This window comes from Mirounga angustirostris, unplaced genomic scaffold (assembly GCF_029215605.1).
Source record: "Mirounga angustirostris isolate CCGP_5_RB_7025 unplaced genomic scaffold, mMirAng1.0.hap1 SCAF_7, whole genome shotgun sequence".
In the NCBI taxonomy this organism is placed as follows: domain Eukaryota; kingdom Metazoa; phylum Chordata; class Mammalia; order Carnivora; family Phocidae; genus Mirounga; species Mirounga angustirostris.
Genome location: NW_026991715.1, coordinates 16,333,452 through 16,405,540, shown reverse-complemented (window position 1 = coordinate 16,405,540; position 72,089 = coordinate 16,333,452).

Sequence of the window (72,089 nt, the reverse complement as noted above, 5' to 3'; positions counted from 1 at the left end):
ATTCATTGTTTGTGCACAACACCCAGTGCTCCATGCAGAATGTGCCCTCCTAAATACCCACCACCAGGCTAACCCATCCTCCCACCCCCCTCCCCTCTAGAACCCTGTTTGTTTTTCAGAGTCCATCGTCTCTCATGGTTCGTCTACCCCTCCGATTTCCCCCGCTTCATTCTTCCCCTCCCGCTACCTTCTTCTTCTTCTTCTTTTTTTTTTTCTTAACATATATTGCATTATTTGTTTCAGAGGTACAGATCTGAGATTCAACAGTCTTGCACAATTCACAGCGCTTACCAGAGCACATACACTCCCCAGTGTCTATCACCCAGTCCCCCCATCCCTCCCACCCCACCCCCCACTCCAACAACACTCAGTTTGTTTCCTGCGATTAAGAATTCCTCATATCAGTGAGATCATATGATACATGTCTTTCTCTGTTTGACTTATTTCACTCAACATAATACCCTCCAGTTCCATCCACATCGTTGCAAATGGCAAGATCTCATTCCTTTTGATGGCTGCATAATATTCCATTGTATATATATACCACATCTTCTTTATCCATTCATCTGTCGATGGACATCTTGGCTCTTTCCACAGTTTGGCTATTGTGGACATTGCTGCTATAAACATCGGGGTGCACGTAGCCCTTTGGATCCCTACTTTTGTATCTTTGGGGTAAATACCCAGTAGTGCAATTGCTGGATCATATGGTAGCTCTATTTTCAACTTTTTGAGGAACCTCCATACAGTTTTCCAGAGTGGCTGCACCAGCTTGCATTCCCACCAACAGTGTAGGAGGGTTCCCCTTTCTCCGCATCCCCGCCAACATCTGTCGTTTCCTGACTTGTTAATTTTAGCCATTCTGACTGGTGTGAGGTGATATCTCATTGAGGTTTTGATTTGGATTTCCCTGATGCCGAGCGATATTGAGCACTTTTTCATGTGTCTGTTGGCCATTTGGATGTCTTCTTTGGAAAAATGTCTGTTCATGTCTTCTGCCCATTTCTTAATTGGATTCTTTGTTCTTTGGGTGTTGAGTTTGATGAGTTCTTTATAGATTTTGGATACTAGCCCTTTATCTGATATTTCATTTGCAAATATCTTCTCCCATTCTGTCGGTTGTCTTTTGGTTTTGTTAACTGTTTCCTTTGCTTTGCAAAAGCTTCTTATCTTGATGAAGTCCCAATAGTTCATTTTTGCCCTTGCTTCCCTTGCCTTTGGCGATGTTTCTAGGAAGAAGTTGCTTCGGCTGAGGTCAAAGAGGTTGTTGCCTGTGTTCTCCTTTAGGATTTTGATGGACTCCTGTCTCACATTGAGGTCTTTCAACCATTTGGAGTCTATTTTTGTGTGTGGTGTAAGGAAGTGGTCCAGTTTCATTCTTCTGCATGTGTCTATCCAATTTTCCCAACACCATTTGTTGAAGAGACTGTCTTTGTTCCATTGGACATTCTTTCCCGCTTTGTCGAAGATTAGTTGACCATAGAGTTGAGGGTCCATTTCTGGGCTCTCTATTCTGTTCCATTGATCGATGTGTCTGTTTTTGTGCCAGTACCATGCTGTCTTGATGATGACAGCTTTGTAATAGAGCTTGAAGTCCGGAATTGTGATGCCACCGGCTTTGCTTTTCTTTTTCAATATTCCTCTGGCTATGCGGGGTCTTTTCTGGTTCCATACAAATTTTAGGATTATTTGTTCCATTTCTTTGAAAAAAGTGGATGGTATTTTGATGGGGATTGCATTGAATGTGTAGATTGCTCTAGGTAGCATTGACATCTTCACAATATTTGTTCTTCCAATCCATGAGCATGGAACGTTTTTCCATTTCTTTGTGTCTTCCTCAATTTCTTTCATGAGTATTTTATAGTTTTCTGAGTACAGATCCTTTGTCTCTTTGGTTAGATTTATTCCTAGGTATCTTATGGTTTTGGGTGCAATTGTAAATGGGATCGACTCCTTAATTTCTCTTTCTTCTGTCTTGTTGTTGGTGTATAGGAATGCCACTGACTTCTGTGCATTGATTTTATATCCTGCCACTTTACTGAATTCCTGTATGAGTTCTAGCAGTTTTGGGGTGGAGTCTTTTGGGTTTTCCACATAAAGTATCATATCATCTGCAAAGAGTGAGAGTTTGACTTCTTCTTTGCCAATTTGGATGCCTTTGATTTCTTTTTGTTGTCTGATTGCTGTGGCTAGGACTTCCAATACTATGTTGAATAGCAGTGGTGATAGTGGACATCCCTGCCGCGTTCCTGACCTTAGGGGGAAAGCTCTCAGTTTTTCCCCATTGAGAATAATATTTGCTGTAGGTTTTTCATAGATGGCTTTTATGATATTGAGGTATGTACCCTCTATCCCTATACTCTGAAGAGTTTTGATCAAGAAAGGATGCTGTACTTTGTCAAAAGCTTTTTCGGCATCTATCGAGAGGATCATATGATTCTTGTTCTTTCCTTTGTTAATGTACTGTATCACATTGATTGATTTGCGGATGTTGAACCAACCTTGCAGCCCAGGGATAAATCCCACTTGGTCATGGTGAATAATCCTTTTAATGTACTGTTGGATCCTATTGGCTAGTATTTTGGTGAGAATTTTTGCATCCATGTTCATCAGGGATATTGGTCTGTAATTCTCCTTTTTGATGGGGTCTTTGTCTGGTTTGGGGATCAAGGTAATGCTGGCCTCATAAAATGAGTTTGGAAGTTTTCCTTCCGTTTCAATTTTTTGGAACAGTTTCAGAAGAATAGGTATTAATTCTTCTTGAAATGTTTGGTAGAATTCCCCTGGGAAGCCATCTGGCCCTGGGCTTTTGTTTTTTGGGAGATTTTTGATGACTGCTTCAATTTCCTTAGTGGTTATAGGTCTGTTCAGGTTTTCTATTTCATCCTGGTTCAGTTTTGGTAGTTGATACATCTCTAGGAATGCATCCATCTCTTCCAGGTTATCTAATTTGCTGGCATAGAGTTGCTCATAATATGTTCTTATAATTGTTTGTATTTCTTTGGTGTTGGTTGTGATCTCTCCTCTTTCATTCATGATTTTGTTGATTTGGGTCATTTCTCTTCTCTTTTTGATAAGTCTGGCCAGGGGTTTATCAATCTTGTTAATTCTTTCAAAGAACCAGCTCCTAGTTTCGTTGATCTGTTCTACTGTTCTTTTAGTTTCTATTTCATTGATTTCTGCTCTGATCTTTATGATTTCTCTTCTCCTGCTGGGTTTAGGCTTTATTTGCTGTTCTTTCTCCAGCTCCTTTAGGTGTAGGGTTAGGTTGTGTACTTGAGACCTTTCTTGTTTCTTGAGAAAGGCTTGTATTGCTATATACTTTCCTCTTAGGACTGCCTTTGCTGCATCCCAAAGATTTTGAACAGTTGTGTTTTCATTTTCATTAGTTTCCATGTATTTTTTTAATTCTTCTTTAATTTCCTGGTTGACCCATTCATTCTTCAGTAGGATGCTCTTTAGCCTCCATGTATTTGAGTTCTTTCCGACTTTCCTCTTGGGATTGAGTTCTAGTTTCAAAGCATTGTGGTCTGAAAATAGGCAGGGAATGATCCCAATCTTTTGGTACCGGTTGAGACCTGACTTATGACCTAGGATGTGGTCGATTCTGGAGAATGTTCCATGGGCAGTAGAGAAGAATGTGTATTCTATTGCTTTGGGGTGGAATGTTCTGAATATGTCTGTGAAGTCCATTTGGTCCAGTGTGTCATTTAAAGTCTTTATTTCCTTGTTGATCTTTTGCTTAGATGATCTGTCCATTTCAGTGAGGGGGATGTTAAAGTCCCCCACTATTATTGTATTGTTGTTGATGTGTTTCTTTGCTTTTGTTATTAATTGCCTTATATAATTGGCTGCTCCCATGTTAGGGGCATAGATATTTACAATTGTTAGATCTTCTTGTTGGATAGATCCTTTAAGTATGATATAGTGTCCTTCCTCATCTCTTATTACAGTCTTTGGTTTAAAATCTAATTTGTCTGATATAAGGATTGCCACCCCAGCTTTCTTTTGGTGTCCATTAGCATGGTAAATGGTTTTCCACCCCCTCACTTTCAATCTGGGGGTGTCTTTGGGTCTAAAATGAGTCTCTTGCAGACAGCATATCGATGGATCTTGTTTTTTAATCCAGTCTGTTAGCCTGTGTCTTTTGATTGGGGCATTTAGCCCATTTACATTCAAGGTAACTATTGAAAGATAGGAATTTAGTGCCATTGTATTGCCTGTAAGGTGACTGTTACCATATATTGTCTGTGTTCCTTTCTGGTCTATGTTGCTTTTAGGGTCTCTCTTTGCTTAGAGGACCCCTTTCAAGATTTCCTGTAGGGCTGGTTTTGTGTTTGCAAATTCCTTTAGTTTTTTTTTGTCCTGGAAACTTTTTATCTCTCCTTCAATTTTCAATGACAGCCTAGCTGGATAGAGTATTCTTGGCTGCATATTTTTCTCATTTAGTGCTCTGAATATATCCTGCCAGTCCTTTCTGGCCTGCCAGGTCTCTGTGGATAGGTCTGTTGCCAATCTAATGTTTCTACCATTGTAGGTTACATATCTCTTCTCCCGAGCTGCTTTCAGGATTTTCTCTTTGTCTGTGAGACTTGTAAGTTTTACTATTAGATGTCGGGGAGTTGACCTATTTTTATTGATTTTGAGAGGGGTTCTCTGTGCTTCCTGGATTTTCATGCCTGTTTCTTTCCCCAAATTAGGGAAGTTCTCTGCTATAATTTGCTCCATTATACCTTCTGCCCCCCTCTCTCTTTCTTCTTCTTCTGGGATCCCAATTATTCTAATGTTGTTTCGTCTTATGGTATCACTTATCTCTCGAATTCTGCCCTCATGATCCAGTAGTTGTTTATCTCTCTTTTTCTCAGCTTCTTTATTTTCCAGCATTTCATCTTCTATATTACTGATTCTCTCTTCTGCCTCATTTATTCTAGCAGTTAGTGCCCCCATTTTTGATTGCACCTCATTAATAGCCTTTTTGATTTCTACTTGGTTGGATTTTAGCTCTTTTACTTCTCCAGAAAGAGTTTCTCTAATAACTTCCATATTTTTTTCAAGCCCAGCTAGTATCTTTAAAGTGATGATTCTGAACTCTAGATCTGACATCGTACTAATGTCCGTATTGAGTAGGTCCCTGGCAGTCGGTACTGCCTCTTGTTCTTTTTGTTGAGGTGATTTTTTCCGTCTCGTCATTTTGTGCAGAGGAGAATAGATTAATGAGAGAACAAAATGCTAGCAGAGTAACCACGTCCCCAGAAAATATACTTTAAACAAATCAGAAAAGACCTGAAGCAGTGGGATAAGAAGGGGAAAGAGAGGAAAAAAAAAGAAAAAAAAAGAAAAAAAAAGAAAAAGATAAAGATAAAAACAACAACAAACAAAACAAAAGAACAACAACAAAAGAAAAACCAGAATGTGATCAAATATGATCTATATGGTATATAGATCAGTGCCAAACACTAGATTTGGGGTGTGTTTTGGTCTTTTAGAAGAAAGTGTCTCCCAAAATTTTAAAGAAAGAAAAACTTATATATGTACAAAAATAAGGGTTGATATGATGAAGGGATGGAAAATGACTGTAAAAATGGAAATTATAAAAAATTTTATAAAAGGAATTGATAAGAAGTTGTTTGAAAAAAGAAAGAGGATTTAAAAAAAGAAAAAAGAAAAAGAAAAAAAAAGGGAGAGGATGTGATCAGGCAGGGGAATAGAGAACACCATATACTAGAGATTTAGGGTATATTTTAATCTGTTAGAAGAAACTATCTCAAAATTTTAAAGAGAGAACAACTTATATATATAAGCCAAAAATATGGGTAACTACTATGAAGGGATAGAATATGACTCTAAAAATGAAAAATAAAAATGTTTTTTTTTAAAAAAAGGGATTGATAAGATGTTGTTTGAAAAAGGGAAAAAGAAAAATTCAAAAAGAAATAAAAAGACAAAAAGACAGTTAAAAAAAAAATTAACTTTAAAAGACTAAGGAATCATGGTAAAAAAGCCATGAATTCTATGTGCAGTATTCCCCTAGCGCTGGAGTTCTGCCGTTCTCATTGATCGGTAAACTTGGTCTTGGCTGGCTCTTCTCGCTGGTCTTCTGGGGAGGGGCCTGTTGCCGTGGTTTCCAAATGTCTCTGCCGGAGGCGGAATAGCCCCGCCCTTGCCCCCTCCCGGCTAAGTAATCTGCTCGGGTTTGCTCTCCGGGGCTTTTGTTCCCTGCGAGCTTTCCGTACAGCTTTGGAGGCGGAGAGTGAAAATGGCGGCCTCCCAATCTCCGCCCCGGAGGAGCCGAGAACTCGGGGCCCGCTCCTCAGTGAGCCCCCAGAGAAAAGCCGTCAGTCACTCCCGTCTCCCCGGTCTGCAGCTGCACTCCGTGCTCAACCGGCCTGTGACCGCGCGTTTCTCTCTCTGGCACCCGACCCCGGGTGGAGTCTCCAAACCCAGCAGATCCCTGCGGTGCCCTCCCGCGCGGCTCCTCCCGGGGGAGGAAGGTGAGTCTCCCCGGATCGGCTGCTTGTTGGGTCCCTGCTGGAGGAGCAGGGGCCCGACTGGGCCGCGGATCGCGGTTAATGGCAACCCCAGCTGAGAGCCCGCGCCTGGGCTCCGCCTCTGCAGCCGGCTTCCCTGCTTCGATCCCTGGGAGCTCTGCCGCCCTCAGGCACCCCCGGTCTTTCTGTGACCCCGAGGGTCCTGAGACCACACTGTCCCGGAGGGTTCCACCCCCGCTTAGCCACCAGAGTGACCTCCCTCGGCGGAGCGGACTTTTAAAAGTTCCGGTTTTGTGCCCCGCGGCTCTATCACTTGCCAGAAGCGGCCGACGGAGGCCCCTCCCCCGCCGTCTATCCTCCCGAATATCGCCTCGGATTCACTTCTCCGCACGTCCTACCTTCCAGAAAGTGGTCGCTTTTCTGCTGAGACAGTTGTTGCTCTTCTTTTCTTCGATCTCCTGTTGAGTTTGTAGGTGTTCAGAATGGTTTGATCCCTATCCAGCTGAATTCCTGAGAGGAGACGAAATCCAGGTCTCCTACTCCTCCGCCATCTTGCTCCGCCCCCACCTTCGTTGCTTTTGTTCCTTTTTCCATAGGTATTCCCCCAGTAAAGGGAGTGAATGAATCACAGGCCAGCTTCTTTATCCCTTTATCCCAAGCTTTAAAATAACAACTTAAATAAAAATTTTATCAGTGCACTTAACACTAAATCAGACATAGCAGGAAAGGAGATTCACGGTCTGGAGAAGTGTAGAGTAGGTCAGTAGGGTATCACATATGTGGACTACAGGTCAGAGAAAAGAGATGAGCATACAAAACAATAGGCACACAGTGATACATTTTATTAGAGTAAGTCCTGGAAAGACAAGAGAAAGAGAGAATGAACAGAATCTGTATTTGAAGGCATATTAGCAGCTTCTGCTTTGGGGTAAATGTAATCACTGCAACAGGTGTCACTGCTATGAACAACTCAAAGCCTTAAAGGGCCTGAAAACAATGAAGACTAAATTGGCTAACTCCAGAGAGTTGAGAAAAACTTTAAGTAGGCTGAGAAGCACTAGCTCTTTTTCCCTAGGGATATTTAGGAATCATAGACAAGCTAGAGCACGAGAGGATAGAGCCTTAGTCAAAGCAAAAGGCGAACAACAGATTTCCGTGGTTGCACAGGGCTGCAGTAATAAAATTGGAAATGTGAGGGTCCTCAAACATTTGATGTATCTTCCCCTATATACAGTGCCAAATTTTAAAACTGTACATGACAGGAAGCTAAAGAGACAAGACAAAAGTTGTGGAAGGGCAGAATTAAGTTTACTAAAGTTCTCCAGAAGTGAATATAAAACAACCAGGCAACAAGTGTGAATCATACATAAACTCAGTCTTAATAAAATTTAAAGCAGCTTAAAGCAGTCCTTGCTGAATTGAGCTGGTCTCCTCTCAAACCCCACTCAACACCACAACTCTGTTGTTGTTTTTTGTTTGTTTTTTTTTTCAGTGGAGGATAAAGTAAAACCTTTGCAGTAGGAGATTTCTTCATCTGAAACCTCTACATTTCTATCATACACAATATCTGGAATATGATGAAAAAATTAAGAGTGATGAGAAGAGGCAAGACAATGTAGCCAATTACTAAGAAGAAGAAAAAAAAACTATAGAAGCAGACCCACAAGTGATCCATACGTTAGTCATCTTGAGATACCTATGACTAATAAGCTCATGAAAACAGAAACAAGAAGGATAAAATGGATGAAAGGATAGAAATTTTAAAGGTACAATTTGTAAACAAAAAAAAAGATCAGATGGACATTGAAGTATTGAAAAATACAATAGCTAACATTAGTAACTTCACAGATGACTTTAACAGATTAGATATAGTAAAAGAAAGGACTGGTGAACTCAAATACAAATCAAAAGAAAAGATCCACATGATGTGCAGAAGACAGTGGGGTGTGATGGCATGACAGATAAGAGAGCTGTGGGATTCAGTACCTGGAAGTAACTGGAGTTCTAGAAGGAGAAGAAGGAGAGAATGGGGCTAAAGCAACATTGTGCTTGAGAATTTTCCAAAACAGATGAAATGTATCTACCTACCCACAGATTCAAGAAATCTGGCATAATCCAAACAATATAAATGCAAAGTGAACCAAACAAAGACTCATTTTGGTAAAACTGTTGAAAAACACAACTAAAAAGACAGACTTAAAAACAACTAGAGAAAAAAGAAAAGGTATATTATATTCAAAAAAGGAGCAACAAGACTGAGTTACAAAAAGATGAACGTCAAAAGATATTCATTGTCTGTTGGTATGGTACCTTTAATACACTGATTGTAGAATAAATGCCCCCCAAATTTCGATTTCCACTGAAAATATTTTTGAAATATGAAGATAAAAGTAGCTCATTTTAAGACAACAAAAATGAATTATTTATTACATGAAAGCCTACCCTAGAAAAAAAGAACAGAGTTCTTGAAGTAGAAGAAAAATAATCCAATTTGAAAACAGAAAATACAGGATGGAATAAATAACAAAGAAAGGGGTAAACACGTAAGTATAAATATAGTGAATATGGGTCAAACAAAATCATGACGAGAATTTCTTACGGTATTTTAAATGTATATACAACTAAAACACAGGCAAAGAGAATACAAAAGGAGGTAAGCAAAATTACTATTTTCTATGGTTTTGGAATTATTGGTGAAAAGATAAATCCGAGAGTTTTTAGTAGATTGAAAGAGTTATGTATGTTATAACCTCTAGGGTAACCACTAAGAAAATAGAATAATTAATAAATAACACATTAATAGATGGAAATGAAATACAATTTAAAAATTAAATAATCCAAAACGAGGCAGTTAAAGAAAGTAAAAGAATATAAAGCAAGAGTATGAAAATGAAAACAAAGAGAAAGACAACAGATATAAGCTTAAATAGGCAAATGGACTGAATAATACAAGTAAAAGTCTATGATCCACAGCATAAAAATGCCATTCTTTAACTATAAAGACACAGAAATCTGAAAATAAAGCATGGAAAACAAACGTCCTGGTTATTTATTATACAACAGCCCTCAAATGTGGCAACTTCACACAACACACCCTTATTTTCTCAGAGCTTCTGTGGGTGAGGAGTAGGAGATGGCTTGGCTACCAGATTCTGACTTGGGGTCTCTCACGAGGCTGCAATCAAGGCTGAGCTGGGGCTCCCTTCATCTCAAGACTCAAGGGACAAAGTACCCGCTCCCAAGCAATTCACATGATCTCTTCCAAAAGGCTGCTTTGAATGGCTAAAGAAGATGTGGTTCATATATACAATGGAATATTACTCAGCCATCAGAAAGGATGAATCCCAACTTTTACATCAACATGGATGGCACTGGAGGAGATTATGCTAAGTGAAATAAGTCAAGCAGAGAAAGTCACTTATCATATGGTTTCACTTATTTGTGGAACATAAGGAATAGCATGGAGGACATTAGGAGAAGGAAGGGAAAAATGAAGGGGGGAAATCGGAGGTAGAGATGAACCATGAGAGACTATGGACTCCGAGAAACAAACTGAGGGTTTTAGAGGGGAGGGGGGTGGGGGGGATGGGTTAGCCCGGTGATGGGTATTAAGGAGGGCACGTACTGCATGGAGCACTGGGTGTTATATGAAAACAATGAATCGTGGATCACTACATCAAAAACTAATGATGTAATATATGGTGACTAACATAACATTAAAAAAAAAAAAAAAAAAAGGCTGCTTTACGACATAAGACCTGGCTTCCTCTAGGGCATAGGGTTCTAGACCAGAGTGAGAGAGCACAGACTACATTCTTGTTAGAACTTAATATTGGAATTGACAACCTATCACTTGTGCTGCATTCTATTCCTTAGAAGTGAGTCACTAAATCCAGCCCACAAAGAGCAGAAATTACACAAAAAATACTCATCTACAGCAGATTCTGATAAATTATGTATTCACATTGAATCCCCAAAATGGGAGTTCTCAAAGCAGAACCTTTCAGGAGGTCTGTGCAGTGACAATTATTTTCATACAAACTAAGATATTGTTTATTGCTTGCTCTCATGTTCACACAAGTGTACGGTGGGTTTTTCCAGAGGTAACACGACATGTGATGTCATCCTTACTCTGGTGACGAATGGGATTATGTGACTGTGTATTCCTGTGTTTTAAAACTTTCTCAGTTTTAATTTGTAATAGAATAAATATCAAAATATGTATCCTGCATTATCAGAAGATCTTTGGGAGCCTCAGTTTTTAAGAATGTGGAAGAATCCTGAAACATGTTTAAGACCAAGATTTAGGGTTAAGTCACTAAATAAATGCAGAAAAAATAATTAAAAGGAGTAATGATTTTTTAAATGCTTGATTATTCAGTAAGGAGGAAAAAATGAGAAAAAAAAAGATGAAAAGGTTGACAGAAAACAGTCAGCTTAAGATCAAATACATTACTTATTACAATTCTAGATATTATAAGTCACATAAATATCATGTTAAGTGAAAAAAGCAAGAATATAGTCCTAATGTATGATTCCATTTATAGAAGTTCAAAAACCAGCAGAGTAATCTATTGTGCTGGAAGTCAGAATACGTGTTGCCTTTGGGGTGGGTAACATCTGGGGTGGTTATCAGGGGGTGCTGGAAATGGCTCTGTAGGGATGGTAATAATCCTTGTCCTTATTCCTAGCAGGGGCTTATGTATGTACATTCACTGTGCAAAATGTCGCTGAGCTGCCAACTTTGTTATGGACATTTTTCTATATCTTTCTTATTCATACACAAGAGTTAAAGAAAACAGAGAGTAACCCCCGCTTGGTTGGCTGCATCAGAGACTTGCCCACAGCTGCACCTATGTGCGGTGTGAAGCTCTGTCATTTCATCTTACCTGTCCCCTTATGCACTTCTATGTACACTGAGACAGAAAATGTAAAGTTTATTCTACTTCCATTAAATTTTCTTTAACCTCTGTTTCATCTCATCAGTCTAATTCAAACTGCAGCCATGCTATGGCATCGTGGAGTGTCGAGTTCAAAACAGCCTTAACTTTTATGTCCCCACAACAAATTTTCAGAAAGACTGTCTCCTATCTAGTTCAGATGTTTACCATCCATTCAAAAATGCCTTCTTGCCCAAACTCCTACAGATCCAAGTAGTCACCTCATTGGAAAACCATGATTTTAAATGAGGAAACTAAGACCCAAAAGGTCTAAGCAAATTTTTTTTAATCTAGTCATTTCCCCTATGAATCTTCTCTTGATCAACTAGCTCCAGTTTCCCTTAGTCTGAATGACATTAGCACACAGTTCCCATACCAATGAAAAGATATGTACTGGCTCTGTATTATTAGATGTTTTCTTGTGGACATTTGATAGGTTTGACTACTTTATGTGTCCTTTTGGGTCAGTGGCTGTCTTACTTTTTTTGTTTGTTTTATAATCCTGGGGACCTGTCATTATTCTTTTGCTCCAGCAATTAGTAAATGTCCATTCATGCATACATTCATTCAACAAATATTTGTTGAATACCTATTATGAATCAAGCAGTTAAAAAAGTCCTTCCTCTTCATACAACACAGATCCCAATGTAAATTAATTAGTAAGTAAAAAAATAAAATAAAATATTGTATGTAGTATGTTACATAGTGATAAATGCTCTGGAAGAAAAAATAGCCCATGGATTAACCTTCAAATACAGCGGGTTTCATGCTGCTTTGAGATCCCTGGGCTTACTGCGGAGATCCCTTTAGAGCGTCTGCAGTGAAAAGCAGTTCAAATGGCTAACCTCCTCAACCTGGCTTCGTTCACAACACAGGCTTTTATCTCTTTTACATAAAATGTTTCCACATACAATTCCACTCGAACAGAACACTCCACGGTCAAAAATTAATTCAATAGATTTTTCTGGTTCTAAAACATTTCAGCTTCTCAAAAGGACAAATGGTGTTTCTGGTTACAGACCACTGTAGAGTTACTTAGTGAAACTCATTTTGTGTTTTCTATTTTGGCTCTCGAATTATAGGTTGTATATAAGCAGGTAAATTTATATGGTGCTGAGAAGGACAGTATAACCCTCATTTACTCGACTCTAATGACTGCTGAGCGACCTTCCTAAAGATAATGGGGTGTCCTGTGTGCATTTGTCTGTATATAAGTAACGGAACCATTAGATGATTAAGAGAGTGGCTGTATTTCAATGATGATTTACTTTTGTGCAAAACTGGTTAGCCAAGTGGAAACAGGTTAACATTCTCATGCTGAACCCAACACTTACTTTCATCAGTAAGTGCTAGCTCATTTCAATTAACTTCTCCGTTGCTAATCTGGAGGTACCGCCATTAGAGGTATGAAAGGCACACAAAAATTACTTGAAAGGGAGCAGATGTATTTTTAAAAGGGAAGCCGTCAGGGTTGAATAGCAACCAGAGACATAAGAGAAGATCCGTTTTTAATCTATGTCTAATTGAACCAGCGCTGAGACAGCTTCCATGATTGATGACGATGGTAAAAGTGATGGTGATGTAAAGGTTATTAAGCACCCAGCGTGTTCTAGAAGTCACATGGGACATGTTCCTCTGAAAGATAATATCTTTGCCATCAGAGGTTTTTACCTTCCGAAAACAGATGGGCAAGACTACGCATATGCATGTATACATTCATCAAAAATATATTTGAGTATCTTCCTTTTTTGTAAAAGTTGAATAGTTAGAAGCAGGCTAATGACCAAGAAAACAACAGATAAGTGGGGGGAAAAAGATATGGTGTATACTTGGTAATCACATTTAGGAAGTGGGAGGTGACAGTAATTCAAGGAGAGGTAACAAAAACATATTTAAAGACAGGTCTTAATCTATGTGTAGGACACCTCTGTAAACGTGAAATTAAATAATCAGCCCATTCCATGCATCACTGGCTTTCTTTCGAATAAAGTAGACATGGATAAGGGTTTTGAATGAGTATCTAGGGAAACATCAGGGTATTTGGTCTATTTAATGTTTTTCGAAGTAGGTAAATTGTCATTATTTTTCAGAAATGTTAACGTAAGCCAGTACAATTCTTAAGTTTCAAAAGAAACAGTGTAAATTAACAGGCACAGATAGAGAGATGTACTTTTCACTTGGAATACATTTCATCCAGATGCACGAAATACTAATTTCAGGTGTGGAAGTGGTAATTACCTAAAATTTAATTTGAAAAATATTACATTTCTGACTTTTTAAGAACTATAGTTTTTAATAGTATTCCATTTCTGTTGGTGCCAAAAGCACTGAACTGAATCATTGAATATTTCTGAATAATTTCAAAGACTTAACAATCCAGGACATGATAAAAGGGAATGAAATTTAGCAACCGTGTTATTTAGATTTTTTTACTCCAAGAGGACACAGACAGAAGCCAAACGGTTGATTTAAAGTTCAAGAAGATATTGCTCAAAAGGTTATTTAGAAGATGCAAGTCTGCTGAAATCCAAATTACCTGGTCACTTCTAATGGCTATGCAGTGGGCTGAATTTGCTCCCCCCACCAGCAACATCGGCATCCCATGGGGACTTGTTAGAAATGCAAACTCTTAGGCCCCAATCTATACCCAATTAACAACAAACTCTGCGATTAAGGCTCAGCAATCCGTTTTCACAAGCCTTCAAAGTGATTCTGATGCAAGCTTAATTTTGAGAACAGCTCACTCTACTAACAAAAAAATGTCTTGAAGAAACAACTCCCTCAGAAGTCTCTAAATTCATTAAAATCATTCTGAGAAATGCCTCAGGGATATCCCAAACCAGCTGAGTCCCCTTGATGTCTCATGACAATCAACTCCACATTCACCTATCTACTCAACTTGAACAATTTTTGGACAATTAGTTAACGCATTCTGTTTTTGCTCTCTTCCATGATATAATCAAGACCTTGAAGCAGGCTCACTTTTTTAAAGCTCTTTAATAAACAAATCTTTTACTCTGTTGGGGTCAGGGAGAAGAAAGGGAGGTACAAGAATTTTAACAATATATTCAGTAAAAGATTTGGGGGAGAATGTGACAGAACTTCTCTCACTGACTTAAGCAAATTAGAATTGCATTTCAGATCCTTGTCCTTCAACTGCTATCAGTTACCAATACAAGAAATCAGCAAAACGTAATGCTCAAATCAAGTAATAATTTATTCAAATTCCTTCTTTTATTTTATGAGACTTTATACTTTTATGAGAAGATTTTGTTAGGTCAACACGCAATCCCTTTCAAATCTCCCAGAGCATTGCCCATGGGAAATAATGGCAAGCTGGGAATTTATCTTTCTTTGGTTTGTAATGTTATGTATGTAATGTTCAATGGAGGAAAACTGGAACTTCTAGTGTATTCTGGCTTTCCGCAGCCAGCACTTCCGGAGTCTGGGTTGAGGGGAGTAGACCGAAACTATTTCAGCACTTGGATCTATGTAGAGGATTTGAAGTTCTTTTTCCTTTTGGACCTGCATCATATAGTCTGAGTCACTGACATGCAGTATTGTAACAACAGCACCGTGACAGAGAGAGAACCAAGAAGGCAGATTTCTACTCTAACACAGTCAAGGGCTTAGTGAAGGTAGAAAAATATAAGTGAATTTCTTAATATTTGTAACTTACATAAAACAAGTCTATGTAATAGGGGTTAAGTATGATTATTTTTAAACGATATACTTTCATTAGGTTTTAGAATTAAATACAAAGTCCCTGATGAATTAAATCCAAGTAATTTATTCAATGTCCTAATCAGAGCAGAGTTAGAGATGGTGAGGCGTGCATTCTGAAATTATTTTCTAAGCAAAAAAGTAGTTCATATACTGTGAACCAACCACCATGCTGAAATTAAAGTGGAACAATCCTGAAAAAGTTTAGAAGTTCAGAGTTTGAATACTGACTTTTAATAGACTGAAAGTAGGCATTTTAGACTTTAAGTTGAACAGTGAAATCTCACAGAAATAAAGAGACTGTAGTTTTAAAAGTTCCCTTGAATTCAGGAAAGTCTCTTTTCTAAATTTTGTTTCCTCTCAATTTAACTGTCAATAGGTTAATTAGCAGTCAGACACCCACAAAAGCTTTGTTCTTTCACTACTTACATTCCTCTCATCAGGCAACTGTACCTCCCTCCCAAGACCCCTGCTCATTACATGAGGCTTCTTTACCTCCTCAGCTCTGAGGCCCTACCTCATGGTAAATCACTTGGACTAATTTTTTGGGTGGATCACTATTACTATTCATTAGATATTCAATTAATGTCCCAAGAATCTGTGGAAGTTAAATTGCATTAAAAAAAGGCCAGTTGAGCAAATTTTAATGTATATGAGAAAATCCCTATATATTCCTGCTTAATAATTTTTTTCAAATAACAGATACTTCTAGAGAAGAGCCATACCCTTCCCTTCTTAGAAAAAGAATTTACATATTACGTCATTAAAAAGTGAAAGAAAGCATGGGGCATCCAAGTGACAGGACGTTTTTGTTCATAAGTTTGGGTTCAAGTCATATCGACTGTATCTCAATAATTCATTAATTAATGCTTTGTATTTAATTAATAATTACCAAATATATACATAGCTTTATCTTAAATGATAAAACTGCACTCTAGTTTTAGAAGGTTGTAATCCAAATAAAAGTACGACATATTAATCATTTAGCATTTTAACTGAAGGAGGAAAAAGTGTGTTTTTGAATAATTTTACTTAAAGATACTAAATATATTTTGATCCCCAATGGTTGGCAATTACAGGTCAACATCAAACATTCAACTTTCTACCTCTGTCATGAGCCACTGCCTGCAGAGTGTCCCATGACACAGTTACTATCATCTTCAAGACTTGACATATGCTGTCTTCCCTCTGGAACCACTAGTCTCTCTCTTCTTCTGCATTATTTTATTTTATTTTATTCTATTTATTTTTATTTTACTTTACTTATTTTATTTAATTTATTTAAAGTAATCTCTATACCCAACGTTAGACTTGAACTCATGACCCTCAAGAGTTGTATACTCTACTGACTGAGCCAGCCAGGCAGCCCTGCTTCTGCACAACTTCTAATACCTTCTAGTCACTCAATGGACCACTGCAGTCAATCCTTATCCAAACTAATTATTTCACACAAATTCACAAGGCACCTCAGTATTTCCATATAGTGCTTGTGGATGATCAGTTTCATCATTGGATTTCATTATTCACACCAAATGGTCAAAGATGGAACAAAATTATTAGGGACCTAACACCAGCTTTTTAAAACATTACAGACTATTTTTTAGTGAAGTTTCAGGTTTACAGAAAATTGAGTGAACAATACAGAATTTCCATACCCCACCCCACTTCTCACAGTTCCTGTATATTCATATCTTGCATCAGTGCAGCATATTTGTTATAACTGATGAACCAATATTGATACATTATTAATACTGACACATTTTTGAATAAAGGCTACAGTTTACAGTATGATTCTTTGTGTTATACAGTACTAAAGAATAGGTAAAATATCATGAATCCACCATTACAGTATTATACACAATAGTTCTACTGTCCTAAAATCCCCTGTGCTCCACATAAAACCCACCCCAATTTCCTGAACTCCTGGCCACCACAATTTTTTTTTTTTCACTCTCTACAATTTTGCCTTTCCAGAAAGTCATATACTCGGAATCATACAATATGTAGCTTTATCAGACTGACATCTTTTACCTAGCAATATCTATTTAAAGTTCCTCCACGTCTTTACATGGTCTGAGACTTCATTTCCTTTTTTTTTTTTTAAAGATTTTATTTATTTATTCAGAGAGAGAGAGACATGTGTGAGTGGGGTGAGAGGGAGAGAGAGAGAATCCCAAGCAGACTCCACAGTGAGCACAGAGCCCAACATGAGACTTAATCTCACAATCCTGAGATCATGACCTGAGGCAAAATCAAGTCAGCTGCTCAACTGAGCCACCCTGGCCCCCTACCTCATTTCTTTTTATATCTTTTAATCTCATGACTGGGATGAACCAGAGGTTTTTTTTATCCACTCGCCTACAGAAGGACATGTTGGTTTCTTCCACTTTGTGGCAATTACAAATAAAGCTGTGATCAATATTTGTGTAGATCCTTGTGTGGACACAACTTTTTAACTCACTGGAGTATGTGGGAGTGTTGGGTCCTATGACAAAATTATGGTTAGTTTTGTAAGAAACGTCCCAACTGTCTTCCAAAGTAGCTATACGATTTTGCATTCCCGCCAACAGTGAATGAGAGTTCTTGTTGCTCTACATTCTCATCAGGATTTGCTATTGTTAATTTTTTGGATTTTAGCAATGCTAATAGATGTGTCCGGTATTTCCTTGTTTCATTTTTGTAATTTCCTGATGAATGTCTTTTCATGTGTTTATCTGCCATCTGTACATCTTTAGTAAGATGTCTGTTCAGATCTTTTGCCCTTTATCTGAATTGTTTTTTTCCCCATATTATTAAGCTTTTAGGGTTTTAAGTGCTCTCTATATAGTTCCAATCCAAGGGCCATCATCAGTTTTGTGGTTTTTTGGTAAATGTTTTCTCCCAGTCCGTGGGTATCCTTTTCTTTTCTCAAAAGTGTCTTTCACAGAGCAAAGGTTTTAATTTTAATGAGGTCCAACTTGTCAATTTTTTTCTTTCATAGATCATACTTACAGTGTCGTATGTAGAAACTCATCATCAAATTCAAGGTCACCCAGACCTTGAAGCCTATGTTATCTTGTAGTGATTTTATTGTTTGGCATTTACATTTAGGTTTATGATACAGTTTGAGTTACATTTTGTCAAAGATGTGAGAGCTGTGTTTATATTCTTTTTGTTTTTGCTGTTGTTGGGCATGTGGAGGTCTAGCTGATCCACCATCCTTTCTTTAAAAGACTATTCTTTCTCCAATGAACTGCTGTTGCTCCTTTGTCACAGAGCAGCTGACTGTATATGGCAGGTGTCTCGCTAGGCTCTCTATTCTTTTCTACTGATCTATGTGTCCATTCTGTCACCAACGCCATGCTGTCTTGATTACAGAAGTTTTTTGTTTTTTTTTTTACTAATTTATTTATTTGACAGAGAGAGACACAGCGAGAGAAGGAACACAAGGAGGGGGAGTGGGAGAGGGAGAAGCAGGCTTCCCGTGGAGCAGGGAGCCCGATGCGGGGCTCGATCGCAGGACCCTGGGATCATGACCTGAGCCGAAGTCAGATGCTTAACGACTGAGCCACCCGGGCGCCCCTTGATTACAGAAGTTTTATCGCAAGTCTTAAAGTCAGATAATTTCAGTCCTTTTACTTTTGCCTTTTCATATAATCTTTAGAATCAGGTGATCAACATACACAAAACAACTTGCCATGATTTTAATTGGAATGACATTTGAATCAGTGCATAAAGTTGGGAAGAACAGACATCTTAACAATATTGACTATTTCTAACAACAAACATAGGATAGTTTCCCATTTATCTGGACCTTTATCAGAACTTCATAATTTTTTACAAATAGATCTTGTACGACATTTGTTAGATTAGTATCTAAGCATGTAATTTGGGGGTATTAATGTAAACACTCTGTGTCTTTAATTTCAAATTCTAATTGTTCATTGCTGGTACACAGGAAAGCAACTGACTTTTGTATATAAATCTTGAATTGTGCAACCATGCTATAACCAATTATTAGTTCCAAGAATATTTGTATAAATTCTTTGTATTTTCTACATAGACAATCAGGTAATTTGTGGACAGTTTTATTTCTTTTGTCTTGCGTTATTCCTTTACTTAAAAATATCTGGTATGATGCCGAATAGGACTGGTGAAAGAAGACATCCTTGTCTTGTTCTCAATGTGAGGGAGAAAGCACCTAGTTTCTTACCATTAAGTATAATGTTAACTACAGGTTTTGGTTCTGTTCTATTTTTATAGAGGAAATGCTATTTATCAAATTGAGGAATTTCCTCTCTATTCATAGACTGCTGGAGGTTTTTGTCAAGAATGTGGGTTAGGTTTTGTCAAATGTCTTTTTCTGTAGCCACTGATATGACCATAAGAGTTTTTTTTTTTTATCTGCTGATGTAATGATTACATTCATTTTTAAAAATTAATTGATTTTTTAAGATTGAATCAGCCTTGCATTCTTGGTGAATGCTATCTAACATTTAGAGGAAAAATTATAGAAATTCTCTACAATCTCTTTCTGCAAATACATGCAAAGGGAAGCTTCCAAATTCATCTTGACAACATCACTACCATCTTATTAGTCCCAGAGTCTCAAAACCAAAGCATCATTCACCTCTCCTATCGTTTTCCTGCTACACTTTAATATTTCACATATCATACTGACAAAATCACTCAGCTTTCTTATACTTAAAGCCAACCCTAAGCCTTTTACTTCTACTCCCAAATATCACTGCTTCTATCCTCTTCCTTGCAGTCTCATTTCTCCTGGGATGTTCAGTCCTCCAGAACTTTTGCAATAGCCACTTGGAGATCCTCCTCCAGTTTCTCGCCTCCTCCAACAATCCTTCCTGCATCAAAGTAGAAATGCCTTAATGCACAACTGTGATCATTTTACTTCCTCTCTTAAAAAGTTCCATAGAAATAGAAATAAAAACTAGCTTTGATACTCATGACTTTTTACATCTGGGTATGAGTTCTATGTACAGACTCTGCTAATTCTTCCATTCAGACAGCCACTTCCCAATCATTCCCTCAAGTCTCCATTTAATTAAAACCACCTTTTCCAGAAACCTTTCTGACAATGAACATGTGCATGCATAAATGAATAACAGTAGTAGGAAACAGTAAGTCTTTCCTCAAACAAAATTTCTGTGGCACATGTCTCCTTCTATTGTGTATGACAAAGTTTTAAAATACACTTAATTATTACCTCTAGTAGACAGTGAAAGTCTTTGGGTAGATTCATTTCTGTTGTTAGTAGTTACCAAGTAAAATTAGAATAATCAGGATAATTGTAAAAAGCACTATGAATATTAATGTTGTGTGAGCTGACGAGCCTTTTCAATACTACTTCACATCCGGACCCAAGTCCAAACTTTCCTTCAGGAAATCCCTCTCTCTTCCCTGGTCAACATGTTAAGAAAGCAACCCTCTTTCCACTCTACTCCTAGTAACTTTCTATTCCATTCCCTTGCTTTATTTCCATAATAACCTCATCCCTACTTCAAATCATCTATTTCCTGGCTTAACTGCTCTTTCTCCCACTCTAAACTAAAAGCCCCTTGAAAACAGAAATGATGTATGTTTCATCGTCTCACACGATGCCCAACACATAGTTGGCAGTGAGTAACAGCTGAAGAAAGAACTAAATGAATATCTACCTATGTGTTCTATTCTAAATGGGAAATAGAAAATGCAAAGAAAAGAAGGATAAGGCAACTTCTTGAAAGTGAAAAAGAAAAGATGATCCTGTAGTAGGTACAAGTGGCCTAAAGTGCTGTGAATTCTGCATCAAGGAAGGTAAACAGTCCCTGGTCATGGCTCACGGCATGGCTCACCCTTTCTAAGAAGCCAGTAAGTTCTAGAGGTGGCACGGTTACTCTTCATTTTCCCTGCTGATATCATCACTTCCCGGCTTAAGACATAATGTAAGCAGCTACTGTTAGCAAATGAAATCCAGCTGAGGAAAACCAATGGGAAGTGACTTGGCAAAGAAAATGACAGCAATAATGGGGAGTAAGAAACCCCAGGCATAGGAGAGAAAGGGTTTGGGAGGCGAACTCCCAGGAAAGGCTTTATTACTAAAATAATAAATTGATTCTCTTTCCAGAACTGCTATTTAACAAGCAGAAACAATGCTAGGCCACATTTATCAGCCAAGTGAATCTAAACTGTTTAGTCTTATTTCCTTAAACTCCATATCCTAATAAATCAGTAGTCCTTAAACTTTGGTAGTGTATCTAGGAAACTCGTGAAAAGTAAACACATGTGTATAGAGTATGCATGTATTTATATATGCCAACAGGTATATATGGAGTAGATATACAGACATATACATTTAAAACCTCAGTAAGTTATATATAGTCAATTCTCACCGTTTGTGGTCGTCATGGTCTATAAAGTCACCACAAACAATGAGTTAGTGAATAATGAATTACTGCTGCCAGGGGAAATACAGGGTTAGGCTCTGGCAAGCCTCTGCCCATATTGTCTTCAGCTAATCAATACATAACCTTATTTTATGTGTGTTTCTGTTTAAAAACATCTTATTTAATATATAGTTGATTCCTTACCATTGAACTCATGGTCAACACCACTATAACTCATGCCTGAATGAAGCTTATCTTACACATTTCCTTCATGAGGCACATTGGAGCCTTGGTGCATTAAGGAACACTAGACAGCATTTCAGCATTATATTTGGAGGCCACGTTAAACAGTGAAATTGTCAACAAAAAGTACAAAAATGTGAAAAATGTTGCCACTAAATGGATTGCAAAATGGACACTTATTTACAGTATGAGAGCCAAAGGAATAAGGCAAAGTGATGTCTTATGATATCAGCTGTGGGGGGACACCCCCAACTTTTCCCCTCCCTGCACAGGTCCAAGACAAAAGCACCACAAATACTGATGTGGGAGTTATAAATAAATTTTAGCAGGTAGGTGAATTCACACACATGCAAAATCCACAAATAACAAGGCTTCAGTGTGTGTACGTGTGTTTACTATATACATTATCTATACATATTGCAGTGTGTGCATGTAAAAATTCAGAGAAAGAAAGAATGAAAGATACATCTGAAAGTTGGCAACTTGACAGATGGATAAAACAGGGAGCACTAATTTTCTTTTAAAATTCTGTTCCTGATTAATTAAGTAAGCCTTGTTTTTAGCTTAATTAGATATAAAAGTGACTTGAGAAATTCACAAAATGTAAGTAACTAAGGGCATGAAATCATGATTATCTCCAAAATTACTCTCCACTTCCAGAAATAGAAAGAGGTAAAAATGGTAATAAGTAGCTATAGCCCTGCCAAGAACCAATCCTATCATTGTCAGTCTTTGTCAATTTTCTTTTTCTTCAAGCTTTCATGTCACTGAATTTCTGCTTTTCTTAATACTTTGGATAGACTGTTATGACACATATTTCTAACTTAAGATGACAATTTTAGAAACTGGACCACAGAGTTGAGAATCTACTAAAATCAGTAGGCAAGAACTAAAAGGAAAAGCAAGCAACAGATCATAATGTAGCAGATGAAGATCAAAGAGATAATGCTTTATTCACGCAACACAAACGAAAGGCCCAGCCTTTGGTTTGAATGGGTGGTGGAAATGGGTCCTTTTAGGAGTACAGTAAGAAAACAAATGAGAAGAAGGAGAGAGGATGGAATGCATCACTTCCTTCTCAGTTGCAAAGCAACCTCACAGTTTTTTAGAAAAATAAAAAGCTATTTTAAACTCACGTATCAAAAAATGAAAGAACTCTGGAAGACAGTTTTTCAGTTTCTTATAAAACTGAACATAATCTGACCATACCATCCAGCAATTGCACCCCTTGGTATTTACCCCAAAAGAGTTGAAAACTTATGTCCACAAAAAACCTGCACACGTTTGTTTTTATCGGCTTTGTTCATAACTGGCAAAACTCAAAAGCAACCAAGACATCCTTCAGGAGGTGAATGGATAAACTGGGGTGCATCCAGACAATGGAGTATTATCCAGCACTGAAACAAAATGAGCTATCAAGCTGTAAAAACACATGGAAGAAAGTTAAATGCATATTACTAAGTTAAAGAAGCCAATCTGGAAAGGCTACAAACTTATGATTTAAACTCTATGACATTCTAGAAAAGGCAAGAATAAGAGAAGGTAAAAAGGTCAGTGTTTACCAGTTGGCTCAGAGGAGGGATGAATATGTAGAGCACGAAGGGTTTTTAGGGCACTGAAAATACTCTGATACCATAATAATGGATACGTGTCTATATACATTTGTCCCAAACCACAGAATATACCAACATCAAAAATGAACTATACTGTAAATTATGGACTTTGGTGATTATAGTATGTCAGTGTAGGTCCAGAAATTGTTACAAATGTATCATTCTGGTGAGGGATGTTGATAATGAGGGAAACTATGTCATTGTGGAGGGGGGCGGAGGGCATAAGGGAAATCTCTGGAACCTTCCTCTCAATTTTGTTGTTAACCTGAAACCACACTAGAAATAAAGTCTTCAAAATCTTTTCTCACTAAAAAAAATGCAAGGCTAATAAAAGTGCTTCCAAATGAAGATATAATATCACTGGGGAGTTAAATTACTTTGTCGGGTATTAGGTAAGAACACTGTTTTTCTGGAGAGCTTATGTCGATTCTTTAAAAGGAAATTAAATAATTAAAGAATTTAGTAAATCTACCAAGCATGCGCTGAAAAAAATCCTCTTAAACAATTCATGACAACTCCTTTATTACTGTTAAAAATGCCACTTAGAGGCTCCATCATTGCCATCCAGCAGTGATCTGAACTTTGCCAGGATCAGTAAACATCAGAAAGAAAATGGTCTAGCCAAGGGAGACCTGTAATTAACCATGGAACTAATCGTTCCAAATTGAATGCCTGTGTAGAACTACACAATCTAGAAGCTGGTAGAGAAAATAAACACTGCCAGACAATGACCTGATCATACAGTTTTCTGGTTCTTGTATTACAAAATTAAATACACAAATTAATTCTGTGGAAAGAAGTATGCCCAAAGCAGAGTGACACAGTGACATCAACTACTGACATTCTGATTGCAGACGGATCTCATTAAGAAAACCTTAAACACACACACACACACACACACACATTATTCCTTTTTTCACTTCAGAGGTCTTTAGAGAGGCTTGAGGGTGGGGAGCTGCTTTTAAAAAATAAAATCTGAGACAAAATTGAAACAAAACTGAAACATAGTGAAGAAATTCACCAAGGTAAAATCCTCACTGTTAACTATAGCTTAATTTTCAAGAATTATAATAATGGTAATATTTGTTGATGGTTTATAACACCTAAGACATTGTTTCAGGCACTTTACAAATCATTACCAGATTTGACTCCTAAAAAAAAAACTCCACCATAATGTAGATGCTGTTGTGATCCCAGTTGCACACCTCTAAGGGCACCGAGGTTTAGAGTTTAGATAACTTGCCCATGCTCGCAGGGCATGATGCTGGAGTCACCAATTGAACCACAGAGTTCACACTCTTAACCACTGCCAGGACCACAAAAATCAGCTCTGATATACCAACTAGCAAAAGTATTTTTCTTCTAATTCTCTCAGCCAGGACATTTGACCCTCACTCTGGGATCATCTACCCTTTCTCTTTCCTTGCATTCTTTCTTACTCTCACCATTTTCTCTAAGACCACTCTTTTTCTCCTCCGTCTCTTTTTCATCCTGATTACTTTCCAATGGTTTTCTTTCCCAGGAGATGCTTAGTTAGTGACCTTTGTCAGGAAAATATTTCAAGGCCTTATTCTACATAAATTGTGGTCACACGTTAGACTGAGCAGAGCCTACACATAATTAGCACTAATAATCATAGAGCCCACTCATAGATATACTGGTTTAACAGAACAAATTAAAAACTGGTCCAGGGGTACCTGGATGGCTCAGTCAGTTAGGCATCTGACTCTTGATTGTGGCTCAGGTCATGACCTCAGGGTCGTGAGATTGAGCCCCGCATCAGGCTCCATACTGGACGTGGAGCCTGCTTAAGATTCTCTCTCTTCTTCTCCCTCTGTCCCTTCCCCGTCTCTAAAATAAATAAATAAATCTTTTAAATAAATAACAAAAACTGGTCTAATTTAGGCCAGCTTTGGCTCACAGAAGTTTTTGTTTGGCCCATGCTATACTTTAAACTTTGTTAAACTACCTGGAAATATTTATAACGCAAAGAAATACATAAGAATATCTGAGAATACATAAGAAAATCTGAATTTCTGGTTTCTTTTGATAAGTTAAATCTGGTAATGCTATTCCTGATTTTTCAGGACAATAATCAGATGATGTTGAGTAACAATTTCTATCTTCCTTACACAAGCTTAGGACTCTACAACGGTGTTCCTACACATAGCCCTGTTCATTCATTTACACCTGCTGGCCCCGTTAGGCAGTTGATACTGCAGGACCCCGATTTAAAAATATTAGTAAGCTACAGACCTACCTCTAAGGTCGGAGTAGGGAAATTAAAAACTTGCTTCTGATTTGGTTTGTAAATTCCTATTTTCTAACCAATCATTTCAAACTAGTTCTAAAACTGACCTAGTTTGGAAATTCACTAGTCCTTTTTTAAATACCAAGAATTTAAATATATGACACCTAAGACCACTGGAATTGACATTTTGTATAAAATAAGAAAAATCCAGATGTCAGCCCAGAAGACACTGTGACTATATCAAATCCAGAGCAGACATAAGTCTTTTAAGAAAGAAATGTCATTCCCAAATAATAAAAGTGAGTCAGTGAAGGGCAGTGATTACAAATTCTCAAACTTTTTTGATATAGATAAAATTCTCTTTGTTTACCCCAAATGCGTTTGTCTAAAAAGCATAGTTGAATAGCAGCTTCCACATTTTTGAATGGGTAAAGTTTAGAGGTGATAACCCAGGCGACAGAGGGGAGGATGGTGGACCTGTCCAAAAGATGCATTTTAAGAACAAGCTCATGTTTTAATTTAGATGGCATGTTACAGATCCATAAAAACGGCAAAATCTGTAACACTGCCTTTATATTTCAGGTAAGGATGATTGATCTGACTTTGGATAGGGAGAGGAGTATTAGAGGATGTTTAAAAAAGAATCCATCCTCAAATTACCTACCTGGTGCACCACTGCCCAGGATTTAGAATTAATCTGAAACACAGTCAGGTATTAATTTCACAATATTGGGGAAATGACTCAAAACTATGAGTCACAGTTCTTCACCTGCCATTTTGGAGTGAAACCTAAACTAATGTGTAAGTTTTTTTGAGTGTCTGATAAGATAATAAACATAAATCTCGTAGCGTAGTACCCAGGCTACATAAGAAAATGTATTATATTTCACAAATGCACCTTCTGTGCCTCTCACTCACAGCTGAGACCAGCAGGCCTCGAAAAGCAGAGCTGGATGTGGAGGCAAAGCAGTTGAGCTCAGAGGCAGACAGGTTGACTGCGAGTCTTCCTAGTGTCATCTATTAGGATATTTTAGAGACGAACATTAAAAATTCAAATCATGGCCACTAGAGGAGGTTGCTGTGGCTTTCAGAACTCCTATAAAACAAAATTTAAAAAGTAAGTAATTTAACAACTGCTGACATTTCCAATTAACCTTGCATTTTTCTGTGGTTCTTCAGAAAAATTACTGGTGAGGAGCTCAAATGTAGCTCCTGGCTGATGTAAGCGTGCTCCTCCCCTTGGGACTGACATTGGATGACAGTGGCCACTGAGAGTGGTACCATTTTTTTCATTTTCAGTAGTATTTCACTACCACTGTGCTGCCTTGGATATTTGCTTGAAGTCCTGTACCTCTACTTGCTACTGGCATTAATCCTTTGCACTCTTTTGTTCTATACTAACCTCTTATTGAGTCGGGTCATTTTTGTCCCCCGGGACTGCTGAAAAATCTTGCGCCCAGGCAATTACTTTCTTTCCCTCTGACAATCAGCAAATTTAGTTTTCCTGATGTTCATGAACTTTGGAAAGAACCCAGGTCTGTAAGACACCTCCCAGAGCAAATAGAGCTCAACACAGAGCGGAAGCCTCTTCTCCGGTCTCTGCTTCAGGGATCCCCAGTTGCCCACGGGGCCTAAGGTTTCTTAATCCCATTTTCAGGGCTTTATGGCCTTATAGTCATTGGATTTCCATGAGCCAATATTTACTTTTCCAATGCCTTCAATTTTAACACTCCACAGTGTTAGTCCATTATTATAGACAAATCCTATATAAGAGATGCTCCCAAAGCCAGCTCCTGTGGTAGACCTCCTGGCCTCATAGGCAGGCAAGGTATCCAGAAAAAGACTGTGAAAAAATAGAAGGTAAAAAAGGATAAACATGAAGGCAGATTAGAACCCAGCAAAGATCAGGGCAGAGGGAATAGAAAGCATTAGGCACAAAGATAAAGAACTGACCTCTGCTCAGTCTTCTGTTGTCAAAATCAGTGCTGGGAGTTTGTGTGTGTATCTACACATACATCTCAGTCAAGTGTCACAACAGCCCAGAAGAAAATATTTTACCTCCTTGAGGATAAATAAACTGAGACTTAAAGAGATTAAAAAACCTACCCAAGATTATATACCCACCAAGTTAAAGAACTATTCAAAATCAGATCTGGCTACATTTTCTACTGAAGCACAGAGCTGCCTTAACATCATTTTTTTCATCAATTTTAATGATGTAGGTCTTGGGTTGGATCCCTGAGAAGCAGAGCCTGAGACCGTGCTTTGAGTGAATGGATTGAGGGAGTGCTCTAAGTAGAAAGAGACTGAGGGGCGCCTGGGTGGCTCAGTTGGTTAAGCAACTGCCTTCGGCTCAGGTCATGATTCTGGAGTCCCGGGATCGAGTCCCGCATCGGGCTCCCTGCTCAGCGAGGAGCCTGCTTCTCCCTCTGACCCTCCCCCCTCTCATGTACTCTCTCTCATTCTCGCTCTCTCAAATAAATAAATAAAATCTTTAAAAAAAAAAAAAAGAAAGAAAGAGACTGAGGGAGGGAGGATGGGGCAAGTAAAGAAGCTAAGAGGAAAAAAAAATGTGTTCTTAGCTGGGCTCTGGCTACAGCCTGGTCCCATGGAAAGGACTCTGAGCAGTTAGTAGCACCTGGAGGATGGGCACTCTTGCGACTGGCATTTGGACAGGCACAGACAACCGACTCCTAAGAGGACATACTTGCAAATAGTTCATACAAATGTAAGTTCTTCTTTTACCTTCCTTCTGGAACACAGATACAATACTCTCAATGTGAATTTACCCTGGAGAATGCATAAAATTACGCTTCTAAATTAGTTAGGAAACCAGAAAATAAATGTCATAAAGCTCCAACCTTGAAGTGATAGAAAAAACCCTTGTAAATTAGAAAAAGCTTTTTTTTTTTTTTAAATGATGGAAGAAACCGAGACTCAAATGGTTGAAATACCCTACAATTGCAGAGACTAAGTAGGAGAGCCAACATTGGGACACAGTTTATCCAACTCTGAAGTTAGTTTTCATCCTAAGTAGGCTGTAAATTTCCATTACAATAACATACTGAAAAATCACCTTTTGGACTAGCTAAAGAGAAATACTGATTTCCTAGCTGAGATCATTATTTCAGGTCATGGAGCCAAATCATAGCTGATTCACATTATTGAATTTGTTTTTCAAAATGGAACTCCAGGACATATATTAACTAACTGTTTTAAAGAATGCTGGAACTCCACATTTAAAATAATAGCTTAAATTTTGTTTTCTTTCTACATTTGCTAGATAATGAAATTGTTAATAGCAGAGCTTCAGTGCCCATTTAAGTCTTCAGTTCACTTTTGCTAATTATAAGCAAATCAATTGTTATAAGAAGTAGAATATGATATGATATATATATATTTTCTTTAGTGAAGAGAATCATCTTCTGGATAGTTAGATTCCAAATGACTTGGCAAGACAGAAAGTCAATGAAATACAATAAATAGACCCAGCGGAAACATTTTTCCTAAACAGCCCAGGCTAAAACACTCATTCTTCAGATAATGTCAAGATTGGATTAGCCTGGTTAGGGAATCACATTTTCTAAATGAAATTTTGCAGCTGAAATGCCAAAGTTTTTATCATGCTATTATACCCCTGAGAAAAATAACAAGCAGACTATTTCCCTCATTTCAGGGTATTTGGTAGGAAGTGTAAGTCATTTCCATAGAAGAACCAGATTTCTCCCTGACTCTCCAGTACTACCAATTGGGATTAGCAGAGTATCAAAAAGTAATTGAAGCATAAAGAATAAAAATTGTGGGGGTGCCTGGGTGGCTCAGTCGTTAAGTGTCTGCCTTCGGCTCAGGTCATGATCCCAGTGTCCTGGGATCGAGCCCCGCATCGGGCTCCCTGCTTGGCCAGGAGCCTGCTTCTTCTCCCTCTCCCACTCCACCTGCTTGTGTTCCCTCTCTAGCTGTCTCTCTCTCTGTCAAATAAACAAAATAAAATCTTTAAAAAAAAAAAAGAATAAAAATTGTTGCCTCAGTCACAAACCTGCACAGTCTTCAATAGTGAATATATCTCCATTTCGGGCTTCAGAACACTAATATGCAAAGACTTTGTGAAGAGACAACTCAATCAACCAAACCAAAGTGATAAGTGCTCCTACCCCTCACCACCAGCCACACACTGAAGCAAGCCATGGTCAAGTGAGTCCGAAGACAGTGAATAACCCCTTCTATCTTCAAGTCCAGAGTTAAGTCTTACTGATGCTGACAAATTCCCTGAGTATTTTGAAAAACCACGGTCAGTTGCAGTCACTTTAGAGACAGGTATAGATGACAAGCGGTTTTCAGGGGAGTCTGGTGCCTTCAAGGTCAACAGTAACTGGATTGACAAAATACAACAGGTGAGGAGGGTGTGGAAATATTCATTTATGGATGATCCACACCCCACCACCCTGTATTTCATGAAAGCAACAAACAAAGGATTGTATGACCCCTATTTTATGCTGACTTGTCAAGTCTTATAAAGTATTTGATTCTAGACTGTTAACTTCTGAGGGTCAGCTCTCTGATATAAAGAAACTCTAAAACCAGTATTGTGAAATCATCTTCCCAGGGGAAAAAACAGCAGCTTTTCCTTAAGACAAAATGAAAATGTGAGATCTTTGATAATAACTGGATAGAAATTGTCTGTCTTGAACTACCGTGGGTAAAGCAGATACGTGAACAACGAGGGAATTCCTTGTTCTCAGCTTCTCCTACCCTCATGGCACAACTATGCCACATTTAGATTTTCGGAGTGCACTTCCAAGGCTGCCTTTTCCACGCATTTGTCCTGATCCCTTCAGTCTGAAGTAACCTCTCATGACAGTCTGGTTTCTTATTCCATACCATCTCTTCTGCTATCTAACCAGCTCTTTAAAATCTGGGAGAATGTCTTAACTCTTCCTTATAACCCAGCACCTGCTGAAATTTGTAATAGCTGCCCACTGATAGATTTTGCAGAAGGCAGACCAATTACAGAAAAAAGAAACTGAAGTTGCAGTTTGACGTATTACTATATATTCTGTCTTTCAGAGTGTGGTAAAGATCCGTGTGGGGGCGCCTGGGTGGCTCAGTTGGTTAAGCGACTGACTTCGGCTCGGGTCATGATCCTGGAGTCCCGGGATCGAGTCCCACGTCAGGCTCCCTGCTCAGCGGGGAGTCTGCTTCTCCCTCTGACCCTCCTCCCTCTCATGCTCTCTGTCTCTCATTCTCTCCCTCGCAAATGAATAAAATCTTAAAAAAAAAAATTAAAACAAAACAAAACAAAAAAAGATCGGTGTGATAATGAACAAAACGTCCCAGTAAATGCATAGAGCTCTAAAGCATATAATGTGGTTTTGCCATTATCATCATTATTAGCACCATAATGCTCACCCTTGAGTCAGAAAAAGAATCCTAAATGTACTGTAGAAAAAAATCAAGCTGCCCTGACAAGAGAAATTGAATGGGCGGATTATTTCTGAAATCCCATTTGATCAAGAGACATTGCTTTTAATCACTTCTTACATCTCTTATCATGAGGTACAGTAAAGACATTTCCTTGAATTAATTTCAAGGGAAATGATTACCTTACGTACTTACAGCCTCACACTCATACAGTTTTATAGTTGTAGGCTATTTCAGAGAGGACAGCAGCGACTTCTCAAGCTAATTAATAGAGCAGACCTCCTGGAGAGGCAAAGAACTGAACTGTGAGACAGGAGTCCAAAATGCGAGTTCCAACTTGTAACGAACACACTGTGAGATTTTACCCCTCAAGCCTTCTGTTCTTTCATCTCTAAAATGAGATCTTTAGCAGTTCTTGCCTAATTGAAGTAATCTGTGTGCATGAGGCCTGATGTAGGAACACTGGATGTATAGTCAGAAGGAGGAACACATCATTTCTGCTTCCAAGGAATATGTAAACACCAGGGAACACCGATAGGGGAGGGACAAACACACACACACACGCATGCACACACACAAATAAAAATGCACCTAGACAACAAACATAGGCATAAGCAGTGATAAGCTTGAAGGTTACAGTTGATCCATATGAGATAGGGAAGGCACACTACAAATGCTAGAGAATCAGGAATGTAGAGATCGAAGAGTTTGCCTCAATTAAAACCAAGTAGAATGCATAATGTGAACTGTGGACTTTGAGTAATTGTAATGTGTGAATGCAGGTCCATCAATGGCAACAAATGGAGTGCTCTGGTGCTAAGAAGGAGGCTGTGCATGGGTGGGGGCCAGGGCGGACTTGGGAAATCTCTGTAACTTCCCCCCAGTTTTGCTGTAAACATAAATCTGCTCTAAAAAAACAAAGTCTTAATAAACACAAACAGTGTGTGTCTTCAAAAGTTCATGGGAGGAGACGGGATTTAAAAGACAAGAGTAGAGATGGACTCTGAAAGTTACTTAGGTTTGCTCCCTAAATTTTATTCAATATGAAATGGTAATGAGGATGTGAGTCTTTGTATTACAAGAGGATTTTCTGAAGTGCTTACTTGCCCTTGTGTAATCATTTCTTGTTTTCACTGATGCTTTTCAAAATTACTGAATTGTCTCCCACAGAGAGTACAATAAATGCAGACATTCAGAATAATTTCTATTTCTTTTATAGAAAAAGATCTGGCCTTATCAAATGAATTGTCTTAAAACAGAGGCCTAATAATCATAATCATTCATTAGATATATTTATTATTAGATATATAGAGATATAGTATTACATATAGTTCATGTATATGAGATATATAATTATATACATATATATTCATATACATATATATACACACATACATGTAGTTGAAATTTTGCAATCACTGGAAATGATGCTCTTTTAGAAAAGTTTATTGAAAAATCAACATGGCATAAGAGGGAAAAGTATTATTTAAAGAGAAGATGACCTTTATTTTCATCAGTTATGTCCTGAGTGACAAGAAAATTTTCTGGGCCAGTTTTCCCTCCTAAAAATTTCTTTCATTCTTTCCTCCTCTTCCCTCCTCCTCCTTTCTTCCTTTTCTTCCTTCCTTCTGTCTGCTCTCCCTCCCTCGCCTTTCCTTTCTTTCTTCTTCCTTTTCCTTCTCTCTTTTGCTCCTCCTCCCTCACCCCTCTCTTTCCCTTTCCTTTTTCTACCATTATATTTATGAAGTTTTAAGTACCATCTTGAAATATGGAGACAAAAGAATCAGTCATGGCCCTAAGAAAATTATTTGCTGGTTAGAAAGCAAGTAAACAAATTAATAAAATTCAGAAAATTCACCTCAAGTAATTTTAAGAACAAACAGGAATTAACCAGTTATTAACCAGGAGACAAAGAGGCACACACAACACAGGATGTAATAAAGATGGATAAGGTGAGGCACATGGAGGAACTCTGTGGATAAAGTAGTATTTGAAAGTGAAGGACAGGTACAGATTCAATAAGCTTGGGGTGGGAGTAGGGGTGAAAATGTGTAAAGATGTAGGGAACATGTGGAATAGCTTTAAAATGAAAATGAGCACGGGGGTACAGAAGTTCAAGGTAAGATGAGAGACAGTGTAGGAAATAAGGGTGCAGAGTTAGAGGAAGGCTGCATTATGGGGATCAGTGTGAGCTAAGTTTGGTTATGGGTGCTCTCTGAAGAAATGCAAAAACTACAATACTTGATCAGTTTGCCTTTTAAGAAAGAACATTCTAGCAAGCGTGAGGAGAATGAGTTGGGAGAGGACCATGGTAAAGCAAAGGAAATCAGTAATAAAATACAGAGGAGTTCATTCAAAAGATGGTAAGGGATTTGAGGTCATAGAGAGAAAATGAGTATTCCAAGAGATACTGAGAAAACGAAATAGTAAGATTTAAATATTATTCCATGTGACTGTCAACAGAGGAAGGAGGGTCAGTCATGGCTGCCATGTGTCTCATTTGAGCTCTGTATGACTTGGCTTTGGCTAAAGAACAACCACTAACTCTCACTGGTGAACAACAAGACACAGTCATTTCTTGTTTGTGCTACAGTGGCCAAGCCCAACTGGGCTTGACTCTAAACCACACGTTGGATCCAAGTCTGCTCCACATGTCTCTCATCCTCCTTGGACTAACAGCTACCTGAAGCATCAACTGCTTATCAGGAAAGGCAGAAAGTCATATGGACATCCATCCAATGGCCTTTAAACCTTAAATTTTGCCATATACATCGCCATTGTCCTGGCCAAAGCAAGTCATATGGTAAGGAGCAGAACTGTACCTACCATGAAGCTATGGTGTGTGCACATGTTATAATCATCCAGGGCAGTGAGCAACTGAGACTAATAATTCAGTGTACCACAAGCCCTTGGTGGATGGAGGGGTATCCTTAAAATAAGGAATTAAAGATAAAGAGCATAATCTGGATATAGACAAAGAGAATTTGGGTAACTGAAATGCTCCTACCACTTAAAAATCACTGGTGTTTAGTAGGTAATATGGCATACAGAACTGTCGGGAGAATTATACCTGGGCTGGGAACAGAGATGAGAAGCTGTCAGTATTGAAATTCAGAAGGCACTGTGGACCGAATGATGAAGAAACTCTAGGGGAAAAAATTCCAACATTTAAGGGATGAGCTGCAGCAGAAGACCCATAAAGGAAAATGAGATAAATGTAGAGCCATAAACCAAAGGAAAGAGTGATTTTATATGCTAAAAGCTACACAGGGGTCCAGGGAGGAAAGGACTCAGAATTCTTAATTGGATTTAAAATTTAAAAGAGTATTAATGGCCTTTACCAGGACCATTTCAAAAACATGGTAAAGTTAGAATCCAAAGTCATCTCAGGAAAGATGACTGTTCTCTTTCCAGCTGTTCCAGTATGATTTCCTTCCCTTACCCCTATCATTCACATCCCCTCCTCTTCAGTACAAAAGCAACTCCGTCTCTTAAACACGTCCTGTGTTGATACAATTCTCTACATCTCCATGGAGGCCACTACAATAACTACCACGTCCTACCAGGGCTTCCTGGCAGGTCTCTGGCCTCCACTCCTGCCTCCACAATCCATTTCCACATCATAAACACACTAATCTTTAAAAAAAAAAAAAATCAGATCCTCGTAGTATATGTTTCCCTATGTAGAATACCACTCCCACCACTAAAATCCTGCCATGGGAAATTCCACATAGCTTGACCTCTAACAGTCACTTCTACTGCTCTCTCTCAGGATAATATATTTTACTCCCATTGTCCTTCACCTATCTCGATCACCTCAAAATCGTTCCTTTCTTAGGGTCTTTGCCCTAGCTATTTCCTAGTTCTGTAGCAGCTCCTGTCAGCTAACTGACTTCTTAAAATCTGGGATACTGTCTACCTGGATTTCTCTTTCCACTAGTTTCCTTGCTACACTTTCTAATAATGAAGATTTTAGCTTAACTTAAACCTTCCTTGAACACCGAAATGAGGAACCTTTTAGTCACTTTCCGTTGCAGAAACCTACTTGAATTCCCTACATTGTACTTGTCAGTATCTGATCTTTTTGAGTATTTATGTTCTGTCTCCTAACATCACTACAAATATAGTGTCCTCCTGATAAGTCATTTCCATATCTTGCAGACATGGAACTGGACCTCAGAAGGAGATGTTAGGAACTATTGGCTGAATAAATGCATAATATTTTGGATTAACTTCAGTGAGTCGAAGAAGAAATAGGATGAAAACCCTGAAGGTAAAAAATAAATTCTAAACCATGATCAATAAAAGGAGAAAGGATACAGTACTTAGATGGCATGGGCCTTATTAATTTTACACACGCACACACGGGTGTGTGTGTGTGTGTATTTTCCTGCAGTGACTTCAGCATTGTTAAATACCGATGGGAATAGAAGTTGGGAATGTAAATAAAGCAGACGTCACAGGAAATAATGGAGAGTGGGTGCTGATAAATTCATGAATTGGAAGGTATGGAAGGTGGTATGTTTCCGAGTGGGAGCGGAGTTATTAGCCACTGAGAGAAAAAGAGACACTTCTTCCACTTCAACTGGCAAAAAGTATGGATGATCAATGCTTGCTTTTTTTCTCCCTCAAAATGACTATACCTACTACTGTATAAGCTACTCTGCCCATTTGGTATTTCATGCATATTTTCCTCTCTGTTTAGAGATTCTGATATAGCATTACTTCTACTCGCTCTATAAACACTCCCTATAAGCAAGGACCATGCTTATTGAACCACTAGCTTTTTTATTTGACAATGGGAATTTTTTTTAATTTTTTCATTATTATAAATCAAATTGCTGTACATACATATATAGAATACATATATAAATCTTTGTGCAGGTGTCTGAATATTTCTATGGCAAAAAATTCCTAGAGTAACTATATTTGAAGACTTAAATCTTATGAAATACATTGCAAAATTGGCCTCCAAAATGGCTTCTACCACCTACTCCATTTCCTTCTACTCTCATGAACAAAAGAAATCATGTACTCAAAATTTTTAGTTTGATAGGGAAAAAATGGAAACTTCTTTTAAGGTAAATTTCTTTGATTTCCAGTGTAGTTGAAGTTTTTGTATATGTATTTTCCATTAAGATTGCTTTTGTGAGTTGTCTGTTCACCTGTCTAATGTCATATTAGGGATGTTTGTGTTTTATTCATGAATTCTGATAGCTCTTTGTATGCTTACATGATATTTAAGGTTAGCATAAAATAAATTACAATCCATAGATTCTAACATATCATGGTAACATGTATCATTATATGATACAGAAAAACCAGTAATATATACAATATGTATATTATATATGGCAGGAGAGATTCCTGCCCATTAGATTATGACACAGTATTTTTTTTAAAGATTTATTTATTTATTTGAGAGAGAGAAAGAGAAGACATGCTCGCAAGTGAGGGGAGGGGCATAGGGTGGGAATTTTCAAGCAGACTCCCTGCTGAGCACGGAGCCTGACCCAGGGCTCCATCTCATGACCCTGCGGTCATGACCTGAGCTGAAACCAGAAGTTGGACCCTTAACCGACTGAGTCACTCAGGCGCCCCAGATTATAACATACTTTTGATTTAAAAACTCATCTCATCTCAGGGATGTTAAGTTGTAAAAACAAAAAACAAAAAACAGTGCACTTCTGTAGTACAAAGATTAATGAGCTTCAAAGATGCCCATACCCTTATCCCGAGAAAGTGTGAATATATTATGTTACCTGGAGAAAAGGACTTTGCACATGTGATTAAGATCACTGCATTTAAAATACAGAGATTATTTTGGATTATCCAGGTGGGCCTAAGCTAATCACCTGAGACATTAAGAACACAGAACTTTCCCTGGCTGGGAACAAATGGTAGGTGGTAAAACGGGATGTCAGAAATACTCCCAGGGTGGAAAACAGCCTATGGGCCATCAGTGGTACACAGACCCACGTGCAGTAAGAGAGAGAGAAAGACCTCTTGGAGCTGAGGGCAGCTCCCAGCTGACAGCCACAGGAAATGAGGATCAAGTTCCTCCAAGTGCATGCAGCAGTATTCTGCCAACAACCCGAACAACTCTGGAAGCCTCCAGAAGAGAGCATAGGTTGATGAGTGCCTTGATTTTGGCCTTGTAAAACCCAGATCAGAGATAATAGCTAAACCCACCAGATTTCTAATCTATAGAACTATGAGACAACAAATATATGTTCTTTGAAGCTATGAAGTGTGCTAATTTGTGGCGGCAGCATTGAAAACGAATACAATTACAGAACAAAATCAGGTCTCTGAATTCAGGAAGACAGTTGAGTTCTTTTATTTTTTTTTTAAAGATTTTTTTTTTTTTTTACTTGACAGAGAGACACAGCGAGAGAGGAAACACAAGCAGGGGGAGTGGGAGAGGGAGAAGCAGGCTTCCTGATGAGCAGGGAGCCCGATATGGGGCTCGATCCCAGGACCCTGAGATCATGACCTGAGCCGAAGGCAGACACTTAATGACTGAGCCACCCAGGCGCCCCCAAGACAGTTGAGGTCTAAAATCTAACATTCCCCAGATTTAGAACTACCTAATTTTATGAAACTAGACAAGAGAAAGAATACATACTACATGAAAGTAAATGAAAGAAAACTTCTGGAGTTTTTAAATCAAAACACAACATTGTCAGTTGTGAAGTTCTAATTTATATGCTAGAACTGCACTGGAAACTGGGAGCTTGTATACTCTTGATATTTTTTTTTTGGCTTCTTTTTCATCATTTTGAAAACTATTCAGGGGTCTCTGTAAAATATGTCTTGCTGCTAATTGCATATTTCTGACAATCTAAACTAATAAGCGAAAGGCTGTGCATTCTTGCTTTGCCAGATGAAACACAGGAAAAAAGTAGAAAATAAACTTACTTCTGATACAAAATCCTAAGGACATAATTAAAACAACCAGCCACTATTACAAATTTCTTTTCCAGGTTATAACTTTTAAGGTTGAGAAAAATTATTCTGAGATTGTAAGCCAAATAAAGTAAGTGCTCATAAAAATATGAATGTGTGAGTATCTAACTTGATTAACAGACCCAAGCAGTGATAAAATTTTCCAAATATCATTGCATCATACTGTTTAATAACTACATTACTCAACTCGAGAAGTTGCAAGACAATTTTTCCTCTATTTCTCCCTATAATCTTAGTTTAATAGTATGATTTTAAATATGCACTGCTTATCCCACTGTATCTTATATTTGATGGTAACCTAAAGACATGGAATAGTGTTGTCGGAAGCACATTTAGTACACCTGAACCTATCATTAAAATGATTGTCAAAGGTCCAAATTGACAAGAGACAAGACCATAGCCTGTCAATGTGGAATTACTTAGAAAAAGAAGGTCTATACACAGGACAATGATTCTACCCTAGAATGTGGGATAAGGATGGTATTAACACTCTCTAGTTTGATTATTATTCTAAGAACCTACCATTACACTAAACTTCTGCCTATTTGTTGGATGAGCTATGCATTTTATTTTCACTCTTGTGTTGTACTTTTCTCTCAAGGCAGCTCAGGAGTGTATACAAAGCAGGGAGTGATGGTGTCCTGTCTTTTTTTTTTCCTCTTAAAGTCAAGGATCTGATGGGGCAACTTTGATAAATACAGCTGGTAATTACAAAATTACTTCCAGCATGTTCAGTCTTAGTAAAAATACTAATAGATTAAGGAGTTCAATGGTTCTTTCAGGTAATTTATTTAACATAGAGCGAATGTTTACTGGAGATGATCTGAAACTATTTTGTAACTAAAATATAAGATTACTAGAAAGCAAACACACTGAGGTAAATTTCTTCCAGTCAAAAGATTTGTCAAAATATTTGCATACCATTATTTCTTTGGTAATGACACTTAGAGCAAGGCAAATGGGAAAACTGTTTTAACCACACAAAACTATATAATCTTAATGTAATTTTAAGTATTTCCTTCTTTGATAACTTACTTATCCATCATTTTATCATTAGCACTTAAACAGCATACCTACCATATATTAGATGATCGACACATGACTATTGAATAAATGAAGAAATATACTGCTATAGTCCTCCCTGTACTTAAGGAAATAAATATTATAAGCAATAGCAGGAACAGAGGATACCATGTGGGACAGGTCTTCCTCATTGTTGACTTTCTAGATCTACAAGTGGAAAACGAACTAGAGCAGAGAAGAAAAAGGATAGAAGAAAGAAGACCAACAGAAGCAGTAGATGGCAAGGTCAGAGGGTATCTGCTGGAAGTCAGAGATCCGTTTCTATTTTTTTCTCTGCCCCTTACTGTTGGGTGATCTTGGGTAAGTAATTTAGCTCCTCAAGATTTATTTTCCTCATATGTAAATGGTGATAAAATTATTCAATTTATAAGGCTGTTGTGAGGATTAAATAGAGTGATACCACCATTGCCTTGCACTGTGTCTAGCACAGAAGATCAGACTAAATGGCAGTTATTATTATGAATATTTTGAACTAAAGCAGTAAAAATAGTTTTCAGCTTAGTTACTTTAGAATGAATATTTAAGGACTTATCTTTCATTTCTTTTCCTTGTTAAGTGGAATTCTTTCATTAACTTCTCTTGGATCCTCACTGATTTGCATTATGTCTCACTAATATAAGATGAAACCAACCATCACTGATTGCATTATGATTAAGTTCGCTAGTTTGTCATTTTCAAACAGTGAAGGATGACATGGCAATGATATCCTTTAATTAGTTAAACATTTCTCATTTGTAAACTGGAAAGGATATTATATCTCAATGAATTTAAATGTGTTTTGACCCAAAGAAGCTAATTCTCCTGTTCATGGATATGGGCTGTTTAATACTGCATTTAGTGAGGGGTTATCAGGTCAGGGAGAATTACCACTTTCCTCAAAGGCAGACCAAGTAGTTCTATGAAAGACTCTATCTGTCTCTGTGGTCTGAATTACTTAGTCAATCGCAAAGAAAAAAAGAAAGATATAATCCACGGTAAAAATATCACCAAGGTAAAATTAGCTAAATTATGCTATGAGCCTTCATTCATTTTCCCTCCACGTTTCCCTCCTATTTTATTCCCCAAGAGTAAAAGAAAAAATAGAATTCCACCTCTCTATTATTGAAAAGATCTGCCTTCTATTAGCCTAAACCTACTTTCATGGAACATCTGCCTTACAGCAAGTTTTGTTTCTAGAGTTACATGACTCCAAGTGCTGGACAAAATATTTTATCTAAAAAAAATCTGAAGCACTTTATTCACTCTTACTCATTGGATGTGTTTTATCCTCTATAAATACATATATATGTGTATATATATAAATCTGTAATTATATGTGTATATATCACATATAGACTATATTATGTATTATATATCACCTATATATACAGATAGATATAAGACTTTCAGATATTTCTAACTAGAAGGTAGAAGAAGTGTGGGTTTGCAGAGAGGAGTCAGGCCATGTGGATACATATTTTCCACTTAAATATGGTGACACCATCCTAGACCCAGAAGTCAAGAGCCGATTCATTAAGACAAAATAAACTTGCTTAGAAAAGAACATTTAAAAAGTGTTAATTATACTGTCAAAACAAAGAATGGTTTTCCTTTTACGTACACTGCTTACAAAAGTGGAATACATATGAAGAAAAGAGCTCCTTGACTAGTTAGAAGCACTGATTAAACACATTGGCACAGCCTCACTCCGTAAACTTGTCAGGTTCTGATATGATGTTTGCCTATTCCGTCTATTTGTAGCTTTCATTTGTTGGAGTTAATTTCCATATATAAACAAATAAAACTAAAAGGAACAACAGAGTGCGATGCCATATGACTCTTCTGTAAGAAGTCTGCAGTGTTTCCAGGATCTTTTCTGTCTACAAAAATGTAACCCTGAGATATTAAAAGCCTATTGATTCAAACATCTTATGTGATTGTATTCCAAAGTCCAATGAAAATGGTAAGCCAGAATTCTTAATTATTAACTGTCCATTAAAATTGTCTACCGTAAACCAAGTTATCTTGGGAGGAATGTACTATATATAAGAAATGATACATTTTAATGAGTGAAGGAATGTAATTGTTACTACATTTAAAAACTAAATCATACACTAGATTTATATGGAAATGGATAAGTAATCCGAGCCTCAAGGTCTTGGACATAACTTGTTATGGCCCTTTTCATGCATCACATATCTGATCTCACTGACTACCTCTCATCAGTCCAGCAGGGTTCTGATTTGGGCATTAGGGTATCCAGCATAATTAGGGCTTTGTCAAGTTAGATAACTATTTAAGAGTGCATGATACTAATTCCACGAATTTATTCATCAAGTTGCCTACACTGTCAGTATCTGTGTTCAGTCTTCAGCCTCCATTTTATAGAGACTGAAACTTCGTTATTTTTCCCTCACAAAATTGAAATACTTAAAAGATTACTGCGTTCCTCACTGTAACTTCATCTCCTGAGCACAGAAACATATTTCCTGCAGGTTTTAACTAAATTGAGATCAGGAATTCCAGTACAGCACTAACATTTAATAAGGATTTACTGGAGAATTTAATGTTGAATTAAGATGTGATTTATCTAAAATTTATAGAGAAAATTATAAGAAGTTGGAAGACAAATGTAATGACCTCAGAAATGAGTTGTGATACACAGACTTAATTTTTTAAGGATTATATGTGATACTACTTTGATATACATTGTAAGAAAGAAGCAACATAAAAAAAAGATGTAGATGAGGTTTTACCTATCTGCACAACAAGGGCTGCCTGCACCTCTGATTTTATTCATGGCTGCAATGAGTCTACTCACTGTTTATTTGTAATTTCTAAATTGCTCCTGTCAGTGATAATTTAATCACATCCACAGAAATTAATTATTTAGGATCACTATAAAGAGAATTTGGGAGGAGACTGATAGGTTTAAGAGGTCTCAACTATTAATTAGGCATTTGAGGCTTTTCTAATGGAGCCTCTGCATGAACACGAACAATACTACGTTGTCAAGTGACAACAATGCTTCTTACAGAGAGAGAGCGGGGACTACAGGACAATATTAGTCATCCCCCAGAAACTGATAAATAGCCTACTGAAATGTAGATTCTTAGGGATATATTGTCCCTTCTTTGAATGCCTCGTAAAATTGGAGACACTCTTCTGACAGTTGAAAGGTATTAGAAGACCAGTTTCTCAGGCTTCATACTGCATTCGACACTGGGGGGAACCTGCTTGTCTCCTCCCGTGCGCAAACTCGAATACACTCTGCCCAGTTCCTGCTTCCAGTAACTCAGCACCTGAGAAGGGCTTTGGACAGGACTTTTTTTGGGGTGTTGGGGCTGCTCCTTGCTAAGGTCTGTCTCTTGCTCGGCAATCTCTACCTTTAGTCCCATATAGTTGGGAGTACGTTTCATCTCTTACAGTGAAAAAGGCCACTTCTGCATTATTCTCCTCATTTAGCAATCGTTCCCTCACCTTTTTCCTCGCTAAGTGCATCATGCTTCAGCTTTTTTTTTTAAAAGATTTTATTTATTTATTTGACAGAGAGAAACACAGAGAGAGAGGAAACACAAGCAGGGGGAGCGGGAGAGGGAGAAGCAGGCTTCCCGCCGAACAGGGAGCCGGATGTGGGACTCAGTCCCAAGACCCTGGGATCATGACCCAAGCCGAGCCGAAGGCAGATGCTTAACAGACTGAGCCACCCAGACGCCCAATGTTTCAGCTTTCTTAAAGCGATTATTTTACATCAATAATACACATAAGCACTCTCCTCCTAGCCCCCACTAACACAGTGTTTCTAAAACAGTAGACACCTCGCCGGTTAGCTGCACAGTGGAGCTCCCCTCTTTCTCTCTTCTGCAAATTTTAGTGAGCATCTGTATTACATTCTGGAAATAGTTCTGTGCCCTTAGCTATAAGAGGGTGAAAATCCAGAGCTTACAGTTTCTTGGTTTAGACAGCCTGAGTCTGACAGAGAGTCTTTTTCCCAGGCTAACTGGGCCCAGCTAGCCAGGAAGGAAAAAAAAAACAGCTTTTTACGCCTTTAATGGCTTCATAAGGAGATAGCGGAAATATCAAGATGAAAACAACAAGAAATATAGGAGAGAAATGTTAATGAAATATAGGAAGAGATTAAAACCTCTTAATTTAAAAAAATTCCTGATACATTTAACATGTGAAGAATTGTGTAAAATGAGCACTGGGTGTTATATGTCAGTGATGAATCACGGAATTCTACTCCTGAAGCCAGTATTAGGGATGTATGTTAACTAACTAGAATTTAAATAAATACTTGAAACAAAAACCAAAAACAAACAAAAAAGAATTCTGTAATAATTTTTTTGACCCAGAGATAGGTTTTCCCCAATTTTAAAAAGGGATATCATGCAAGAGGAGAACCCTGGTACATGTTCAATGATTATACATATCTTTCTTCTGAGCGTGAAAATATGTCCTTGGCAAACATAATTAAGGAACTCTTTCCACATTTTAGGCAGAACGTTCAGCTTTGATTGTTTTTCTAGCACTATAAAATGGTCTAGGTGCATCTCGTATATTTCTTGTCCCAATCTTACAGGCAGCAATTTCTCCAAAGGGTCCTGGAGACTTTTATTGGAAAAGGTATTAGAAAGCCAGATTAGGGGCAGCTGGGTGGCTCAGTCGTTCGTTAGGCATTTGCCTTCAGCTCAGGTCATGATCCCAGAGTCCTGGGATGGAGCCCTGCATAGGGCTCCCTGCTCCATGGGAAGCCTGCTTCTCCCTCTCCCACTCCCCCTGGTTGTGTTCCCTCTCTCGCTGTGTCTCTCTCTGTCAAATAAATAAATAAAATCTTAAAAAAAAAAAAAAAAGCCAGATTAGAGTTGTAATTGTACACACTGATACCGGGTGGTATTGCTTCCAGAAATTTCTTTTTTTTTTTTTTTAAGATTTTATTTATTTATTCATGAGAGACAGAGAGAGAGAGGCAGAGGGAGAAGCAGGCTCCCAAGGAGCAGGGAGCCCGATGTGGGACTTGATCCCAGGACCCTGGGACCATGATCTGAGCCGAAGGCAGACGCTTAACCATCTGAGCCACCCAGGTGCCCGCTTCCAGAAATTTCTATGTGTATACTATCTCATGTATATGCATGTAACTATAAAGATTGCTGTGTGTAACCATTAGTATATATCTATTAAGCTAATTGTGACTTCATACTGATGTTTCTGACTGCATTCCATTACCATATAGATCCCTCTAGTTTCCTCCGCTTTTTATCTCTAACCTCCCACACCAACAGTGAGAAACCTGGCTCCATCCTTTGTCAAACATTTACTTAATTGTTCAATTCCATTATACATATATAATGATACCAAACTTTCAGCATAGCCCCATGGAGAAGCTTTATCAGTTCAGATAGAAGTTTATATACAGGTTTGTGTGCCTTTAATCTTTTTTTTTTTTTTTAAGATTTTATTTATTTGAGAGACAGAGAATGAGAGACAGAGAGCATGAGAGAAAGGAGGGTCAGAGGGAGAAGCAGACTCCTTGCTGAGCAGGGAGCCCGATGTGGGACTCGATCCTGGGACTCCAGGATCATGACCTGAGCCGAAGGCAGTCGCTTAACCAACTGAGCCACCCACGCGCCCCTGTGTGCCTTTAATCTTATAGACTCCACTGGGTCAGCATCTTTTCCACCACTCCCCTCAGGGAGACTGTTTCATATATTTGTAACACAATTAGATTCTCTTGTCACAGTTGGTATCCTTTTCTGGGATCCCCTGACCTCCTAAAGGACTTTTAAAATTTGCATACATTAAGGTTCACTCTTCATTCTATAAAGTTCTACTGGTTTTGACAAACGCATGATGTCATCTATCCATCATCACAGTATCACACAAAATAATTTCACTATCCTGAAAAATCCTCTGAGCACCACCCATTCAACCTTGTCTCCAGGGCTCTGGTTATCACAGATCATTTAAATATATCTATTTGCCTTTTCTGGAATGTCATATAATTTGAATTATACAGCATATAGCCTTTACAGACAGGGCTCTTTCACTTAGAAGCTATGATTTTATATTAACCTGTGTACCTAAGGTGAATATAATTTTTTTTTTCCATCTGCACAGATGATGTGTAGATTCTCTACTGACGCTGACACTTGTCAGATGGCCTGGGAGGAGTTACAGCTATAATCGGTATCTAGTAGTATTGCTACAAGTTGTTTGAAACTAGCAGGCTATCTTTAAGAACCTTCAGAGGAGAAGGATGGAAGGAGAATAAGTGAAAGAAAGAGAAATAGACAGACTGAGAGACTGATTCAACTTAAATACTAAAAGATGAGCTGTATAATCCAAATACCTCATCTCTCACTAGTGTGCATAAATCGTTTTATTGTCCTGTTAGTATATAAATGAAAACATTCCCAGGCCGCACAGTGTGTTTGCATGGCTATATCTTTATTTAAAAAGCTACCAATGAGCAGTGGCAGAAAACTTATTTCCACTGTCTTGCCATCTAGAACTAAAATATATCAACACTGGGTAGTGGGGAAAATGCGGAGAGTGGGTGGAAGGAGGCTGCCACCAGCATGGTCTGAACTTTTCTAAAAAGTTCAGTAAAAATGGGGTCCTCCCAGAAAGGGTGATGTCCATTATCTATCTAGCCACATATGATTAACCAACATGCATGGAGCCTCATCATTAGTATCACTTCATCACCATCTTTAAAAGGTTATGTTTGAAGATAGTAGCATTTTCCTCCCATTCCTGAAAATCACACAAAAGAAATGAAGAGAATGAGAAATTTAAAAAAATGAACTGTATTTTGATACAATTAAGAGAAATATAAAAATCACAAAGAAGGAAACAGGTGTTACAGTTACACAAAATTACTGAAGACTAACTAGGGGTAGGATAAATGGAAGTAGAGAGAGAAAGCTGTGGTTTCAGATCATACAAAAAGCTAAAAAGTACATTTCTTAAAGGTGAGGTGCATACCCTAAAGCATAAAACTAAACCCTCCCTGCAGGAAGAGACTGCACAAGTTGGCCATAGGACATTTTCTAGAATGACTTTTGTTCTAAAAAGCAAATATAAGAAATCATCCAGGAAAGCCATACTTTAAAGCATGTCTGTCTCTGACATGACATTCTGTCTCTGAATCAGTGAGGGAGAAGAGAAACTTTGTATTGTTGAAATTCTGATAGGTCTCTTGATTTCATTAGTGAGACAGTGAAAATTAAAGGAACTCACACAAAACTAAGTTTTAAAGAAAATCTTTTCTAGATCAACACATGACCATGATTCCTCCTACATATAAACCACAGGCCAACATTGGGAACAAAATTGTGCTCCATCACAAATAAGAAATTTAAAAATATATGTACCATCATAAGATGGGTATAAAAATAATACAAGAAAATTGGACAGAACAGCCAACCAACCAAACAAAAAACCAGAATATATTGATGAGAAAATGCAGTCATGGAATAGATAAAATCTTACATCAAATATTTCACCATGAATATTATGCAAAACTAACTTACTAAATTAGTCATCTATATGAAAATATAAAAAAAAAATCTATGGAGAAAATGACAGATGAGCTAATAAAGCCTAGAATGAAGTAGGAAAAAATTTACTAGGTAAATAAAGGGAAAATTAAAAGAATACAAAGAAAATGAATACTCCTTGAAAAGCAGTAAGATACATAGGGACTGTAATTAGGAAAGTGAATAAAAAACATGTAAAAATAAATATTAAAAACAAAGGATGAACAGAGTGAACCTCTGAATGCCAGCATGAGCTGTTCTGCAGATCTTCTCCCCAGTGAAACACAGTTAGTGAAAATAGTCTAAAAACAAACAAACAACCATTTAGTGTCAGGAAATTGTCCTAAGGGCAGGCAGAAAATTAAGAAACATTTATTCAGGGTGGCTCAGTCGGTTAAGCAGTGGAGTCTTGATTTTGCCTCAGGTCATGATCTCAGTGTCGCAAGACTAATCTCCCCATTGGGGTCCGCGCTGAGTATGGGGACTGCTTGATAATTCTCTCTCTCCCTCTCCCTTTATCCCTCCCCACCCCCACTCACACACTCTCTCTCTCAAAAAAAAAAAAAAAGAAGAGAAACATTTATTCAAAAAAACCTATTAAATCTCTATAAGAACAGTAAGATTCTGTGGTGCTTGAACCAGCACCCGCTACACATGTCCGCACAACAAGTTTCACTGGAATGGGTGGGGCCAAGAAGATGGCCCTCTTTCCTCTCAGCTCCCAGTCGAGGACTCAGGTCTCTCCCCAGAAAGAGAAGATCACCATCACTTCTCACCTTCCCTCCCAGCTCTGTACTGTAGAGGCTACATTCCAGGGAAGTGCAGCTGAGAGTCTGTGCGTACCTCTCGTCCACCAAGCCTCCTTCACAGGGTGAAGGATCTACTCCAGATGAGGGAGACCAGGAGTACTGAGGACCAGATCACCCTCACCCCAGCTGGGCTGCAGGGTAGAGGTTCCAAGCTTAGAAAGGCAAGCCAGAAAGAGCAGAGGCTACCAGCACACTCAATGCTTTGCTCGTGAAGCAGGATGGCCATTCAAGACAAGCAGGTCATTCACTGCTCCTTTCTCCACTTCTGAGACACCGGGGAGAGCAGCAGGCCAGGAGAACAGAGAACTCCAAAGTTTTCCACAACAGATGATTTAAGTCCCTAAGGGAAACTTAGCTGAGATTTTAAACGGCTATTGGGTACTATTTTAGTTTTTGTTTTGTTTTGTTTTTTTAAATAAATTCCTTAGAATATAGGGAAATTCAAGCCTAAGGGAACTTGCAAAAACAATGGAGATGAAGGGTTTGTTCTGTTAGGGAATATAAATCCTTCAAGTATAGGCACAGACTAGGTAACTATAAAAGAAGTCACACTCATTCCACCTTTCTGCTCATATTTTTTAACGAATAACTTTCATTCTCAACATCACCTCATGGTCCAAGAGGACTCTTGGGAGCCCCTGCCATCATGCCTACATCCCAGATGGAAGGTATAAATAAAAAGGTAAAGGGCAGAGGCCCTATGAGTTAGCTCCTTTAAGGGAAGCATCACTGAAATCCCATAATTACAGTTCATTGACAATTATTTAGTAATATGGCCATACTTTGCTACATAGGAGCAAGGAAAATGATATATATTTCACTGGGTACATGTCAACATTTTTTATGAAATCCTCAAGTGAGTCAAAACACACAAATCTGAGAAAAATGAAAGTCTGATTAAATAAAAATACTCTTCTGTATGGCAAATACCACGCTGAGTAAAGTCAGAGACAAACAACAAACTAAGAAAGTACATTTCAACCCATACCCCAGACAAGGAATAAATTCAAGTATATAGAGAGAGCACTTCAAAGATAATACAAAAGAGGCAAGTGATTCAAATTTTTAAATGAGCAAATTATATCAACAGTTGATAGAAAAATACAAAGAGTGGGCTCTTAAACATAAGGACACAATTAACTTTAAAGAAAATACAAATGCAAATTTAAACTATAGTGAAGTACCGTCTTCCACTTATAAGACTGGCATAATAAAAAACTGGTTTTTTTTTAAATGGATTGTCAAAGAAGATATACAAATGGGCAACAGGTACGTGAAAAGATGCTCAACATCAGATGAAATTATCAGTGAGCTGCAAATCAAAACCACAAAGAGGTATCAGTCCACATCTGTTAGAATGGCTGTCATCAAAAAGACAGGAAATAACAAATGTTCATGAGGATGTGGAGAAAAGGGACCCTCGTGCACTGTTGGTGGGAATGTAAATTGGTACAGGAAAACAGTATGGAGGTTCCTCAAAAATTAAAAATAAAGCTACCATATGCTCCAGCAATTCCACTTCTGGGAATGTACTGGAAGGAAATAAGATCACTGTCTTGAAAAGATCTCTGCTCTCCCACGTTCACTGCAGCATTATTCATAATAACCAAGACATGAAAACAAACAAAGTGTCCATCAGTGGATGAATGGATGAGCAAATGTGGTACATACAGACAAGGGAGTATTATTCAGCCATAAAAGAGAAGGAAATCCTTCCATTTGTGACAACATGGATGGACTTAGAAGGCATTATGCTAAGTGAAATGAGACTGTGTGATCACACTTATGTGTGGAATCATTAAAACAAACAAACAAACAACTCATAAGTATGGAGAATATTATGGCGGTTGCAGGGCAGGGTGAAGAATGAGTAAAGAGGGTCAAAGGCACAAACTTCCAGTTCTAAGATAATAAATTCCGGGGATATAATGTACGGCATCGTAGGTATTACCAAGAAATGCTGTACTCTAGAGCTGAAAGTTGCTAAAAGAGTAGATCTTAAAAGATCTCATCATAAGATAACAAAATTTTTGATCATGTGCAGTGAATGAAGAGTCATTTGCCCACTGAGCATGCTGCTAACAGAGTAGAAGAGTTACTAACTGGACCTTGGCACTGCCCATAATTTATTACTCACAAATGGTATAAAATGGATTAGAACTGTTTTCTTCTCTTCCTATCACAATGTGTGTCTACCCCTGAAAACACCAAGGGTAGGACTCAGATTTGCAAAAGCTGAGTAAGATTAGAGCACTGTTTAAAATGGTTAGGATAGGGGTGCCTGGGTGGCTCAGTTGGTTAAGTGTCATCCTTCAGCTCAGGTCACGCTCCCAGGGTCCTGGGATCGAGCCCCACATCGGGCTCCCTGCTCAGCAGGAAGCCTGCTTCTCCCTCTCCCACTCCCCCTGCTTGTGTTCCCTCTCTCGCTGTGTCTCTCTCTGTAAAATAAATAAAATCTTTAAAAAAAATAAATAATAAATAAAAGTCATATTCTGGGGCCCCTGGGTGGCTCAGTCGTTTAGGGTCTGCCTTTGGCTCAGGTCATGATCCCAGGGTTCTGGGATCGAGCCCTGCATCGGGTTCCTTGTTCAGCGGGGAGCCTGCTTCTCCCTCTGCCTGCCGCTCCCCCTGCTTGTGCATTCTCTCTCTGTTGAATAAATAAAATCTTTAAAAAAAATTTAAAGAAGAAAATAAAAAAAGAAAAAAAGGGACTTTCTGAAAAACTCCTTTTGCCAGATTTTTATCTCCCAGCATTCTGAAAGTCTTTTACCAAAAGCCAATAAATTAATTAGAACCTGAAAAAGAGAAGGGGGTCATCTCGATCCAGAAAAGTGTTCTAACAATATAGTTGTATCTTCTTTATTACAGAATAGTTTATCTAACTAATTCTTTGATCACTTCTTATCTTTTATTAAGGGACAAAATATGGAACTGGGGATTGGTGAACTGTGATAGGTAAAAAGAGGGTGAGGATTAGCAGCAGGTGTAAATATACCTGTGAAATTCTCACTAATTTCAGAAGTTTCCGCAAGAAAAACCAGATAGAGTTTTGAAAAAAGGAGGTGACCTTCAGAGTAACTAGGAATGTTCTAGGAGAAAGGGTTAAGGGAATTTTTATTGAAGAAAACGATAACCCCAAAAACTTAAAAAGAATGGAAGGGACAATCTCTTCTCTCTGATTTTGGTATGGTGTGTTTTTAAAAAATCAGTTTTTTGCTGGAAAGAAATCTTCAATGCTGCAGAAAAATATTTTTAACGTATGTGAAGTTTTTTTCCAGTGAACTTTTATTTTCTCGATGGTATGGATAACCTTTCTTGCTACTCAAAGATCTAAATTAGTTGGATGGTTTTTTAAAATATTATTACCATAAATATTCCAAAGAATATTCTTATTCTCATGATGATAAACTTTGATTAGAGAGGGAAAATCAAGAGAAAAAAATGAAGAGCATCTAATAATAATAATTAACAACAATGTGAAAAGGGGCAATATTCTTTGACACAGAGGAGGATGCTTCATAATTAAAAGTCCATCCACTGAGCTGACAGAGATTAAGTTTTTATGCAACCACTTCTATCCTTTTATTTAGTATAAATCATGAATACTAATGAGGAAACTCAATTCTTTATAAAACACCATGAAATGTAAGGTTAGCTTGCTAATTAGATCTAAATTTTGGATAGTCTTTGCAACTTGCAAGGACAAATTTATTATATTTTCACCTTAAAATGGTCAGATTTAATGGAGATATAACTTGTAAAGATTTTGTTATAAAGTGACTGATCCTGTTAGAATGGGTTTGTGAACGACCAAGGCATTTATAAAGCCAAACACAGGTGAATTTGGATTTCAGAACTGGGGCAGAGGCAACACCAGGCCAGTGGGAAAGTAAACTCTGCTCACTGCACATACCTGCCTGACATACAACAGAAATGTATCTTCCTGAACTCTGCACACTTCACCTGCTTCACTGGTGGCCCTAAAGCCACCAATACGTCTGATAATATTTGATGGGGAGACAAGAAGGGAACATCACCTTCTTCCCATTCCCCCTTGGCTCAAAAGAAGACATGTGGAATGAGACTTTCTGGAAGTTCTGGCTGAGATGATTTACAAGGAGCTTTATTCCAGGGGCTCAATGAGTGTCTAAAGCCCAACTCTGGGAGCCCCAAGGTAAAGAACAGAAAGACATGGAATCCAATGATCCGTGATATCTTTAAGAAAAGTCAACATTGCCCCTTCCCCTTCCCTGTGTTCCTGATCTCCCATTACTCACAAGATGCCAAGAAGGAAATTAAAAAGGGCTTAACTTCTCTCTGTACACCAAGAACAGAAGGAACTGGGAAAGCAGAAAAGCTTTCACTAAGTGCCTCAGCCAACACCTGGGAACCTGCCTATTCCTATAGCTGCAGCCTGTCCTGACAAAGTCATCTACCTCTGCTTAGGAGGCTACATCTCAAGGTACTCCAGCAAGTGAATCTGAGCCCCAGGGAACCACAAGAGAAAGAGCAGTCCATCCCTAGGTACTCAGGAGTTTACAGAGTCAATAAAATCAATCAGAACTCTAAGTAGAGGTTTTGGCCTACCCAGGTGGGAGATGCATTTAACAAAATTCAAGTGTATAATTACCACACAGGAAAAAAAAAAAAAAAAGGCTTTGAAGAACATGGATTCCCAAATGATTCAAAAAATTAAAGAAGAGCAGCATAACTTGTTGGACAACTTTGGATTGCCAAGTACAAAAAAAAAAAAAAGCCATTTCATAGCAAACAGAAAAATCCTGATATAGTAAACAAGAGGGAAAAGATAAAGAGTTGAGAGAATGAATCCAGGAGACCTAGCATGTACATACAGTAGTAAGAGACATGAAAGCTAGTGGCTCAGTTGGTTAAGTATCTGCCTTCAGGTCATTATTTCAGGGTCCTGGGATTGAGCCCCTCAGTGGGGAGTCTGCTTCTCCCTCTCCCTCTGTGCTCGCACTCAGTCTATCTCTCTCTCTCTCGCTCTTTCTCACAAATAAATAAATAAAAATCTTAAAAAAGAGAGACATGAAAGCTGGAGGAGAGTCAATATTGCATGGAAAAGTATGAGGAGCTTTAAAACTAAGAAAAAATTAAAAGCATAGTAATCAATAAAATCAACAATGAGAAAAAGTTAACAAAAAGCTGCAATGTAAAATAATATAGCAAACTCACAGTAAGAAGATATAAAGCATACCAGTCAATATCCTGAAATCGAGGCATCTAAAGTCTTCAATTAAAATACAGAGATTATCAGATTATCAAATTATGTTTAAAAGAAACATTTAAAATAAAAAGACAAACAGAAAATGCAAATAAAAAGAAGCATAAAACAAGGGAGAATTTATGGTTCAAGGAACTGAAGATCAAACTGAAGACTAATAAGAAATTCGCAACTGCTGAAAAAAGGCAACAGATTCATAAAACTGTGTGTGCCAAAGAGAGCAGCAGGTAAATATGTAAAGAAAAAGTTATCACAAATGCAAAAAATGAAAAAGCCTTTGATTAAAATTAGAGGAGGAAACTTAAATATCCCTCTTCCTGTCTTGGATTTAACTAAGAGGCAAAAATCAGCAAGGGTCGTTATGATCTGAATGTTTGTGCCGCCCACCCCCCCTAAAAAAAATTCTTACTTTGAAATCCTAATGCCCATTGTGATAGTATTAGGAGGTGGGGACTTTGGGGAGAGACTAGGTCATGAGGGCAAAGCCTCGTAAATGAGATTAATGCCTTTATAAAAGAGTCCAGGGGAGCTCCTTCACCCTTACCACCTTAGGAGGACACAGAGAGGCTGGCAATTGGCAACCAGGAGGGGGACAGTCAGCTGACCTCCTGGCATCCTGATGTCCAGTTTCCAGCCTCCAGGACTTTGAGAAATGAATTTCTATTGTTTATAAGCTACCTGGTCTATGGTATTTTGGTATAGCAGCTGGAACTAAGCAAAGGGTATATAAGAATTGAACTCAAAAATCCAATAACCTCGAACAGACACCCATACCCATGCATGTATATAAAAACTTACATCCCTCTCATGGAGAATAAATATGGTTTTTTTCTTACGTTTACGCAACATGAAAATATGTAATCCTTTCCTTGGACATGTAGAGACTACACAAATTAAAAAGTAGAAAACTAAACCAGACTCTCTGATCAAAATCCAACAAAATTAGAATAATAAAAAAGGATGAATCTTCTTAATTCATTAGCAATTAAGAAACACACCCCTAGGGGCGCCTGGGTGGCTCAGTTGGTTAAGCGACTGCCTTCGGCTCAGGTCGTGATCCTGGAGTCCCTGGATCGAGTCCCGCATCGGGCTCCCTGCTCGGCAGGGAGTCTGCTTCGTCCTCTGACCCTATCCCCTCTCATGTATTCTCTCTCTCTCATTCTCTCTCTCTCAAATAAATAAATAAAATCTCAAAAAAAAAAAAAAAAGAAACACACCCCTAGGTAATCCATGTGTCAAAGAGGAAATCAATAGAAAATTGCAACATCTTGAAGTCATTGAAAAGACAGTACTTCATACTGATAATGTATGGGACATAATAAAAACTGTGCTCAGAAACTAGGCATTTAATTATTTCAACATTAAAGAAGGAAGATTAAAAACAAAGCAAATTTTACATAAATGTCAGAAAAAAAGAACATAATTGAAAGAAATGATGAAATTAATAACAATAAAAGCAGAAATTAATAAAGCAGAAAATAACCAAAATTAATTTTAAAAATTCTAAAGGTGGTCCTCTGTAATGATGAATAAAGTCGTTAACCCTCTTCATACTCCAACAAGACAGAAAAGGGGAAAGAGAGTGAGAGAGAGAACAAGAGGACGAGAAGGACACAAAATTAAGAGAAAGGAGGTACCGGCACAGAAGAGGTAAAATTAAAGTAAAATTTGCAACTCTGCGGAAAGGTGTTTGAAAAGTTAGAATAAATTATTTCCTTACAAAAATCTAAAAGACCAAAACTGAAAATCCCAACAAATGGAAAACATGAACAGATTAATTAAAAAAATTGTTGTTCTTTTCTATTAAGTTACACAGAGCTTTTTAACAGAAAAATAGTGGGGCATACCAGCTGAAGAGCTCTCTCTGGCTTTGGGAATCTACAGATGGCCCGTTATAGGAGCCAGTCCTGTAAACAAGTAGTATTCAGTATAACAGAAAATGTGAAAGCCACAATCCCCAGCCAAGGGGATCTATTCTTCCAGGTAGAGCCAAGAGCTCAAAGTCTTTGATAGAAATCATAGTGAAGTATGTAGTTTAAATAAATGCAAAGTAAGTGCCAACTGGAAATACCCAGGTCCTAATTTGTGTACATGTGTTCTACTCATGTTTTTCTGAAATTAAAGGGCTATTCAATTGTTAGTCCAGGTCATGACTGGTTTAATTTGAAATGAACTTACTTTGATGCTGGCGGGAGATAATTTTCCTCACCCCACGAAGCAGACTGACTTACTTGTTTCTACTGGGTAGATAAAAACATGTTAATATTTCTCTCTGCTGTGCTCAGTCCTCAGCTGAATAAAGCTGTAGGCCAATCACTAAAGAAGATGAATACTACTATTCATTACGGAAATGGAATAATCAAGCACAGCATGCAAATTTTAAACCTATATTGCTAGAATGGCACCTTGTTCTAAAAAGAAATAGTATTTATAAGTCTGTATTTTCTCTTACTAAGAACCTAACTTAAATAGCTATTCAGTGCCTCCAACTCAATAAGCAGCCATTACATTAGTAATAGTTAAACATTACACCTGATGAAAGCATGTTGTCTTTATTACCTCTTTAATAATACATTCTAAGCAAAAAAAACAAATTTTAAATTCCTGCAAAAAATGCAGCCCCTATATACAGGAATACGAACATGCAACAGCCTATGTTTTGATTTATCTGTTGTCAAATCCAATTTTGGTACATATTTGGTAATGCTTACCCCTACTATTTAAAATATATCTCATTTCATTTATCATAGGCGTATATATTTTTAAGTGCTAACCAGCTTGGCATTGATATTTTTCTGTAAGGTCTACATTGTAAAACACATAAACCAAAACAAAATTTTAAAGGTATAGGGATAAAAATAAATCCTGGTACTTCAGGCCCTTGACTTGTTTGTATTCCCTACTCTGAAGAACCACATTTCTTGAAAAGTGGAGGGAAAATAGTTCCCCTTCTTGACAGAAAGTCTTGAGTATACCCATGAGGAAGAATTCTCTATGCAAATATGCCCTTGATAGAAACAAGCTAACAGGTTTCCTCGGAAAATACTCCAGTCTTACCTATTAGTTTAACTAAAGGAAACACCAAGAGAACTAGTGTCGAAAGAAAGAAAAAGAAAGAAAGAAAGAAAGAAAGAAAGAAAGAAAGAAAGAAAGAAAGAAAGAAAGAAAGAAAGAAAGAAAGAAAGAAAGAAAGAAAGAAAGAAAGAAAGAAAAGGAAGGAAGGAAGGAAGAAAGGAAGAGAAAGAAAAAGAAAGGAAGGAAGGAAGGAAGAAAGGAAGAGAAAGAAAAAGAAAGGAAGGAAGGAAGAAAATTAAATCCATTTTCTTAAGAAGAAATACTACCTAATTTCAGCCACCTTTTCATTTATTTCAGCATGGGAAACTTCTGGATTCTAGATAACATTAGAGAAGGTCAAGCTCAGCAGAAGAAATTTTGCACACTTATGTAAATATTCTTAATCTGTGCCTGTTACATATCTGTAATAGACCTAAATTATTAGTTACATGATACAGTACATTTCAGTGTGACGAAGTGAAAATACTTTGTCTCTTTCCAGCGTATGACTTGGTGACATATTACACCCAATTTAGGATATTTTAAAGTGCCACAGGCTGCAGCACTTTTCAGTAGGCAGCTGACTATAAAGAAATGGGAGGCAAAAAGAAAAATTTGTCTAGACATAAAGATTGGCCAATGCTTGCTTCAGTACAAAGGGTAGAGTGGAATGGACGGGAGGGGAAGATACTAGAAGGTGTGATGGTAAATGTTAGTGAAATTTTTCTTCTCTTTACTTTTCTACTCTGTCTACAATGATCACGTCTAATTATAAAAAAAAAAACTAGACTAAATTTTAATTAAAAATCTTGTTCTAAAATTAATGTAATTTGAATTAAGTCAATTATAAATCCACTTTCAATTATTACCAGTGTTTCTTTTCTATCAATGCCTTTGTTTACAATTCAGACCTTCTGTGTTGGGCACATTAATTGTATGAATCTATTTTCATCCATGAGCTACCATTATTACATTTCAATTATTAAATGGCATTCTGTTGTTCTTCAGTCTCAGAACTAGGAATTACCTATCTACATTAGTTATGTAAGATTCTAGATCCTGAAAATTTCACTTTGAATCCATATTGTTACATGTCATCTACTGAATTACTCAAAGGTCTGAATCAACTATAAAGCTTTACAGTTAAAATCTATAATATTGACTATTTCTTATGCAAGAACTTTCCTATGCAAAATTTATGTGCCCAATGTGGGAAAAAAATTCTATTGTAAAGATGAAGGAAAATTATTCTTACATAAGCATGCAAAAACAATAGTTTCCAGTTGTGAAGGAACAGCATTTAATCCACAGTTTAATAAGCATATATATAAAAGTTATTTTAATGATTAATGGCAGTAAAAGTGACATTTTCCTTATACTTGTCCTCACTTTTATTGTTTATGAAAAGTTATGTTTATCCCCTTAAAAGAGTTCACAGTTATTAGAAAAACATGAATAAGTAAGTAATTAAGAGTGACAAGTTACGGTAGTTTCTAGAAGTACTAGGGGAATTCAAAGGGAAAGCAATAAATTCTATGCATAGACAAGACACTTGGTAGAATTCAAAGGGAGAGGGTGATACTTGATCTGGTTGGGTCTGGCAAGATGAAAGGAAATGGTGTTGTCTCTTCTGATCCTCATAATAACCCCATGTGGTAGGTTCCACTGAGTTCAAGCAACTTTGGCAAGGTCCCAGACTTTGGACCGGCACACAGGGAGAGGGTGTGGAAAAATAGTAGCCTAAACTGACACATAAATATAACAGGGGGCTACCGAGATGTTGTTACCTAAGACAGTAATGTTCACTGACATTAATAAACAGAGCAATCATTTGGGAAATAGCCTGTTGCTTTAACACTGAAAAGGGGTAAATACAGAAAAAACTCTCGGCCTCAAATGTCTACACGGAACAATTACGACAGGAAGTTCCTCCAGCCTTTGGGTGCATGGCGTACTGCTGTGAGCTACGGATGACAGACACTGGTGGTAAAGATGGTAAAGTTCATGACCAGTAAACATCACATGCATAAAGGTAACCAACTCCTTGCTACCAGTGTTAGACAGGCAATCGGACTCTTCAGCAAGTCACTCTTCATCCAAGGTTAGATGGTATCATCTAAGTCATGTTCTTAGCTACTGACCCTCTGCTCTGCTGGATATGACTTGCCTTTGCAGATGGTTTCTGCCAATTCTTTTATATGAGGGAGGAAACAAGGCTCTGCTCTGGGATATGTTCCCCAAATATTATTAGAGGCAGCTATTCAAAGAGCCAAGCATGTCAACTTCAGAGTTTCTACAGGGCTCTCAGGTAGCTTCTAAATATCAGGGGTAATTATACTCACATCCCAACTCTTTGACCACTTGAAGCATATGGCGTCTCTAGGTCCACGGGGCTTCTGACTGCAGTATCAATTCCCTTTTGTCACCTCTGTGACTCCAAACAAGATCAATGGGCAGACACCTGATTTATAACTACAAAACTAAAAGTTCTACTACCTCAAAGCTAAAAATCCTACCACAGCCTTTCTCATCCTGAGAAATAAATTCCCCTAAAGGAATTTAACAAGTTAATTCTTTATCCTAAAGGCAAACATTGCTTATAAGTTTGAAAGGTGAAGTTTTACAAACATAGAATAAAAATATCAAGATCCAGTCAACTTGGTCACCACATAAAAACATCAGATTTTGAAGAAGGCGATTGGTGTTTAGGTCTCTAATTAATCAAATATTAAACATTTCCTCTCCTTTGGAGTCTACAGTTTATTGACAAACATTATGATCCTCTTACAAAACTGGTCTTGTTGTTAAGACAGAAATTTTTTAAAGCTCAAGATAGTATAATTTAGTGAAGTGGTGTCTAAAGGTTATTTGAATATTTATATCTGTAAGAATTGAATCTTCGTGTTTACATAGTTATTCAACTTTTTTTCAAGATTTTATTTATTTATTTGACAGAGAGAGAGAGACAGCTAGAGAGGGAACACAAGCAGGGGGAGTGGGAGAGGGAGTCTGATGCGGGGCTCGATCCCAGGACCCTGGGATCATGACCCAAGCCAACTTTTTACACTGTTTTCACACCTAGAAATCAACACATTTGACTAAAGAACTAGTTAAAATATAACTTAACATAATTTCCCATGGCAATAATGGATCATGATGTTCCTTCGAGTGATTGATCACCTGATGATTATGAATACTTTACAGATAAGTATATTATTCAAAACATTTTTCAATTCATTTTTAACTTTTAAAATTACTGTGAAAATATATCAGTATTTTAATATCCTGATAAGAGCTCCAGGTATGTTTAAAGCATATTTTTTATATACTTTAAAATATTTCACAGGACAGATTTTTAGTTTTGCTTATTTATTCTACAATGCCACAGAAAAGCAAAAATTTTTTGATCCTCTACTTTTTGTAGACGTCAAATATAGGCCAGATGCCCATGTAGACTAGTCTGCATGTATTGGTATGTTCAAAGACCTCCAGATCAAAAGCAGGACAGTATGTTATAAAACCCTCTGGGCCTCTCATCTCCAATTCTCTCATTGCTTTTAATTGCTTCTGAGTTTCTCAATCTTTAAGATTGTCTTCATGAATTTTCTCTCTGCAGCTCTCCCAAATACTCCACTCATGGAGACTCTTATCTCCTCTTTCCCGCATGCAATGAGTATCACTTTCCTGTCAGTTGCTTCACTAGAATTCTGGAATACATTCATAAATTGTCAGGCCAAAAGAGTGGGTGCCTGTATGACCACCAATACTCCATTTCTCCTCACAGAAATACATTTACACTATGGGGAAGAGGTTCTCTCCTTGTAACTGCTCTTCTACTATGAAATCTCAGGGGAGCAGTGCTAGAGAATAAAAGTGACTACCTCTGCATTATTTAACTCAGTAGGTTCTTTCATGCACCTAATTGTTGGTGCTTTGTGATTAGAAATGCACAGTATTTGCAGACACATATACCGACAAACATCCTCAATGTTCCTAGCATCCTGATAGAGTCTTTGAGCTAGGGTAGTAAAGTCTATTCACACTGCTCTTCCCTTAGCTCAAGTTCTAAGGAGCAAAAGGAGGACTTGATCTCTCTCAAGCTAGTCCACACTCAGCCTCCTGGAATCCATCAAGTGTGTTTACCAGTATATGAATCCAGCAGCTCTGTGCGTGGTCAGAATTCTTACATCCCACACTTTCATGGGTTTTACCTGCAGAAACCTCACTAGGTTTTTAAGGTAAAGAGCCAAGAAAAACCACTGTGTGCTTCTGGCAAGGAGAGGGCAAAAATAACCGCTTTGAAATATGCCTAGAATGTTCTCCACTAACAAAGGTCTACTCTATAAAGTAAAAGACTTTACCAGAATCTTACCCAACCTGAATGAAAGGCAATTAGTCAAATCAGGCTACTAGTTTACATGTCTCTTAAATGGGGGGAGAGTCAGAGTTCAGAAATTCAAGCCCCCCTAAAAAAGTGAGATTTAATTATAACATTATAGACTGCTTCCCTTCCCCCAAATTTTCCAGTAACACGGCTCCTATAGTAACAATGGATTATATTTAAAATAGCTGTGAGACATACTCCAAGATTTATTTCTAGGGGGCCCAAATACAACAAGGATAAACAAGGATATTGGAGGAATCTAAAGCCTCTGGTAGCTACAGCTAGAGCAAACATTAAACTGAGCCAGACTCCCAGTGAGATTAACATAAAGCCTCACATAAGGGGGGCGCCTGGGTGGCTCAGTCGGTTAAGCGTCTGCCTTCGGCTCAGGTCATGATCCCAGGGCCCTGGGATCGAGCCCCACATCAGGCTCCCTGCTTCATGGGAAGCCTGCTTCTTCCTCTCCCATTCCCCCTGCCTGTGTTCCCTCTCTCGCTGTGTCTCTCCCTGTCAAATAAATAAATGAAATCTTTAAAACAAACAAACAAACAAACAAAAACCTGACATAAGTGCTTATGTATCAGTCTTTATCACCTAATAGATCATGCCTGGCTTTCCACCAGAAAGTTATTAGGTACACTAAAAGGTATGAAACATAGTCTGAAGAGACAAATCAAGCATCAGAAGGTGACTTATACATGGCATCTATTTTGGAATTATTATATAGGGAATTTAAAGTAACTATGATTAATATATTATATTACAAAGGTGTAATGATCAAGACAGTATGGTACTGGCACAAAAACAGACACGGATCAATGGAACAAAACAGAAAACCCAGGAATGGACCCTCAACTCTATGGTCAACTAATCTTTGACAAAGTGGGAAAGAATATTCGATGGAAAAAAAGACAGTCTCTTCAACAAATTGTGTTGGGAAAACTGGGCAGCCACATGCAGAAGAGTGAAACTGGACCACTTTGTTACAAAAAAATAAATTCAAATTGGATGAACGACCTAAATGTGAGACAAGAAACCATCAAAATCCTACAGGAGAACACAGGCAACAACCTCTTTGACCTTGGCCATAGCAACTTCTCCCTAGACACATCTCCTGAGGCAAGCAAAACAAAAGAAAATGAAATATTGGGACATTATCAAGATAAAAAGATTCTACACAGTGACGGAAACAATTAACAAAACTAAAAGTCAGCCTAGGAAATGGGAGAACATATTTGCAAATGACATATCCAATAAAGGATTAGTTCCCAAAATCTGTAAAGAACTTACCAAACTCAACACCCAAAAACTAAATAATCCAGTTAGGAAATGGGCAGAGGACATGAATAGGCAGTTTTCAAAAGAAGATATACAGATGGCTAATAGACACAATGAAAAGATGCTCAACATCACTCATCATCAGGGAAATACAAACCAAAACCACAATGAGACATCACCTCACACCAGTCAGAATGGCTAAAACTAACAACACAGGAACCAACAAGTGTTGGCAAGGATGCTGAGAAAAGGGAACCATCCTATACTGTTGGTGGGAATGCAAACTGGTGTAGCCACTGGGGAAAACAGTATGGAGGTACCTCAAAAAGTTAAAAACAGAACTACCTTATGACCCAGCAATTGCACTACTAGGCATTTACCCAAAGGATACAGAAATACTGATTCAAAGGGACACATGCACCCCAATGTTTATAGCAGCATTATCAACAATAGTCAAATTATGGAAAGAGACCAAATGTCCATCGACTGATGAATGGATAAAGAAGTTGTGGTACACACACACACACACACACACACAATGGAGTATTACTCAGCCATAAAAAAGAATGAAATCTTGTCATTTGCAATGATGTGGATGGAGCTAGGGTATATTATGCTAAGTGAAATAAGTCAGAGAAAGACAATACCATATGATTTCACTCATATGTGTAACTTAAGTAACAAAACAGATGAGCATATGGGGAAAAAAAAAGAAAGAGACAAACCATAAAACAGACTCTTAAGTATAGACTACATACTGAGGGTTGCTGGAGGGGAGGTGGGCAGGGGCATGGGTTAAATGGGTGATGGGGATTAGGCAGGGCACTTGTTGTGATGAGCACTGCTGTAGATGAGTGATGAATCATTGAATTCTACTCCCAAAACTAATTAATTAACTAACTGACTAAATAAATAAATAAAGTAACTAGGATTAATATGTAAAGATTTCTAACGGAAAATGTAATAACATTCAAGGAGAGGTAAATAATGTAAGCAGATAAAGGAAAACTCTAAGGAAATATCAAACTGGAATGTTATAATCAACACCATCAGAAATGAAGAATGCATTTGATAAACATATCAGTAGGATGAACTGGCTAAAGAAAGAATCATTAAACTTGAAGACATGTAAATGCAAGCTGTTCAAGCTGAAATGCAAAAAGAAAGAATTAAAAAGATTAATAAATAAAGAGAAAAAGCAACAGAAATATCTGAGGTCAAAATAGCTGAGAATTTTTCAAAATTAATTATTTTTTTCAAATTTCAAAATTAATGACATGCACCAAAGCACAGACAAGGAAACTCAGATAACAATTAGAAGGATAGATAACAAAAAATCTACACCAAAATCTATCATATTCAAACCAGAGAAAACCAAAGGCAGGGAGAAAAATCTTGAAAGAAACCAGATGGAACAATTAACACATTCCCTACAGAGGAATAAAGATTAGAGTTACATCAGACTTCTTGTCACAAAGCATGCAAGCAAGAAGGTAGTGAACTGACATATTTAGTGTTTAAAAAAAAAATGCACCAGCCCAGAATTCTATAACCTGTCAAAGTATCTTTCAAAAGTAGAAGAGAAATAAAGACTTTCTCAGACAAATAATAACTGAGGAAATTTGTTTCCAGTGAATTTGCCCACAATTAACATTTAAAGACTTTCTTCCTACAGTAGGAAAATGGCATAGGTCAAAAACTCAGAACTACATAAAGAAAGTAAATGGGTCAGAGAAGGGCTGAACAGGGGAAATTAAATATTTTATTCGTATTGTTCTTAACTGATCTAATACACAACTGTTTGTCCAAAGCATATGTAATAGCAGCAGGTTAGTGGGTGGTTAAAGCACATGGTTAAGGGAACTAAATGACAGTCATGTTTTAAGGGACAGAAAGGAGAAACTGGAAACATTAAGTAGTAAAACGCCTGCACTATCAGTGAAGCAGTATACTGTTATTTGAAAGTGAATTAGATTAGTCGTAAATATATACTGTAAGCTCTAAAGCAAGCACTCAAACAAGTAAAATAAAGGAGTCTAGTTGATAGGCTAAAAGAGGAGAGAAAATGGAATCAAATAAAATGCTCAAATGAAACCAGAAAGGGCAGAAAATGTAACATAGAAAGGAAACAAAGAACAAATACAATGGACAGAAAACAGGCACAAATATGGTTGATATTATTAACAATAATCACTTTAAATGTGAATGGTCTAAATACACCACTTAAAAGTCATAGACTGCCCAAATGCATAAAAAACAATATGCAATTACATGTTGTCTACTGAAAAATCTACTCTAAATACAGAGACAGTGGTCTCCACTATTGCAGTTAGAGACTTCAGCATCCCTCTTTCAGTCATTGATAGATCCAGCAGGAAGAAAATCAGTAAGGATATAGTTGAACTGAAGAATACCAAGACCATCTAGTAGTGTCTTACAAAACCAAACAGAGTTTTCCAATATGATCTAGTAATTGTTATCCTAGGTCTTTACTCAACTGAGTCGAAAAGTTGTATACACACAAAGGCCTGCACATGAATATTTATTCCAGCTTCATTCATATTGCCAAAAAGTAGAAGTAACCAAAATATCCACCAGTAGGAGAGTGGGTAAACTGCAATATATCAGCAAAATGGAGTATTATTTTGTAAAAAAAGAAATGAGGTATCATGCAACAAAAAGACATGGGAAAATTAAATGCATCCTGAGTAAAAGAAACCATTCTGAGAAGACTGCCTACTTTATGATTCAAATTATATGACACTGTGGAAAAGGCAAAATAATACAGACAATAAAAATATCAGTGGTTGCCATAGGTTCAGGGGGAGGGTGGAGAGATGACTAGGTAAAACACAGGGGATTTTTTTTAAGGCAATGAAACTATTCTATGTATTCTGGAATGAATATATGCCATTATGCATTATGCCATGGAAATTTGTTGCACAAAGAATAAACCTTAGTTCATGCCAGTTTTTAAAAAAATCACTGAGGTTGTTGGAGGAATCTCAGAAAAGCATGCAGATTGTGACAAGAGAATCTAATGCTATTACAAATGTATGGAACACCCTCAATGAAGGGAGTATGGGAAAGGAGGTGACCTGAGTAACTTTGGAAATGAGTGAAATATGTAAGACCACAGGCAAAAGGGACTGCATATAAGAAATGTACTCTGGTTCAAAAGGTTGTATGCCACAGAGGTATGGGTGGACAATTCTTATATTACTGCTTTATATATAAACTGGAATTAAATGATTAGGTAATGGATGGCAGGTGATAGGATTCAAGTTTCTCACTGTTGGAGTGGAAATTTACAAATGAGCTAGAATATTCACATAGTAATGTATTAGAGTTGGGAATATCAGTAACACTTGATGCTTAACTTAATATAGATACAGGTGGTTTTACATATAGACATGTTTATTGATACATGCATATACTTGAGTTAATATACACACATATCTTTCTTTGCTCCATCAGCTGAGCTGAGAGGGCTTAAAATAAGTGACACCCACTAACAACAAACACATCTAGTGCCCAGACCCCCAGACCCTGATTTCTAATACCATTCTCTAGTACAAAGAACAAGACATCCTTGGAGAATTGGCTGACTCTAGGGCTAGGGCTGGACATATCTAACATGAGCCTACAGCATCTTCCAATGCCATAAAACAACAAAGTGCCCAAAGACACATACAGACACACACACAAAGAAAAGGTATGTCAAAGGGTATGGGCACTAATGGAAAGACTCCCAAATGGGCCAAAGATGGAAAAATTTGAGCAAAAAAGTAGGCATTACAATCCTAAGTATAAAGTGAATATATACAACTCCACACTAATTTATAGAAAAGGTTAAATAATCAATAAATGAACAAAGAAAAAATGTCCATTCAGAAGAACTTCACATAAATTATGTAGATATCCCATCCTAGAAGTGACTTTCTTCCAAACAGTACAGTATGGAAAGGAGAAAATAAAAGTTCAACATTATAGAGGAGAAATCTGACAAGTACTACTTTAGTGATCAAGGAAAATGTCCACAGTCATAAATCATGTCCTCAGTTTGTACCTTTGATATGATGTGATAAAAATGGGATTTTGCCTCTGTGGTCTTGCTCCCCAAAACCTATTTTCTCAGTCTAACCATGAAAAAGCATAAAACAGTTTCCAGTAAAAGGATGTTCTACAGCGTCCTTGACCGATATCCCTCAAAACTGTCAAGGTCATCAAAAACAAGGAAAATCTGAAAAACTGTCACACCCAAGACAAACCTGAAGGGAAATGATGATCAAATGTAATATAACATCATGGATAGAATCCTACAATAAACAAGGGGATCAGGTATAAATTAAGGAAAACTGAAACAACTATAGACTTTAGTTAATAATAATTTACCAATATTGGTTCACTGTTACAAATGTAAGATACTCATGTAAGATATCAATAATAGTAAAGACTGTGGGGGGGTTTATAGGAAACCTATTATCTGCCCTTCTTTTCTGTAAATATAAAACTGTTCTAAAAAATAAAGTCTAGTAATATAAAAACAAACAAATGAGGGATAAGTTCAAGGCCATGATATAAAGATGACTATTTTTCTCACCATCTAAATGAAAATAATGCTTTTAATAGTGCCCCTTATTTTAACAACAAGGCTAGAGATTTAATATATAATTAAATGCATGATATTAGGGCCAAATTAACATGAACACAGTTATAATTCTGGATGTGCATAACTGAGGAGAAACTGAAATAACTGAAATTATCCTTTTTGGTCAAGAATATAGCTTACTTGTGTTCCATCAAAAAAATTCAGCAGCTGGAAAATGACCTAGAATAATTTAATAACAATTCAGACAAACTATGTTATCAAATATAATTAAACTTCAAAAAGGCAATATTAAGATTCAATGAGGGCATCTAATATGTATATGTAAATTTTGTAAGAAATTACACTACCCCCAATAATCTCTTACATTATACTAAGATAAGATATTGTGACTATTTCAGTATTAACTACTCCAGGGCTTTATAACATGGGTGATTAGGAAATTCAAGAATTAAAATCAAGCTGAGACTTTAGCAACTTTAAGGAATAAATCTGATGAACTGGTCTGTAAGCACTCCAAGCTCTATGCTGATTCAAGTGTGACAAAAATTAGTGCTGTTGAATGAAAGAATGTATTTTTTTCATTAAAATAACATATTTTGCAATACTTTACATTTAATAATGACTGCCTGAACCAGTGAGGCCTTTAACTCTCAAAAAACCTTTTCAGAGTGATATCAGCATGGTGGCAGCAAAATACATCACTTTGTTTTGTCCCCTATCTCAAAAACAAAAATTCAGCATCCAACCCTAGACAAAACTGCCTTTGAGTGAGCCATCGAACCCAGCACCATATGTCAAGGAAGATGGGAAGACTCTAGCTCACCCATGCATCAGGAAATAGGCAGACAGGACTCTGTTCCAGCTAGGCACCCTGTTGTAGCCCATGAACCAACTCCACCTACTCTAAGCCGTGATCTGTAAGCCCCTGAAGAACATAGATTTCAAAAATCACCAACAGACAACGTAGCCTCTGTGGAAATTCAGGTGTTCAGAGAAGTTCCAGTACTGTTGTTGGACAAATATATATATATATATTTGACTTTGAAAGTATCAGAGTAAGTAATAGAAACAGGCTGACCCTACCTAAGTCATCCCTTCCCCAAGGTCACACAGCTTAGAGCCAGGAGAGATTTCCTTGGTCATTTCTTCTGTGGGGGAAAATGAAAGCTAGCAGTGAGCACCCACCTTCCCCAGTGTGCTGGATGCTGCCAAAGGAGACATTTCTCTCTTGCCCCATCCAGAGTACTGAATCATAAACTAAATGGCCCACATGGGACAAGTGGTGGGGAGGACAGAAGATAGGATACTCATGGGGACATTAAAATGATGTGGACACTACTAACCATGTCACTGATTGCCTCCAGAAGCCTGCCCGTGAGTCAAACAGAATACCTTGCCCATGGATCCCCACAACTGGTCTATGGGCAACCCCAGTGCTCCAAAACCCCCACTCACATGCAGCCCACCCTATGGCTGGCTTCTTGTGCATTCTCCCAATGGCAGTGGCAAGAGCAGACTTTGGCAGGCAGCTAGTGAGTACATGTTAAAGCTGGACAAATCTTCAGGCCAGAAAAAGATCACAAACTTGAGCTTTACTGTCATCTTTGGGAAAGCAAAAGACAGGCTATCAGCAGTGGGCCTGATGCATTACAGGTTAAAAAGAAGATATGCAAGCTTAAGAATTAAACCAAAAATGAACAAGATGTGTAAGGCAGTTGTACTGACAGAAGGTCTGAGAAAGCCTGATAATCTCTAGCAGGGCTGACAAAAGGCATTTTACCCAAAGTCAATTAGTAAAAACTGTAGGAGGTGACTACTACTTCATGTGAAGGCAACGTGCAAAACATCAAGGAACATGAAAAATCAAGGTAACATGACACTATCAAAGGATCACAATAAACTTCTGGTAACCACACCAAAACACATGGAGATCTGTAATTTATCAACTAAAAAAAAAAAAAAATCAAAATAGCTGTTTTAAAAAAGCTCAATGTAAAACAAAAAAAGCTTAATGAGCTACAAGAAAATACAAAAGGACAATTCAACAAAATCAAGAAAACAATACAAGAACAAAATGTGTTTAACAGGGCACCTGGGTGGCTCAGTCCTTAAGCGTCTGCCTTCGGCTCAGGTCATGATCCCAGGGTCCTGGGAAGGAGCCCCGCATCGGGCTCCCTGCTCGGCGGGGAGTCTGCTTCTCCCTCTCCCACTCCCCTTGCTTGTGTTCCCTCTCTCGCTGTGTCTCTCTCTGTCAAATAAATAAATAAAATCTTGAAAAAGTGAGTTTAACAAAAAAGGAGAAATCATAAAAAAGAACCAAAGAGAAGTTCTGCAGCTGAGGAAAACAATGAATGAGATAAAAAATACAAAGAAAGAGCATAAGCATCAGAACCAATCAAGCAGATTAATCCAAAGGATGTATGAGATTGAAAAAAAGACTTTAAAATTATGTAGTCAGAAAAAAAAAAAAGAATGAAAAAGGTAAAGAAAGCCTACCTGATTTATGGGATATCATTAAAAGAAAAACTTTGTGAATCACTGGCGTTCTAGGAAAAGATAAAGAGAAGTGGGCAGAAAGCTTTTACAAAGAAATAATAGCTGACATAAAAAAAGGATGAGATTGTACCATTTGTGACAACATGGATGGACCTAGAAGGTATTATGCTAAAGAGCCAAGATACAGAAGCAACATAAATGTCCACTGACAAATGGATAAGGAAGATAATACATAATGGAATATTACACAGCCATAAAAATGTGATCATGCCTTTTCTGAGAACATGATGGACCTAGAGGTTATCCTGTTAAGTGAAGACTTAGAAGACTAAGAAAGACAAATACCATATGATTTCACTCATGTACAGAATCTCAAAAATAAATAAATGAATAAATAAACAAAAAGCAGAACCAGACCTATAAATACAGAGAACAAACTGATGATTGATGGTTCTAGAGGGAAGGGGGTTAGGGGATGGGCAAAATGTATGAAGGGAAGTAGGAGGTATAGGATTCCAGATACTAAGTGAATAAGTCATAAGAATAAAAGGCACAGCATAGGAAATATAGTCAATTCAATGGTATTATAACAGTTGTATGGTGACAGGTGGTCACTACATTTGTGGTGAACACAGCATAATGTATAGCTTATCAAATCACTATGTTGTAACCTGAAACTAATTTAACATCATGTCAACTATACTCAAATTTTAAAAATTAAAATGAAAATTAAAAAGGGAAAAAAGAATTTAGGTGTAATTATGGAAGAGGCAAAATTATTTTTTCCTTTATTGAGAGAAACTGCAATTGCTTAAAGCCAAAGGAATGCTCACAGCAAAAAACTTCCCCTAATAATTTCCTACAGCTTTCACTTTGTTTCACTAAACATGCTAAATGAGCTCATGATATTTCTCAAGACAAAAAGTAATTAGAAAAAAAAAAAAAAAAAAAAGATGGCTGAGAACTTACCATTCCTGAGAGAGATTTGGATATCTAGGCTCATGAAGTTCATAACTCACCAAAAAAAATCAACTCAAAGACATCCTCTGCAAGGCATATTGTAAAAAAGCCATCAAAAATCAAAAACAAAAAGAGAACCTTAAAAGCCACTAGAGACAAAAAAGCTTTCAACTTACAAGAGAACTCCCATGAGGCTGTTAACAGATTGACTGATTGATTGACTGATTATATGAGTGATAGCTACACCCAATGTGCGGCTTGAGCTTGTAACCCTGAGATCAAGAGTTGCATTCTCTTCCAACTGAGCCAGCTAGGCACCCCAAAGCTGTTCACAGATTTCACAGCAGAACTATTACAGGCCAGGAGAGTTTAGGATGGCATATTTAAAGTGCTAAAAGAAAAAAACTGCCAACCAGGAACATTTAACTCGGCAAAGATTTACTTCAGAAATGAAGGAGAGTTAAAGACTTTCTCAGACAAATACAACCTGAGGAAATGCATTACCACTTGACCTATATGACAAAAAATGTTAAAAGGAGTCCTTCAGGTTAAAATAAGACTAATTAGTAACATTACATCATATGAAAATATACAGCACAATATATAGGTTAAAATAAGACTAATTAGTAACATAACATCATATGAAAATATACAGGTAAAGGTAAGAATATACTCAATTAAGAACTCTAGTACTGTAATGTGCAATGTTAAACACTTAACTAGCATAAAGATTAAAGGACAAGTATATTACAAAATAACCAGTCACAATAATATGTTAGTGAATACACAGTATGACGAGAGCTAAACAGTGACATCAAAAACATAAAAGGAGTAGGGTAGAGCCTTGCTAGGCAACCTAAGTTGCTATCAACATAAAATAGACTGTTATATTTGTAAGATGCACAAAAAATATTCCATGGAAGTGGCAACCAACAGAGAGCAGAGATAGCTATACTTACATACATATTATGTAAAATAGGCTTTAAGCCAAAAATAGTAACACGAGACAAGAAAAGGTCATGATGTAATGATAAAGGGGACAATTCAAGATTATAGCCAATTGTAAATATATATGTAGCCAATATTAGAGCAACCAAATATGTTAAGCAAATATTAACAGATCTGAAGGGAGAAATAGACAACCATCTATTAATAGTAGATACCCTACTTTCAACAATGGATCATCCAGAAAAAAAATCAACAAAAAAACCATTGGATTTGAACCACACTTTAGACCAAAAAGAACTAATAAACATGCACAGAACCTCTCATCCAACAGCATTCTTTTCAAGTACACAGGAAATATTCTACAGGATACATCACATCATAAGTCACAAAAAAAGTCTTAGCAAAGGTAAAAAGGCTGAAATCATACCAAGTTTCTTTTCTAAATCTCAATGATGTGAAACTAAAAATCATTAACAGGAGGAGAGCTGGAAAGTACACTGATATGTGGAGAATGAATAACATGCCCCAGAACAACAGGCCCAAGAAGAAATCAAAAAATATCTTGAAACAAACACACATGGAAACTTAACATTCCAAATTTGGGAATTCAGCAAAAGCTGTGCTAAGAGAGAAGTTTACAGTGATACATATTCATACTAAGAAAAACAAAAGAACTCAACCTAATTTTACACCCCAAGGAACTAAAAAAGAACTAACTAAGCCTAATGTTGGCAAAAGTAAGGAAACAACAAAGATCAGAGCATAAATAAAAGAGACCAAAAAAACAAACAAGCAAACAAAAACACCACACAATAGAAAATATCAGTAAAACTAAGAGCTAGTTTCTTGAAAATATTTCAATAATCAACAAAACTAACTTTACGAAGACTAACCAAGAAAAAAGAGAGAACTTCAATACATAAAATCAGCAATGAAAGAAGAGATATTACAACTGTTACTACAGAAAGACAAAAGATCATGAGAGACTAGTATGAACAATCATACACCAACAAATTGAGTAACCTCAAAGAAATGGATAAATTCCTAGCAACACACAACCTATCAAGATGCAATTATGATGATACAGAAAATCTGAATAGACCAATAATGAACAAGGAGATTTAATCAGTTACTAAAACCTCCCAACAAAAGAATGCCCTGGACTCGATGGTTTCAGTGGTGAATTTTACTAAACATTTAAAGAAGAAATAATTCCAATCCGAAAAAATAAGTGTTAATCCTTTTCAACCTATTTCAAAACACTGAAGAAGGAACACTCCTAAATGCTTTTTATGAAGCCAGTAATATTCTGACAGCAAAGCCAGACAAGGACATTACAAGAAAACTACCACACAATATCCCTGATGAATATAGATAGAAAAATTCTTGACAAGATACCAGCAAACTGAATTCAACAACACATGAAAAGGATCATACAACATCATCAAGGAAATTTTTTCCAGGAATGCAAGGATGACTCAGCATATGTAAATCCATAAATGTAAGAAACCATATTAATAGAATGAAGATAAAAATCATGTGATCATCTCAATAAACACAGAAAAAGCATGTGACAAAATACAACATCCTTTTGGAATAAAAACACTCAACATATTGAAAAACATCCTTCAACATAATCAAGACCACGTATGACAATCTCACAGCTAACATTGTACTCACTTCTGAGAAG